At 37.5% G+C, this 69,253-nt stretch overlaps 2 protein-coding genes and 2 long non-coding RNA genes across 4 annotated transcripts; 2 read left to right on the top strand and 2 right to left on the bottom strand.

Annotated features, from left to right (window-relative positions):
* The first annotated feature begins 16,224 nt into the window (after positions 1-16,224).
* LOC107506300 lies at positions 16,225-47,106 on the top strand. Its single transcript, XR_001595894.2, has 3 exons — positions 16,225-16,991; positions 35,047-35,291; positions 45,517-47,106. It is a non-coding gene; the product is annotated as an uncharacterized LOC107506300 (long non-coding RNA).
* On the top strand, positions 21,136-30,867 carry LOC107506301. Its single transcript, XR_001595895.2, has 3 exons — positions 21,136-22,541; positions 26,184-26,274; positions 29,220-30,867. It is a non-coding gene; the product is annotated as an uncharacterized LOC107506301 (long non-coding RNA).
* A 6,682-nt stretch (positions 47,107-53,788) lies between the features above and the next one.
* Positions 53,789-58,940, bottom strand: MARCKS (myristoylated alanine rich protein kinase C substrate). Its single transcript, XM_016136974.2, has 2 exons — positions 58,436-58,940; positions 53,789-56,621 (listed from the first exon to the last, which is right to left on the bottom strand). Exons 1-2 carry the CDS (start codon positions 58,535-58,537, stop codon positions 55,719-55,721), a joined length of 1,005 nt encoding a protein of 334 aa, XP_015992460.2. The 5' UTR covers positions 58,538-58,940; the 3' UTR covers positions 53,789-55,718.
* LOC118602860 lies at positions 58,548-59,183 on the bottom strand. Its single transcript, XM_036221076.1, has one exon. It carries the CDS (start codon positions 59,166-59,168, stop codon positions 58,548-58,550), a length of 621 nt encoding a protein of 206 aa, XP_036076969.1. The 5' UTR covers positions 59,169-59,183.
* Between the last annotated feature and the right edge of the window lie 10,070 nt (positions 59,184-69,253).

Below are 69,253 nucleotides of genomic sequence, written 5' to 3'. Positions count from 1 at the left end.
AAAACCGATTTGTATGTTATCACAAGTAGTAAATTTCAGTAGCTTAAATCCCTTTTTCTTCATAATTTTGTGCATTAGTCTCTGTGCCTCAGTTGCTTCTTAATTTAAAATGAGGAAAATGGTGATAGTTCTTACAGGATTGTTGTGAGAATTGAGTTAGTACATCGTTAATGCTCAGTGTTAGCTCTGCTGCTGTTATAATGTCAGGTAAACAGATAGATGGAGCCAAAACGGTGCAGAGGCAAGTCTTAAATCTTCGACTGTTTCTTTGACATCACATATGTTGCATTTGAACCTTCTATGCAGTTCGTTGCCTACAAATATCTAACTACTAGGTCAGGGATAGAGAAACAATCTCTTGAAAACTAATTTTAGCAATAAAGCTGATAAGACTTGACAAATTTAGGGGGATCTTAATGCCCCAGCAATTTACTCGAGGATACTCTGTCAAGCAAAATGGTTGTGAATCGATTATAGAAAAAATATGACATTTGTTACTGACTATTCACATGAGTAGCATTGTTAATTTGAAGAAATAATGCTCATGAAATTTAGTATTTAGAAGCTGCTCAACAATCACTGCATATCTCCACTTCACCACAAGATGGCAGATACTCCACTGTTGAAAGTTTTTTCTATTTGTGCATTTTCTCTTGTGGCTTGGTTCATTTAACAAGTTGAGGAGCAAGCACATGTTAACAGGTTCTTTCAAATGCAATATTAGATTCAGCACTATACGAATTAAACTAAAATGTGGTTTTCTGATTTCAGGTTTTTCTTTAAGTAGAATAATTATAGCCCTAATTCCTGAGCTTTACATCCATAAAACACAGTAGAGTATCTAGTAGTAAATGGTTATTGCTGACTTTTCTAGTCAAAAGCAAAATGGAAATATCAGAACCAGAATAATTTTCTATGTTGGCTGGGGGTGGAATCATTCAATGCAATGGAAAAAGAATTGAAATTTATATCTAGAAAATGCAGCTTAGTATAATGAAGTTAATATACAGAAGCATTGTATTCTTGTTCCACAACTTCTGTTACTAAACTAACTTCTGTGATTTTTGAAATGATGACACTTAAGAGTATTAATGAATTGTTTTCTAGTGGAATAAAATTATGAGGGAGAATAGATTACTTGATTAGATTCTGTTATTTGCTCTTTATTTAAAAATATTTAAATGTTGACGAAATCTAAGTTAAATAGTTCTAAAATAATAGTATAATTCTGAATAGTTAAAACTTTCTCAAGGCTGACATGACCAATTGTGTTGAGGAATGAGTTGAACAAAGTTGTGATCAAAATCTATGACTAATCTCTTTTGATTGTGAATTTTTGATAAATCAGAAGTTTCTAGGTTTTCTCATGTATCATCTAACTAGTTAATATTTTTTTTGTTTCTTCAGAAACCAACATTTTAACAGTGACCTGCAGTAATGTGGTATATACTTAGTAGGCTGATGTGTAGGTAAAACTTTTCTGTAAACAGGCAAGTTTAGGAATGTAGTTCCTAAGTTAAAAGAGAAAACATCAAAATTGCTCTGTTTAACAAATACCATCAAAAGACTGTGTTCTGGCAACCAATAAACTGAATGTTTGATTTGAAGAGGCAAGAATTTCTCTTGTTACTGTCTCGAATTGCACTTATGCTATGTCCTTAGGTGAGAAAAACACTTCAAAAATTTCCTTAATCTGCGGTCTAGCAGAAAAGTTTGTATTTGTGTTGCCTTTGACTAGATTCTAGGTAATAGGTCTTTGAGGGCACCCTGTGTGCTCCAGTGGTAGATAGTAGCCTTCCAGGTGCAAGAATGGGAGGCCTGCATCTCATAAATATTCCAGAAGTAATATTTTAAGTGGACCGAATTTCTAATTTTCATAGAATCTACCTTAAATGGATATAAACTATTTTCTAGGAAAAGATTTTCTCTACAATCACAATTAACAGTCATCCTCCCAATCAATCAAAGGCAAATGCACCTTCTCTTGAATTAAAATACATTTATTATTATTATTATATTTAGACATTTATTTGTATGCGTTAGTGTTTACAGGTGATAGGTCCAATTTCTGTGCTGTTTCCTTCTGATGGTGAATATCCTTTTGAAACTGTTTTTAAACCTAAATTAACATATCTTAAAATGGTAACACATTGGGCTTTCTTAATTTAATGACTCTTCCACCATCCTATTTCTAGAGTAAGGCAAACAAAAAACAAAAAACTCTAAGTTCATTTTATTCAGAAGTAGTTACGATGATGTTAGGCAATAAATTTAATTTTCCAGATAACACACCCCAAATCCTAGTAGTTACACAAGGTAAACAGCCTCATTTTAAAGTTGGTGCTTCTTACCTGATCTCCTCAAAACCCCATCATCACTTAGAGCAGCAAAAGGTGAAGAGCGGTGTACTAGGAGTCATAAGGATGGAGCTAGCCCCAGCCTTTACATCATATAGCTTTACTTTGGCCGAGTCATTTAAATTTCTATTCCTCTGTTTACTAATCTGTAAAACGAGTCAGGTAACGGCTGACAAACCATCATGTTTTCCACTTCTCTTTTACCTGTGTCAGATACCACAAATTGATCATTACTTTCTTGTAATTACTTTCTTGTAAAATCCTCAATCCAGATGGCCATTACAATTAATCAAAGCTGGCATTAAAGATGAAATGCTTCACCATCCCTGTGCTGAAAGGTCTTTAAAGTCCAAAATTGATAGAGTGCTTTTATGTCTTTAAGCATAGTAGGTGTGCAATATATTTCTTGGTTGTTGAATATGATATACTTATTAGACATTCTTTTTTAATATTAACCTTTTTTTCATATCTAAACATTTACCTGTAGAGATTCATTTTTTTTTTTTTAATTTTAAATCAGTTCATTATAACAAAGAATTGCTATTGGAAAAATAATAAAGGTCACAGAGACCAGAATTTTCTTGTGTTAAAGTCCAACCAGGAGAGCGATACCACACTAATTTGAACATGAAAAGTTTAATATGATTATTAATTATATCAGAATTGGAGTAATGAAGGATTGTCTATTAAAATAAATAGAATGAACGCTAAAGCAAGCAAGCAAACAAACAAACAAAAACCACAGGAATAATAGATATAGAGAACAGCCACTACCCCTAGGGCTGAAAGAGAGTATCCACAGAAGAGCCCATCCCCCCATACCCTCACCCCCACCCCCGCCCCACACATGATTGAGATCCAGGCTCTGGAGGGGGCACATCCATGACTCACTGGATGGCAGAGAGGTCACTGGGGTATCACATGGGTAGAACTTGCTGGAAATGCACCCTCCGACACTTGCCAGAAATCCTTCCTCTAGAATGCTGTGTTTGAAAGCTACTCATGGAAAAGCACCTTCCATGGAAGGGAGGAACTCTGCCATGAAACTGCCGAAACTGCCCTAGTGGGTACAGGAAAACTACTGGCTGCTGGCTATTGCTGACCATTGTACACTACAGGGACCAAGTGCTAGAGAACTGACTGGTCATAAGGGAGCCAGGTGCTGGAGAAGCTGCCTACACGTCAAGTGCTAGAGAATGCTGCAAGGAGAAGAACACGCCAGGACCAGAGAAAAGAATCTTCCTGCAGCATCCTCTACTGACAGAGCTTAATGTCATGAGTATTTAAAAGATTCAACTAATACTGCAGTGCAACCAATGAAGAATGTATTTGGAGCTGAGAGTCAATAAATTGATCATCTGCTCCTTTTTCCAAAAGAAGTGGAGTGGTAAATCATCAACCAATCTCTGTGGGCTCAGACCGGCTTGAGCCACCTGCTTTGCCCTTCATTCCTTAAAAGCAAATTCATTCTTTCCTGCATGCTTAGCTAACATCTCCCTCAGCCACTATCACCACCAGCTGGTTTCTTCTTCACTGCCTTTTGGAACATTGGGTTTGAGTGAAGGTTAAAATAATGAACCCATCTAGTCTTGAGATTGTGTAATAAGAGGATGAACTTGTGGATTTTTTCCATAGGGAACAGAGGGAACCCTACAACAAAACTTAGTTTAGAACACTTGCTGAAGCCAGACGACATTGGAACAATGTCTACCTATGTGTAATGAAGCTATAAAAGGCAGTATAAAGTCCACTGAAACTGGGCTCCACTACTTAACTATCTTTGTGACCTCAGACTAGTTTCCTAAACTCTTATTTAGCAAAAGAATGCAGTTTGGTGGTTTCCAGGGGCTATGGCAGAGGGGGAAGTGGTGGAGAGTAAGAACTTCGTGGGATTAAGATTTCCTTTTGGGATGATGAAGACGTTTTAGAACTAGGTAGAGATGGTGGTTGTACAACATGGTGAATGTACTAAATGCCACTGAATTTTTCATTTTAAAATGTTCAATTTTATGTTAAATGAATTTCACCTCAATAAAAAAAATTACATTTATTTTGTTAAGCTGTCTCCTGAATTATGTATCTATTGCAGTGTTCACAGCATTGGCCCTAAGTCCAATATAATCTACTTTCTAATCTAATAAAGAAGACAGACATTAAACAAACAAATATGCAGACAAATATGTAGTTAGACTTGTGGCAAGTGCTATATAAAGGAAAAATGAAGGAGTAGTATGAAGAGAATGGTGAGGAAACAGATTGGGATGTGGGAGAGAGGGGACGAAGGGAGAGAGGGTGTCAGAAAGGTCCACCTGAGGCCCTGACTTTTCACTGGGATTTAAAGAATGAGTAGGACTCGAGTATCACATACTCCAGACATAGGGAGCAGCATGTCGAGTGTCCTGAGCAGAAAAGAACTCAGCTCATCTGAGAAATGGAAAGAGTAGTGCAGCTGGAGCCCACGGAGCAGGGCACAGAGAGTGACAAGACGGTGTTGGAAAGAGGGGCCATCCAGTGATATTACGGGTGAAATTAAAGCCACTGAGGAGGCTGGAGCAGGAAAGTAACATGACACGATGCACATTTTAAAATGATTATTCTGTTTGTCGTGTGGTGAATAAATTATTGAGAGATAGGGATGAAAGCAGATAGAGAGATGAAGGTCTTTTAAAAACTGCCTGCAAATTCTTGACACACCTGCCATCAAGAGGTGGTATCTATGTCCTCTCCTTTGCTCTGGGTGGGTTTGTTACTGCTTCAACCAAAAGAATACAGAACTGACACTATGTGACTTTCGAGGCTGGGATATAAAAAGACCATTCAGCTTCTTGCTTCCTTCCGCTCTTGGGACGTGTAACTGGGGAGAACTCAGCTGCCATGTAACAAGCCTGACTACCCTGTAACTGCCCTGCTGGAGAGGCTCATGTAGACACTCCAAGTGATAGTTCCAGCTGAGCCCAGTCTTACACCCTGCCCGCCTGCAAGGCACCAGACACATGAGTGAAGCCATCTTGGGCCCTCAGCCCAGCCCATGCTCCTGTGAGTGGCAGTGAGTGATTCCAGTTAATCCCTTGAGGAGCTGAAGAGTTATCCAGATCAGCTCTGTGTGGATGACCTTTACTCAGCTAGGACTCTGGCTCCAAATGTCACTCTATCCTTCAAGTGGATGGAGGCCCCCTCAACTGCTCTGCCTCTGATAATCCACTTTGAGATTCCTCCACCTGTGGACACATACCTTGGCCTACCCTGCCTAATAGTCTTTTGAATCTTTTTATTTTATTTATTTATTTTTTCCCCATAAAGGGAAGATAAAGGGAAGAGGGTGAGCAAAAGACCGAAACTGGTCTTATCTCTGTCACTATTAGTGACTGATTTAAGGCAAGTTAACCTTAGTACTTAGTATTCCTTAGTTACCTACCCCAGGGGTAGGTATCAATTATTTTTGAGGGGAAAAAAAAAAGTGTTCCATGGTCAGTAAATTAGAGAACTGTGTGTCGATGACCTAGATCCCTTCTCATCTTTGAATACTTTTCTTTCTCATTTCCTGTATTTAGTCCACTGGCCCTGATTTGTTTTTTCCCTGCACAATATCTTTCAAATGTGTCCATTTAAAATTCTACATTAACATCGAGCTTCTATTATATACTAGGCATTTAAAAACTATAATGTATTCTTTATAAGAACTATGGATGCTAATTTCATATGTCCTCTAAGTAGAGAAACTGAGGTTGAGAATGGGTGGGCGCCTTGCTGGTTGCAGACCTCATAAGTGTTTGAGCTTTGATTCAAACCCAATACTTTGGGACTCTGAGGTCCGGCAGCACATGCTGTTTTCTTCCAGTTCTACTGCGGTGACCTCTCTCGTTTTCTCCATGAATGACAGCAGTAGTTGCCTAGTTTGTGTTCCTTCCCTTTAACCTCTTTCTCCTCCAATCCACCCTGCTCCATGCCATACATACCCTGCTGCCATGTCTGTTTCTCTTAAACATAGATATCCCCCAAATCAAGGTCCCCAACAGCTTTTGAGTGATCTGGCGGAGGAAGGAAGGAGCTGTAAGGTTCCAGGGGCTTCGCAGAACTTCACCTGTGGGGAAAATTTTCTGCTTCCATTCAAATTTTCAAAGGAAAAAAAATTGATTATAAATCATGAGAAGAAGGGGAGGCAGTGAAAACCTTCAGGAGGACTTAAATAGGAGCCGTCAAGTCAGGTGGACTCTCAAGAGGCACGGAATGTGGAGAAGGGAAGAGCCAGAGGCACAGAAATCGCCTGCTTTCTCCTGCGTTCCCTCTTACACACCGAGGGAGGCGGCTCCCTCTCTGCTGCACGGGAGACCAGGTCTGGGAAACCTACCAACAATCCATGATGGAAACTGGAAAAGGAAACCAATGTTTTGATTAAGCGAATATTTGAAATTATTTCATTCCAAAGAAAAATATCCCAATTAAAGTGCCAAGCATTCAGTATTCACAAACAGAAAACAGATGCAACATGTGTTCAGTTTGAAAATGACTTGGGAATAACTCTCCCAAAACTGTGCGGACATATTTAAACAATATAATTCATAACAGAGCTCAAGAGCAGTTTCTAAGAGGAGACAAAGGAGCACCATACACACATTTAGCTATCCCCAGAGTATGTGCAGTACCAAGTGTAATAAATACACGTCCACTGTTTATTTAGCTCTTCAAATTCCACATGCTTTTTAAGTGACTGCATTATTGACTACATTAGATACTAAAATTTTTAAAGAACTATTTTAAATATTATATATATATTATTTAAATATTATATATATAATGGTAATATTTTAAAAATCAAATCATAAAAATAATTAACAGGTGGAAAATTTTTTCTACTTCTCAATTTCAATGCTTTCCTAAAAAAAATTTTCTGCTTACTGATTTGGAAAATGAACGTGAAACCATGATTTATTTTCTCTTAGAAAGGAAACTTCAATAAAGTTTTCTCATCTTTTTATCCTCTTAGAAAAATGAGTCTTATCACTCTTCAGAAAACTAAGTTATCTGATAAATTTTGCATTCCTTTTGCATAACTGCAAGTGTTTTGGAGTGCAAAAATAGGGTCTAGTTGTGTTTTTTCTTTTTTAAATTTTCTATCAGGACAACTAAATTTTAACCAATATTCTATCCAAGTGAATCGAGTATTTTAGCAAGTCCATAAAATGCTTTCTTTCACATGTTCCTAATCGGAAAACTAATGATAGATAGCAAATTATAATACTTTACAGTTAATTCTGTCATCGGTATTTTGTATGTATTTTTTGTTCTTTTTCTTTGTTTTAACAAATGAGATTCTTATATATTATATATGTTGTTTTAGCAACATTTCTCATATTCAAAATAAATTTACATAGAATCTATCAACAAATATATACTGAATGGTCACTACATATAAACATTATAATGGGCTGTTATGAATTTTCTATTGGAATTAAACATTTATAATGATTAATTTACGTGTTAATTTTATTGACTGATTTTAGACACAATTTTCAATTTGATTTTCTTTATTCTAGTGCCTCATAACCTACTCTGCAATTGACTGTTCCTCTGTGGTCTCAATTAATAAAAAGAGTCTAAATTGCCACTTCTGGCTAGCCCCTGGAAGATATGCCCGGGGCTAGCCAGAAGTGCCAGAAGAAGGAATTTAGACATGTGGAGTGAGCTGTCCCAGCTAACCTACCCTTGCCAAACGCAGTCTAGAGCAGAGCTCCCAACCAGCCTATAGATGGAGCCCCGCTCATATCAGCTGTATTATTTCCCGGGGCTGCCATAACAAAGGACCACAGAATGCAGGGTTCAAACAAGGGAAATTTATTTTCTCACAGTTCTGGAGGTTGGAAGTCTTGAGATCAAGGCGTTGACAGGTTTGGTGTCTTCTGAGGCCTCTTTCTTTGGCTCATAGGTGACAGTCTTCACGTTCACATGGCGTTCTTTCTCCTTGAATATCTGTATTCAAATTTCTTCTTCTTGTAAGGACACCAATCCAGTTGGATTAGGGGTCATCATAACGACCTTATTTTAACTTAATTATTTCTTTAAAGAGTCTTTCTCCAAATACAGTCGCATTCTGAGGTATGAGGAATTAGGGCTTCGACATATGAAATTTGGAAGGACACAAGCCTATAACATCAGCCAAGCTCAGCCAAGATTAGTCAGTTCTCAGGTGTTCAACAGACTCATTAGCTATAATAATAGACAAGCATTTCAAGGTAGTGAGTTTTGGAGTGGTTACAAAACATTAGCTGACCAATACAAATAGTATGAAAAAATATTTAAATTATTATTGATGATGATAACAGCTATCAGTTATAATGTGTTCCCTACCTCATCCATTGTTGAAAAACAGTGTTAAATACTTTCCGATTATTTTCCTATTTATAAATACACACATAGCCATACATATTTTTAGAAAAATGTATTTATTGTACATTTTTTAAACTTCTTTTGTAAAATAAATAATTTAATAAGAATAGTGTTTTGTTAATATAGAGCTACATCATAATTTTAATGATTGCATAGGATGTCATATTAGCAATTACCATAATTTACTTACTAACTCATTTTTCATGATTACTTTAGTTTTTCCATTAAAAAAAGATGCAATAATATTTCTTCCTAAAATGTTTTGAGATTGATGCTGAAAAAAATACACGTGGAGACTAATTTGCTATAAGATTTCAATTTCTCCTAACTTTACAAAGATGTCCTTAACAAAGTATAAAGCTGACAATGTAGTTGGCCTTAGTGTAAAGGTCAGTGAATTGAAGTAAGGACGATAACAGCATAACAGATTGTTTCATTTTATCGAACGTTAATTCAATCAATATCTATTGAGTTGTCTACAAAGGGTGTGACACAGGCCTTCACACTACAGAAATTAAACAGATGGAGATGTGGCTTCAAACATCTTCCTGCCTAGCAGGGGGAGCAGACCGGGACGTGTACGGGTGATTCTAAGGACTCGCCACCATAAGTTCATGAGTTTGCATTTGGGATGATGAAGGAAGTTCAATGTAAATGTTAGAAAGAAACATGCTTTCTGCTTTTATACTTGACAAACTATACGTCTTCTTAAGAGCACTGCTTTTCTTCTTGGTCTTTCTTAATAAGAGAAAAATAATATTTTCATTTTCCTAACAATCCTCAACATCTTTCTAAGGAAGAGCCTCCTAGGCAAGTATTTTCTGAAGTGTTTACCCTTTCTCTTGAGCTGTGGTCAGCCATCTGTTAATTGTAGGTCTGGTTTTTTTTTCTGCCTTCTGCCACCCCATCTCAGTCAGCCTGGCCACAACAGGAAGTCATACCGATCACACAAGGACATCCTCACCATGTGCAACCCCACTCAGGCTGGCTGCACTGCGGTGCTATTTGTCCTATGGTTTTGGGATCTCACCTTGGTTTTGACATGGCACCAGAGAACCTTTACTTCTGGGGAATGTGATGGTGATGTGCTTGTGTAATTTCTTCTCCAGAATGCAAGGCCATTCATTCACTGTGTCATGTAATGTACTTCATGGAGGTATTTTTCTCTGTAAACCTGAAAACCTCATGGGAGAAAACAACATTTTTATTTGAACACACTGAATATAAGTTTGTGTTACCCAGAAATTGGACAAAATTTATGCCAGCCTATTTTCTTCATCTTAATCTATAAATTTAGAAAGCACAGATCAGTGTAGCTATATCAACTCTTTCTTTTCTTTTTTCCTTCCTTCCTTTCTTTCTTTCTTTCTTTCTTTCTTTCTTTCTTTCTTTCTTTCTTTCTTTCTTTCTTTCTTTCTTTCTTTCTTTCTTTCTTTCGACAATGCTATGTGTTTCAATATTAGGACTCTAGAAAGCAAATACCCATGCTATCAAATTATATAAATGACAAGTGTATTTACCACATACTTAGCTTACTTCCAGATACACACTTGGTCACAGGTCTGAAATACAGAAGAATGAGGCTGGAGACCAACAAGTATATAAATTTTCAATCAAGATGACAAAGATCTGGGCCAAGTAGATCAGATTTTATATTGAAAGATTTGTTAACAGACTAAATATAGGAAGTTGAAGGTAAGGCTGGAGTCATCATCATAGTAATATAACAGCAACAACAACGATAATCACCACAACACTAGCTGTGGCATCATCTACCTGTGCATCCAAACAAAATGAAAAGTATTTAGAACCCATACAGCTAAAACAAACAAAAAAAAGACTCATATCCAGAATAGTAAATGTTATTAAATTAATAAGCAAAATGACCAGAAGATCTGAATCAACTTTTTACAAAAGAAGAAATCAAATGACTAATAAATATATGAAAGATACCAAAATTTTATTAGTAACATGAGAATTTCAAATTACAACCATAACATTAAACACCCATCTTATTGGACAAAATTTCAAAAGTCCATACTTTATCAGTCATGTTCTAACTTATGTAGAAAGAGAAAAAGTTATTTCTTAATGTCTTTCTTTTCAATAAAAATAGATTCTCTTGTTTTCTCTCTGACATGGTAATGACAATTTATGGAAATGATCGAAATGTTTATATAAAAATGCCTATAAACTGATTTCCTTATTAATAAATTGTCAGGTGTTCTTAATAAAACAGATAAATTAGAACATTGAATAAATTATATCAACTTTTATTAATAATGCCAGCAATCATAAAGCCAGAATATGAAGAGGAATATCTTAATCTGGTAATTAAATTCAAAATAATTGTAATAGAAAACACTCTTGTATTTTTCCAGCTAATTAATTTAAGAGAGAAGAGAGAAGGAGACTAGTTTCACTGTATGAGTGCATCTCACCGTAAATAACTGTTTTTATGTTCAAAAGGGAAAAAATGGGAAAAGAATTCTCCTTTAGGGTAAGAACCATATATTATTCATTTCTTTGTCCTCTGTTATGCTTCAAGGAGAGCTTGGGGCATAGAAAGTTATTTTTTAAATGTTTGTTGGATAGAATTTTGATGCGCCATGATTTTAGTTTTCTTTAGAAAAGGCAGGACTGAAGACCTATTAGTGAATTAGATTCCCTTATAATCCCTTTCCTTTATATTTTCTGATATATTTATCAATATTGATCAATATATGTAACTAAATGATTGTCCTCATGTGTCCTAAATTGAAGTTCATCATGTGTCCATTTAACTTGAGACTGGCATTAGAAATTCCGAGCACATCCAATTCTACCTAGAAATCAGAAAATCAATACCCAAGTTTACAAAATTGATCACTACTATCCAGAGAAACCACCCATGAAATATCACCTAGGAAAATAAGAAGATGGCCAAATTCTTTTCTGTAATTTTTCAAAGACTATGTAAATATAGACTTAATGAAACAAAATTCAGATTCAAATCTAGCAAACATTTATTGAACGCCTATTATGTGATAGATACTGTGCAAGTTATAGTCCTATGAAGAGTTGAAACACTCAATAAAATAGTATGCTAAGTTGAAGAGGGTTCTTGTTAATACAGAATGTAATAAACTATGCAGGCAAGCAGGAATATTTAGAATTCTCCACTGACTGACCCATTAGCTGTCAGGTATTTGACAGCAATCTTAAAGGCAGAATGAATTGAACAGCCGGACATCTACATCATATAGGCTCTAATTTGGGGCCCTTCATAGTTTATAGCTCCGTGGTTCTCACACTTCAGTGTCTATAAGATGCACAGTACCAGGTTGTATATACGAAATCATGTTTATGTAGATAATTTTATGGGTACTCTAAGAAATTTTCTAGAGTAATTTTGATTACACACAATTTTTAGCTTTCCTGTTCACTTTAAGTCTTAGCTGGCTATAAGATGCAATTCCACTGAGTAATGGTGTCAGGATAGGACAGCTGGATTGAATCTTAGGTCAGAATCTAAGGGTGGATAGCCTTCAAGTGGGAAAGCTGCCCACTCTGCCCATTCTCAAAGCTTATTTTCATCATAACTAGCTGCCAAACTACTTCTGATATTCACACTTGCTTAAAAACAAACAATTCTGGCCATTTTTAGCTTCAAAGATGGAGGCATTTCCAGAGCAGGCATGATCACTTACGTTGTTGTCCACTACTCCTGGCATCTGCTTCATCAGGGCTGTCATCGCCCCACCCATCACCCAATAAATAAGGGAGAGGGGACAATAGGCAATAATGCAATCGCTGAGGCCCCACTTTTGTCTTAGAGGTAGAATTCTTAATTAACTCTCTGAGTGTCAGGTCATCTGGAAAATGGGAATATTAATCATTCGCCACTCTCCAAATGCTAGCCCACTTGAACTAATGGCATCTATGACTCTAGGCCTTTCCACATGCTGCCCCTCTGCCTTGGCAGCTCCTCAGCATTCTTCAGGGTTCAACTCAGGATCCCTCCTCTGAGAAGGCAAGTCTTCCTGCTGCTCACCACCCTCCTCCTCCTGGGGTTTTCCCAGTGCTTGAGCTTCTACCTGCCCAGCATGCTACACTCATCTGATTCCTTCCTAGTTCTCTTACTTGACTCTAAGCACCTTGAAGGCGGAGATAATGTCTACTTCACTTCTGTGCTTTATTATATCTTGTAAGAGTTTGAAAATTTTTTTGTTGAATACAAAAAGAATGAAATAACATCTGTTTATGGCTTCAAATAAGATAGCAGATGTAAAGCATAAAACCTAATGTCTGACACATAGTAGGCACTCACTATTCCTTTCTTTTCACTCCCCACAAACCTACCCAATAACTTCTCAGGGGCTTTGCCTGACCCTATTCCATTGTGAGATAGGTGACTTTAGTGGAATCTGTTGAGGGTGACCCTTCATGTAAGGAATGATAGGATTCAGATGGAAAATATACATTTTGAGGATAGTTTCAACTTGAATTAGTTTCAAAAGGGTATAGGCTCGTCAATGAGGATATTTTATAGAATGATAAATGCTGAACGAACTCTTTTGGAATATTTATAATAAATTAACTTATACATTAATTAGGTTATAATTGTGTTTTGGTGAGGTCTGAAACTCCATAAACACATTATTGAAAACTGACAATTATGAACTATAACAATAATAGTAGATGTTGAAATTTACCTTAGATATTATGGAGCCTCGTAAATGCAAAACAAAGAAGAAATTTTAAGTGTAAATTCAGTTCTAAAAGAAGTTAAACTTTACTCACTAAAATTATTTAAATATAAATGGATATTTCATTAAGCAGTAAAGACTATTTTGGCCACTAGAGGATGCTCGTACTTTAAAAATATTTGGAGCAACCACATAGTTTCAACAATGGACACTGTTTTGAAATTAGAAATGATGTTGCATTGAAAATAAATTTGGGGAGAGGCCTTTTTTACACAACTAATGTTCAAGAGGGATGGATAAATGAAAAATATTGTAAATCGATGTGAATATATTAGAATTGGCTAGAAATATTCAAACGAGTAATTTCTGATCACATATATTTAAAGTGCTTTTTTTCTCCAGAACATAAAGTATATTTTAAAGGTACTTTATTCTAAAAGCCACTCCTTCAAAACTAAAATTTGTAGAATTATTTCATTTTCATTTAATAGAGAAATAGGAGAATTTGTGTCATAATTTTATTACATGTATGTGTGACTAGTAATGTTTTGAGTCTTATCAACCTCTGCTATGCCCCTAAAATCTATTCTCTTTACCCCATTTTTACAGGACTGGTTCAAGGGTTTGTTGTTCTCGCCTGAATAAGTTTCCTTTGTCTTCCCAGCTTCACAGGTCATGCTGTCTAGTGTCTCCCAAATGCAACTGACTTTTTATGATACTCTCAGGCTAATTTTCATGAAACGTATTTTTTGATCGTATCACTTTTCTGCCCAGAAACCTTTAATTAGTAGCTTCCTGTTCTACAAAACAAAGTTACAAATGTCCACTTGGTATTCAGGATCCAATTCAATTCTACTTCTTCAGGCCCACCAGCTCTGGCTGGAATAATTCTCTCCCTCTCTTTTTTACGTTCTCATGCCCCTTTTTCTATACCAATCCTTATTTCACAGCTGCTTACGAGCATGTCTCGTGTCACCTCCAGAAAGAACTTTCTTAAAGGAAGGAGTCCTTGCTCAGAAAGCAGAGAGCGAGCTTCACCATCGCAAATATATAATGTTGTAGACCTACTTAAGAGAACCAGACATGGGAAACATTCTAAAGTGGTGCCTGATGGAACCTGGTGTTCTGGTTATTTGCTGCTACATAACCAGCCATCTCAAAACTTAGTGGCTTAAAGTAACAATTTATTATCATCTCTCAAGATTCTGAGGGCTGACTAGATGCATCTGGTGGCTTTTGCTTAGAGTTTCAAACGAGATTATAGTCAGACCGTAGAGATGCTGGCGTCATCTCAATGCTTAACCAGGCTGGGCATGACTGATGGTAAAGTGAGATGTCTGGCTGCCCAAGACTGGATGGTTGAAGTCTCTGGGCAATGGCCAAGCATTTTGCTGTCTTCATGCAGCTGCTCTGTGTGACTAGCTTAGACTTCCTCAAAGCATGTTTGCTGTCTCAGGTTAGACTTCTTACATAGTGGCTGACTTTTTCCAGAATGAGCTTTTCAAAAACCCAGGTGGAAATGGCAAGCCTTCTTATGAGTTAACCTTGGAAATCACACAGGAGCACTTTCTCCCCCAGTGACAGCACAGATTCTGTATGGGATGGGGCAGAATCCCACAAGAGCACAATGCTGACAGGTGTGGTTCCTCAGGGGGCCAATTTTGGAGCCCAGCTATCTCACCTGCTAACATTTTCAATGTGGAAAACATCTTCATTTGAGGTGTGGAAGATAGAAGCTGACTGAAGACTAATCAGAAGAATTGGAGAACATTCGATGACAAGCATTTAATTGCAAGACAAAAGGGGTGAGCAGTCAATTATCGCTTATTATGTCCACAAATCATTTTACACTTTTCTCACCAGGAGTTAGAATATTTGTTCCCTTCCCCTGAATCTGGACAAGGTTTTCTGACTCTTCGGGCCCATAGAGTGTATATAACAGTGTTGATTCTGTGTAACTCCCAAGGTAAGGCCAAAAAGGCGGTGGAATTTCTACCTCGCTTCCCAGATTCCTTGCTCTTGAAACGTTCAATTTCTATATAAGCAGCCTGACTCCCTGAGTCTTCCATGCTGTGAGGAAGCCCAAACTAGTTCCTGTGGGACACTGAATATACCATCATTCATTTATTGTCATCGTTTCGATGTTATGTGGAGTGGGGGCTGGGAATTCTTGGTCTCCTACTCTCTGGAGAGATGTCTAAACTCTCGGAGGCATAACAGAGGGTCACAGGAGTTGGTCGAGGGCACTGGCAGGCTGGGTTTGGTAGCCCCGACGACCCTTTTAAAACAAGATTGATGGCTTGATTAAGACTTGAGATGGGGGTAGGGGAGGAGGGAGGGGGATGGTAGATAGGGTAAAGGGGGTCAAATATGTGGTGACATAAAGAAATCTAACTGTGGGAGGTGAACACACAGTGTGTGTGTGTGTGTGTGTGTGTGTGTGTGTGTGTGTATGCCTTACTGTTAAAGTGTACAGCTGAAACTTACTGAATTTCGTTAAGCAATGTCACCATAAAAAATTAGTTAATTAAAAAAAAAAGACGTGAGATGGGTAAGTATAAAGTTGTAAGCAGATAGGCTACAGAATAGCTACCAAATAACTGTAGGCTTTCTGCTTTTTCACTCCCTCCTTGGCTAAATGCTCAGTTCCCTATTCTTCCCTTTAGTTAGGGCATTAAAGCTTTTTTTTTTTTTTTCTTTAAAGCTAGCTTAAAGGTTAAAGACTTGAGATGTGCCACATAAGTGTGAAAAGCCTGGAAGGAAACGGTATTGGCATGTTTGGGTAAAACTAGATTGGAGAGAGACAAGTGCCAAGGGACCGGCATTCATTCCTTTTGTCCTTCTACCCTTCTGTGTCTCTGCAGCGCAGCAGAACATTCGTGGGGAAAACTATGTCCACTGACCTCATTCCAAGGAAATCCATAACATTTAGTTGACTTTGAGAAGGAAAGAAGATGACATTGAGAGATACGACAGTTAGAGAAAAAGGGAGACAGCCACTGGTTACTCTTTCGGACTCCCAGTGGGAGCTTGGCGCCTCAGATAAACAAAGGCTCTGGCAGGAATGAGAGCTGAAAATCGTGGAGAGGGCTGGCAGGCCACAGCCGAAGCAGGGACAGTCGGAAGAGAAAGCCTGGGCCCAGGACCACTGATTCTCTTCTCCAGCAACCTTTGGGTTCGGGTTCCTCTTCTGAAACAAGGCTGGCGAGGACGCCCTCTGGCCTGGGGGACCTGGGTGAATCTGAAGAGTCCAGAGGGCAATGAAAACATATTTTGCACTTGAAACTGGAAGGAAGTCAGCAGCACTCTAAGCAACTGAGGTGGAGGGTACAAGAGGCCTTCTTGCCAAACCCATTCCCAGGCTCTCTGACTCTCTAGGAATGGAGAGAGAATGCCTTCGCCAGTTTCCTGTAATTCCTTCAGTGGAGCCAGGGCCCCTGGGAGGGCTCACTCTGAGAAAACAAATGCACAAGAGAAAAGGACCAGAAGAAGGAAACACCAGCTAGGAGACTCCAAAGGAATCGGCAGCTAAGTCCACAGGCAAACTGCTCCAGTGCAGGAAGTAAGTAAAGCGCAAACAGGATCTGAGCGAGGTCATTTGTTTTGGAGAAGAGAGAGAGGGAGGAGGAGGGAAGGGCAACAGTGTGAATGTGCAGCTCTGTCAAGTCTGGGGACATCCTGCCTGCCGCAGGCTGCAGAGCAAACCCTCCCTGCTTGCTGAGTCCCCTCAACTCACACAGCCCTCACTGAGCTATCAGGGTAACTTAAAACATTAATCTCCCTCCCATCTAAGGTCAACATTAAGTACCTTCCTGGGTGGGGAGTGCCTGGGGGAAATGGGGAATAGGGTAAGGGTTCCTGAGAGAACATTTTTATATTTTTAAAATTTTTTAAATTATAGTTGGCGTACAATATTATATTAGTTTCAAGCGTCCATGAGAGAACTTTTGTAATCGGCTCAGAGTAGTTTTGCAAATTCTTAGTTGTATTCAGTAAGTTTTCTTTTTATGAAAATGCCAGCCCCTGAACAGACTGTATTGAGTTTTTGAAGTAACTTCTTCAGTCCACTTTCACTTTATGAACTTTATTGTTAATATCCTTACAGAAATAAAAGAATCTATTGAATACATGAAAGGAAAGGAGGCTCTAATAAGAAATTGAAAGACCTCTGAGAAAAATTTTGCACAACTTTATATATTGGAACGAACTTTATTTTTTTTTAATCATGGTTAGCATACTATATTATATTAGTTTCAGGGGTAGTTACTCAACAGACGTCAATATATTCTACAATGTGCTCACCACACTGAGTCTAGTAACCGTCTGAACCCTGCAAAGTTATTACACTGTTATTGACTATATCCCCCTTCACCTTTTTCACCCATCCCCTCGCCCCTCTCCTGTCTGGCAACCATCAGCTTGTCCTTTGTTTTTATGAGCCTGTTTTTGTTTTGTTTGTTCATTTGTTTTGATTTTTTAATTCCACATATGTAAGTGAAATCATGCGGTATTTGTTTTTCTACATCTGATTTATTTCACTCAGCATAACACCCTTTCTGGATCCATCCATGTTGTTGCAAATGACAAGATTTCTTTCTTTTATAATTATTGCTGAGTGATAGTCCATTGTATATCCTTTACAAACTTTAATAGCTAAATTTCTGCATGATGCTATTTTGGCTGAATAATGAATAACAGAACTTTCTCATGGGCAAAACAGCTCATTATCTGGCTTTTCTAGGGACAATTTTAGGAGCTTTAGGGTGTGAAAGAATATCAGTATAGCCTTATCACATGGTATTTAGTACCAAAAGATTGAGTTTAGGTATTAGAAGGAAGAAAAAAATAGCGTGGATCAAGAATCCAAAAAGGCATACAGCTCACAGTTTTCAAGAAATGAGACTCCTTCACTCCTGAGTGGTACCTTTCTTTTGATTTAACTCATTCTTTTCTTGTTTTCCAGAACCCCAATGTAAGCAGAATTCATTAACCAAAAAGTGTGTGTGCACTGCTAAAAAAAAAAAAAAAAAAAAAAAAAAAAAAAAAAAACTGAAAAAAACAGAAAAACATCTTTTAAAGACTTTTTAAAAGACTTTTTAAGTGGATTCAGCTGCTCTCACCTGATAACTAGCTACCTATTCTGGTACTTTCTGTTCCATGGACCATGCAAGTCACCCCAGCCCAATTCAGCTCAGTCCCTTATGTGGCCCTAGAATCTGGGAATACCTTCATACAATAATAGGCCTGGGATGGAGGAGTAAAGGGAACAGGCAGCTGACCAAATTCAGCAGGCAATTTTGTATCCCAGAGAATTTACGGGCTGCTTCCGGGTCTAAATAAGATGCAAACACAATGACTTCTCTGCAGGCTTTCCACACATTCCACAGAGAGGGTCTGACTTGGGCCAGCCTGTCTTAACGTTTTCCTTTACACTTTTTTTTTTTTTTCCTCCACATTTGATACTCTAACTTGAAATTCTTTTCTGGAAACAATCACCTGGTAAGGATTAGTCCTAATATCACTAGGGAGTCACTAGACACAGCTGGATTCTTATACTGGTAGAAATGTGTCTTTTAAATTGAGTGTCCTGAAATGATTCATGTGTAATTCAGTGAACTATTTGTGGTGGCAGCCTTTGTTGCATAACCATTGGTTAAGGCAATGCTTTTTCAAAGTGGTAGAAGCTACAATTGGTATTTAAGACAATTTATAAAATGGAAATAAATATATATGTTATATATATACAGAGACAAATCTGTTTAAGACAGCTGCATAGGAGTGTTTTAATGTGTCAAATATGACTGCACTTCTCTCTCCAGTGTAATAATAAAATATTTTGCTTGCTCTCCTGCAACTCTTCTATTTTCCATAGTGTGCTTGAAACAGAAAGTAGTCTAGGAAGGTTGTAACTATTGCCCAGTGACTGGCTCTCAAAAAACTGAGAAGTGAAGAATTTATTGTTGTAATTACTTAACTATAACAATAGTAACAACAACAACAAATGCCTATATTTGACTTCACTGAAGTCTTATAATATGTGTGTTTAAGTTACCCAAACTCAGTCATTAGAGATAAGGCCTATAATTGTGCCTTCTAGTCCTCTCAATGGTAAGTGATCTGGACTGCCTTCAAACAGGAGACTGACTCTTTATCTGGTACTCAGCCAGCAGTGATATGTTCTACTGTTGGAGGAAAACATGGCTTTGTTTGACTTACTTAGAGATTACATGGTGGCCTCCAACATAGTGTCTTCTGAAACTAATATTTAAATCAATTTTGACTCTTTATGATTTCTATTATATGCGCATAAGAAGTGTTTCCAACTGGATAATGATGATGTTCTAGGCCTGTTCTGAATGCTTGTAACAAGAATTTAGTTCCAGCAGGACATGTTTGCATGTACTTCCAGAAATTCCACTGACATGAGGTCTCAATGAGTCCTGGGAGAAACAATTGTTTACTTATATCAGGAGCCAATGGTTCATCTCTCCATTTCCTGAGCTTTGGGAAGAGATCTCATCATTCTACCCGTAAAACATAGAGTACTTCTATGATTATTCAAGTCAAAGAATAATCTATTGATTGTTTTTGACTTTGTATTCTAGTTTCTCATTGTCGACTTAAGAAATGTCCAAACTAATAGAGAATTTTTGTAAGAGTTTGAGCCAAACTGATGACATATACCGGGAAGCAAGACCTTAGATATTCCTGAGATTCATAGTTTTTCAGCTTCTTTTATGCATTTGAAATTAAGGAGGAAACATATTATGTGGAGGTTTGGAAAAAGTAAGGTGAGATTGGATTAGAGAATAGTTACTGTGAATATGTGTTCTTTTATTGCATATTTCTAAGCTGTATTAACCTAGATGCACAGAAACAATGGACAGGACTTACTTAAGGCAAAGATACTCCTTTTACATGACTTGCCCAGTTAGGAATTTATGATCAGATCTCCCTGTGAGACTACTTTCCATAGAACCCCTTTTTTCCATCCACACAATCTATCCCAAATATGCACTGGAAAATATGGGAAGATGTATGCACAAGGCTATTCATTGGAGTATTATTTATTAGAAACAACTCAAATGTAAATCAAAAGGGAACTATCAACTATGGTTACATCCACGCAATGAAATATTATACAACTGTGAAAAGAAGTGAAGAATAATATCTCTGTATGCTCTTATGAGAAGATCTCCAGGATATAGTGTTAATAATTCAATTTTAAGACATGATCACTAAAACAAACAAAATGAAAAATTGAACTTAACTGTATATTGAGTTGATGGCATATCCCTTCATAGAAGAAATATTTCAAGTGACTTTTAAACATGGAAATTGCCTATATTTCCCAAGTAGGATATATCTTTAGAACAAAAGGCACTGTCAAAAAATTTCTTCAAGTGTTTTCAGTAATTGTATGGTTACTATTATTATTCAGAGACTTTTGTGTATGTTTTGTGGGGTAAAACAAACAAAGAATTATGTAGGTGTTGTTGGGAACCAGGATTTGGGGTATAAAAGGAGATACAGATGTAAGATAGACAAGGTCAAGTAAAATCCATGTTGTCCTGAGCTAGAATTTGCATTGGAAACCTTAGTATAAACTTGTAATGCTTTATCTACATTTATCTATCTATCTATCTATCTATCTATCTATCTATCTATCTATCTATCTATCTATCATCTATCTATCATCTATCATCTATCTATCTATCTATCTATCTATCTATCTATCTATCTATCTATCTATCATCTATTAGTCATTTATCTCTATCTCTAATTGCCTTGTTTTGTTCTCTAAAGAAGTCTAGAGACAATGAGCAACCTATTAGGAATGAACATTCCTAAAACAGAGATTATGATCTCTTAAGAACCAGGGCTCTTTAGAACCAGGTATGCTTCAAGAAATACTCAAGATGTGTCTTCAACATCTGGTCATAACTGAAAACAAGAACACTATTGATAACTACTATAATTGTGCCCAAAGGAGTAAGGAATCAACTTGCAGGGGATTCTATTTGTCTATCAATAAAAATAATAACTGTGATAAATTGAAGCACATTAGCTCTATTTAAATTTATGAATTTATCAAAAAAGAAGTTCCCTGGAAAGTGATGTCAATGTAGCGACAAAGCCCAATGCAGGCAAAGGATGGCCCAGATGGCTAAGGGCAACATAGTGACAATATCAGTGATGGCCACAAGGCAGCAGAGCAGGGGACAAGGATTGACAATGGCACAGCCACAGCAGCAGGCAGTGTCAGGAGGCCTCAAGGAGAATGGCCGCATCATGCTGGGACCTTGGCATTGCAAGAATAGACTGGAGGCCAAGAAAGATGCTGTGGTGTTGGGGTCCAGCAAGGGCTGATGGAGATGGAAAAACACAGGTGTTTGTCTCCATTATGTGCCCCTCTGTGTTCTCTTCTTCCTGATGCTTTGACCCAGGAAATTGTACTTACGAGCATTAACATCAAGGAAGTGGAAGTCAATTATCCTGAGCATTTCATATTATTGTAGAAAATGTAAACACAGAGTTTTATTATTAGAATCAATCAACTTTATTGGAAACTAAAATGTTTTTCTGCTCTTTTATTTCAAGTAGAAAATTTGTCTGAAAGCTAGGATCTTCTGTAGCCATCTTGCTGGAATTCCTGTCTGGGAAGGGATTTTCACTCTCCATTAAAACTCTCCACAGTCCACCAGTCTCCTGCTCTTCTAGAGTTACTCGAGTGATGCAGCTCAGTTTGGCTTTAAACTGTAGATACTGTTGGTCATGCTTGGGGTGGGGTGGGGGAGTATGTTTGAGCAGAGACTGAGGATAAGCTTGTTTGGCTTACAAGGCCTGATATTTTTCCTGACTGAGATGTTATGATTGAATTTATGTTTTTGTGACTGCAGCCTTATTTCCTGGTTTTTCAGACTTAAAGAAACTATTTGAAATAATAAACTTCTTTCTTTCTTGTGATTGAATCTATGGTGGTAGTAAGAAAAAAAGTGAAGAACAGCTGTGCAGAGAGGAAGCCATGCCTCCATAATTCTAACAAACTCTGAATGACAACAAAAGCCTGAGACTCAGGAAAATGAGAATCTTCTCTGGAGCAAACATTCAGGTCAGCTTCACCCTAACCCTTGCATATCCATGGTGTCCAGTGGTCCACAGAGTTTTAAACTAGGAGACCCAGGAGCTGGGAGAAGCAACTGGTAGACTTTTCTCTTAGCTACCTGGCCTCATTTATTGACAAATATGAGCCCACCATCTCTCTCTCGTCTTCTACTCTCCAAGGTATAGCCTCTTGACTTCCTAATGAAAGTAAGTGCATTAGCAGCAGGCTTCACCTCGGACCAAAAACAACAGGGAGTTGAAAGCTGACTTAAATCAGTATAGATTCCTTATCTTAGGTAGGGAGATGTAAAGTGCATAAAAACAAACATTTTTATTTTTTGATGTAAATACTCAATTTGACCTGTATCAAGTGATGTGCCTTGTTATATGTGTACTTAAGTCTTAAAAACCAGATTCTGGAATGACCTTCTGGCTTGCATGTTTGATTCTGTAAAGGATATTTGGGAACTGAAATTCTGGCTCATTTCCCTCACTAAACGCACGCTGATTATACATGATTTTCTGAAATTGAGCAGGGTCAGTTTCTGATGTCTGCAAATGGTTTGTATTTTTACAAGGGCTGAGGAGATTGCTGAAATGGTTGTACTCTGGGAAAGCTTTATGAGAAAAATAATTTACAAGAAATGTTTGATGAAAGAAAAGGACAGACAGGTGGAGAGAAGGGGCAAGAGGAGGGGGAATTTGGAGGGGAATAGAGGTCTTGGCATTGCAAGAATAGATGTCAAGTGACAGGAGAGGTGAGTGGAATTTGACATCTAGAACAGAGACACCTAGTCTACACAGTTAGGCAAAGGGAGCCAAGGAAATGTCAGTTGGTAACTCACTTTAAACTCATGATTAAGAGCTCTAATTTAAAGCAATAGAAAATTAACGACTTGGATCTGTGGAATGATTGAGTGGTAGCTGTTGGTAAGCGTCTGGGGGAGAGTGGGGTCATCGAAAAAGATGCAAAAAAAAAAAAAGATTCTTAGTTTCTATAAGAGAATCTGGAGGGAAGATTCTTGGTCTAGAGAAGGTTGAGGAATCTACACTGGGGGCCAACAGGCCATGACTGGAGCCAGGTCAGTAGTGAGGGAAGAGTTGATATGATTATATGTAAGGGAAAGAATTATGAGAGAGCAGCCAGAGATGAGGCATGGAAACATTTGGGTTGAAGGAAAACCGAAGATAACAAATCAGAAAAATGGGAGGAAAGTAACGCCCTTGATGACAATGAAGTGGGAAGAAAGAGGGATTGCTGCAGTAAAGAGAACTATCTCTGGAAGTAGAATATGACATGCAACAACTTTTTGAGAAGTAACAGTTAGCGGAAAGTTGTGGTGCATAAAACATTTTGTTGATGTCTGAAGACCATGTTTAAATTTTATGCAGATTTTATAAAAGACTTCTCAGACGGGTGTTTATTTTGGTGTTTACCTTACTGACAGCAGTTTGGCTCACAAACGTGCCTTTTAGCAGCTGGTGGTTTCTTCCAGAGAATCAATTCTTTAGCCCTGAAAAGACACACTTGGAGAATTGCGAGGTCTGCAATATGAGGCACAAAGGGCAAACAGGTAAATGAAACTGGGAGAGCAGGGAGATTAAAACAGAGTAAGTATATGTACCACTGAGGTTTAGATTTCACTTAGTGAGAACTGGAGAATCACTGATGCTCTTTCAAGCCAAGGAATAACATGATCAAAGGTATGTCAAAAACCCAACTGGCAGCAGAAAGGACAGTGGATCAGAGAGGAGGAGACCCTACAAGTGAGACCAGAGCCTAGAACGGAGTTATTTAAAGGATTACTAGAAATACCATTTGCCAGAAAATATTAGTTATGAGGATGTCTAAATTGGGATAATTAAACAAAATGGGCTAAATTCCCACAATTTTTAGACTTAATAGTGCTATGATTTATTATACAGCTAGCATACTGAGGGTCATAAGACAGCTAGGGGTTTATTGGCTTCGGAAATTGCGAAGAAGAAAACAAATAAACATTTGAGTGAACAAAACCTTAAATGAGAAGGGGTAAAGAGTATTTTGGTTAAGACAAACTATGGAGATTGACTGTATCAGTCAGAGTTTAGCCAGAAAGGCAGAACCAGTAGGATATGTGTATATATACAAAAAGAATTGTCTGTCTAAGCAAGCCCCACATTTCCAGGACAGTCAGGAAGGGAAGGTAACTAGCCAACTGGAAATCCATGAATTTGAGATTGGGCTGAAGCTTTAGAAAGGGCCTAGTCACTCTTTAAGAGCTTCCACTTGACTAAGACACAATGAGAATGATGTTCCTTTTTTTTTGATTAACTCAAAATTAACTGACTTGAGACTTCAATTATGACTGCATAATCCCTTCATAGCAGCACCTAGATTAGTAACTAATTGAATGATTGGGAGAAGATGTATGCATACTGCAAAATGGCTCCATCCTCATTCCATCTCCAACTCTTCTAAAAGAATATTCTTATAGTCAGTCCCATCCAGAAATGTACTAGGAAGGGAATTCTGGGAATATACTTCAGATGAATTATGTTGACAGATCACAAAGCCATCACACTGCCATTCTAAGACAATTTTTGGGGGGTAAAGAACACTATTCTGAAAACTGAGAGCTGAAAGTCCAAATTACATTCTCTTTGGTTTTAACAGTCATGAGGCTTAACTTTCTCCATATGGTTTTGCAGGCCTTGACTGTTATTAAATGAGAATGTCTTGTTTCAGAAACTGTTAACATTTTGATACATTTTCTTTTGTAGTAAATAATGCATACATTCAATTTAATAAAGTATTTATATTTTTAAATTTTAACTTAATAAATTTAACTTCAATTTAATAAATATTTATAATTCAAAAAAGGGATATTTATATTATAGGACCAAACTTAGAATCAGGATGACTTATTACCAAGGAAAAGTCAAAAGTTTTCTATTTTCTCTCAGGACTTGACTTCTAATTAGCTTAATCATTTTGGCTATACTATTTACCCCAAAACCCATACCAGAGTTTCCTCACAGGTAATGTGAGGTGATTGGCTAGATGTACTCCAAGGACTACTGGCAACACTCATAAGACAAATTGTAAATTATTTCTTAAACTGTCTATCTGAATTATTAACTAAACTACCTATATAGAAATCCACTCAAATGGTCCAATATCTTCTACTAAATTAGCAACGCTTCCTATTGTTTTTTTTTTTTTTTTAATGTCCATACCTTTCTAGAAATCTGAATTTTACCATGGACCTCTGACTTCTACAAGTTAATATTAGGGCAGTCTCAGAATGCTTCAAGCTTCATCCAAAGAGAAATTTGAACTGCAGAGGATTTTCTATATAAAGATTGAGCTGGCAGTCATTATACATCATGTAATACTTATAGAATAAGAAAAACACATTGTGGCTGTTCCTGGCTTCTAAACTACCATACATCACAGATCAGATCAGAGCTTTCCAGCCAGACTTGCAGAATATTTACTCTGCTTATTGTAGTTACATTTGGGGCTGGCTTTTTCTTGATTTGCTTCTGGTATCTTAGCAATACAAATTAGTATGCATCATTTTTCCTAGAGAGAATGAAGATTCCTGGAAAGAACTTCATAGCTGATATTTTGGTTCTCATGAACCAATTCTTATTTTTTTCCTAGAAGGCTATATCTATCCATCAGCAGGTGTGATCACCACCATGTCCCTGTGACAAGCTCCCAGGACAGGTCTCAGTGAGAACAATTCAAAGATGTGAGTATTCTGAGAGAAAATTATATCAAATTGTTGTCTCTACTTTTAATGGGAAGAAATATGAATGAGACCAAAAAGTGGCAATTTCTTTTCAACCTCGACCTGTGTTTTTGTTTTTTTTTTGTTTTGTTTTGTTATGTTCCAATAAGGAAAATGAATGTAAAATACCAACTCAGGCAACATATTAAAGATCTCAAAAGACTAACAATGTAAATGAGGAGATAGAAAGCATGAGATTGCCAAAAGAAAAGAGAAAGAAAGAGAAAGAAGGAAGAGGAAGGGAAGGCATCTAAGATAGTGTCTGATGAAGTAGATATCAGTCAACTCTAGTTATATTGCTACCTTCAAGTAGAGTGGATTTTTTATTAAAGAGTTGGCAATATGATAAGCAGTCTTTAACTTACATTTCTAAAGTAATTTACTCATTCAATAAATATTTGTTGAGCCTTCACTATATGCCAGGCATATGGCATATATTTGAACTAGGAAAATAGCAGTACATAAATAAAGACCTTTTGGGGCTGACTCTTCTACTGTGTCTTTTCTCAGGCCTGTGCATAATCTAAGTAGAAACAGATATTTGAAATGTGAGCTATTTTGGCTTCCTAGGGTAAAATCAAAATATTAACTAAAAGAAAGCACAAAACTCCTATTTCTTCTATATTTTTATTTTTATATAAGGAAATTACAGTTATTACTCCTTTCTAGATATCCCAAGTAGGATATTATATGGTATGTTCAAAATTATGCTTCGCCCAAAAAAGAAAAGAATCTTAATATAAATAATAAACAAAAATCCAGCAATGCTGTGATTTTCCTGTCAAAATGTGACTTCTCTTTGGCTTTTAGAAATTGAATTTGTTTAAAAGTTCATAATTACTTTTAGAAGAGGCCTTATCTTTTAAACATATAGATTTAAATATTTATAGGTGAAATAATGTGATGTCTGAAATTTTCTACAAAATAATCTGGGGAAGAGAAAGTACATGAGGATATAGATGACAGAGAATTAGCCAGAGTTGACAATTAAGACAGCTGAGTGGTGGCTACATGGCATTTCTTATACTATTCTGCCTACTTTATATATGTTTGAAAATATAAACACTTTTCAAACTATCATATATTATATAAGAAATAGTATATTACATGACTTTGAATGTTTAGAATTAGACTGAGAATGACAGATAAATCCAATCTGTAGAATAAGAACAGTCTCTGTCTCAATGATCCCTCAACAGTATTTTCAAGCCTCTGAATGAATATGCCAATGCTATTTTATAACCAAGTGAATGGTCTTTATAACAATATTTCATATGTGTTAGCCATGAAGGTGATGTTCTTTAAAAAAATAAAAAAGTAAATAAGAAAAAAGAAAAAAAGGGAAAGAAAAGAAAAACCTGTAACATCTCAGCTGTATATCTAATTTGGGAAGAAAATAAACAAAAGCGTTTCATGAGCCAAACTGAACATTTGGTGTCCATGAAGAAATGAAAACACTCTGTGAATTGAGATTAGAGATATGAGACAAACAATATTACTTTCCAAATGGAAAATTGGGACTGTGAGTTGTCACAGTGCACATTTTCTAAGTGTTCACTTGGTGCACTCACAGACCATATGTTTAATAAAAGTATTTATATCAAGTGATTCTATAAACAAGGAGTGTACGAAGAACTGTGGTTTATGAGACAGTGTCTACACAATAACAAATACTTAATTGGAAAATTTAAATTATAATCAATTTTGATGTGTTAGAACATCTGGACTTCTGGTACTTTGCAGTGCTTCTCGAACTGGTATTCATCGGATGCTTGCTGTGCTCCAGATCCTGTTCTGGGGAGCTGGAAAAACCAGAAACAAAATAAACAAAGCTCTTGCCCTTGGGCAGCTTATATTCTAATGGAAATAGTCAAACAATAAACATAATAAAAGTTAGAGACCTAAGTGTTAAGAAACAAAATAAAGAAGAGTTAAGGCAATCTGAGAGTACAGGAGTTGGGGAAAGGGCTTCATTAGTAAAAAAGCTCAGTGAAGAAGAGCCAGCTGAGGAAGCAAACTGCACAGACATCTAGGGGGAAAGGATTCCAGCTGAAATCAATGAGTGCAAGGACACCAAGGTGGGAGCCTACCAGGGCTACTAGAGAAACCTCAAGGAGGGCCAGTGTTCTGGGTAAGAAAGAGTGAGCATAGGAGAGGGGCGGGAGATGAGGGGCCATCCGACAGGACACGGATTTGACAAGGTTTCTCTACCCTTGTGGGAATCTCTACAACAAAGACTGCCCCTTAGAGGACTCGTGTTGGTCAAAAATGGTGGAGCCACTGCTTTAGCCACTGGCAGGGACCGCTAAGAAAAACTGACCTCTCCAGAAAGCTGAGGTGGACCATGATGAACTCAGCGGCAGGAGGCTGTCAGGACAGCCCACTCCTCACAGCTAAGCAGCAAGATCTTTCTAGAAGGATCTGAGCAGCTCACATACTTTCAGACACAGCAAAACTTCATTTTAGTAAATAAAATGTCAAAACTAGCAGAAATATCTCCAAACTCAGGACTTGGGAGAAGAGAGTGAGGCACTCGCCTCAAGACAAAATTTAAAGGGGTGCCAAAAAACTCAGTCATCAAGATAAATACTATTTTAATGGAATATTTTATATATAAATATAAATCTATTTATAATATATAATATATTATAAATAGAAATTATATTTCTATAAATATAATGTAAATATTTTATATATATGCAAACTAGAAATTGGTGAGTCTGATACAGGGAGTATGGGAATTGGCTATACTATTCTTACAACTTTTCAGTTGGTTTTAAATTATTTCAGAGTAAAAGTTTAGAAAGAAATCTAAAGAGATTAAAAATGCGTCTTTTATAAATCGAATGTCAAAATGTACATATATCAAAAGTGTGCTCCCAAAACACCCTTTTTCCTTCTACCAGCAAAATTCATCTGTCTGAGCCCCACATCTCAGAAAGCCTGTGACATTGGCAAGCAAAGTAAAGAAACGACACCTGCTGGTGGCATCCGAGGATCAGAGTTCCAGTTGGCTTGAGACCCTTCTCTTAGATTGGCTGGTCAGTCCACCTCAGGAAACAACTTGGTAGTAGAAAGACTTGTCTTGTGACTCAGCCTTGGTTGACATTCAGGCCTCATCTCTTTCCAGCTGTTTTCTCTCTGAGTCACGTAACCTGTAAGCCTCCCTTTCCTCTTCCGGAAGAGACACTGTAATCCCTCCTTTCAGGGCCACTGAGCTCATCCTGGTGAGTGTGTTCTTGGTCTGCCTCTGGGCCTCAGTTTCTTCAAGGAGCCCTCTGTGATTTTGGGGTTGTCGACTATGGGAAGAGGGACCACAAGCAGGCAGAGAGCCATGTGGTAGAAAAACAAGCCAGCTCCCTTCACGCAGAAAAGGGACCTGGTGACAACGATTCTCTCAAATAGGATGCCATGGCTATGAGAGCCATCATATAAAGGCACACAGGGCCCCCACCCTCTGTAGCTCCCAATCCCTGAGTTGCCCTGGGCCCAGACATCAGCAAGAGAGGAGAATGCGTTATATCATGTGGTGGTGAGATAACCAGAAACTCAAATGCAAAAAACCAGGTGGGTGAGACAGGCTGGTTGGCTGATCCCAGGGACCCCATTCCTCCTACACCCTGCTGGGCACCTCTCCCACTTTCTTGTTCATCTTCATCTTGGCTCTCTCAGATCTCACACTCATAGGTTGACTCCCTCTGGTCTAAGGATGACCCTCCCTGAGGAATCCATCTCAGAACCCTTAGTGTTTAACACCTTCATTTCTTTTTACAATTGCCTTTCTCCCCAGTTCTTACACTGTGCCCCACTGAGGCAGGCACTGAACAAAGGCAGAGGCCTGTTGAGCCTCACCTGTCCCGGAAAGACACAGCAGCCGCTCCTGATACAAACCTCTGCAGGGAGGTTGGTCTAAATGACCTGCTGTCCTGCCAAGAAGTTGTATGCTGCTTGCTCCCTTTTGGGGCCAGAACAGTTTTCAACAGGTACCACTTTAAGATTCTAAAGAGTAAACAAAGTAGTTTTTGCTGCCAAAGTGGGAACTTAAATTCTCCAAATAGAAAATGTATACCACACAGAGGATTTTTACAGCAGCGAAAGGACTCTGTGTGATACTATAATGATGGATACATTTGTCCAAACCCATAGAATATACAACACCAAAGTGAACCCTATGTATGTAAATTATCCACTCTGGGTGATAATGATGTGTCAGTGTGACAAACGTACCACTCTTTGGGGGATGTTGATAAGGGGGGAGACTACGGATGTGTCAGGGCAAGGGGTACTGGAGAAATCTCTGTACTTTCCTTTTAATTTTACTAGAACATAAAACTGCTCTAAAAAAATTAGTTCTTTAAATAAAAAGGAGAAAAAAAATGTGCTCTATGTAGAAAAGCGGCCAATTTACAGCAAAGAGGTCTCAGGGAGATATAAAGAACTGAAAAAAACATTTAAACATGTAGATGTACCATCATTCTCCACTATCAATTAGAAGCCTTTTCTTATCTGAAGTCTAGGCCATCTGGTTTTTTTTTAATTAATTAATTTTTTTATGGTGACATTGCTTAATGAAATCCAATACATTTCAGTTGTACACTTTAACAGTAAGGCATATATATATATATATATATATATATATATATATATATTTTTTTTTTACACCGTGTGTTCACCTCCCACAGTTAGATTTCTTTCTATCACCACATATCCGCTTTACTCATCTGCCTCCTGCCACTCACTCCTCCCTCCTCTCTGATAACCACTAGGATATTGTCCATGTCCATGAGTCTGTTTGTCCTTTGTCCTGTTCATTTGTTGCTTTTAGGTTTATTTTCCACATATAAGAGCTGACTTTGTCCCCAGGACTCCCTTTGGTCCTGTAGTCCTCACCTAACACTCTACTCTCTGTCCTTTTATCAATCAAAGTTTTATCTTCATTCACTTTAAAATACAAATGAATATCCCCACATTCCTTAATTTTGCCATTTCAAAGATAGTACTCCTTACCTCAGCCACCAGCAGCCATTGATGACTTTACAGCCAAGATCTTTAAATCCAAATACCTCCTTTGTCCATAGCTACCTGTCCCATTGCCTTGTCCCTTCACCCTAACACACAAACACACCCACACACGTGCGCACGTACACACACACACACACACACACACACATCCAATAAGAGAAAACCTGGCCTCTGACTCCTCTGATAAAACTGAAGCCACCCCTCAATCCCTCTTCACATCTGAAAAGTTTTAATTTCCTCACCCGCCACCTCATCTCTTTTTCCTGTTTCAAAGATGAAGTGTATTTAAGTCTTCTCATGACCCTTTTAAAACCTAAGCCCATTCCCTTTGTATCCTCTCACAACTTCTCCAAGATCTAGCTTTATTTTTTAATCTTTATCCTGGCATCTTCATTCCCCCCGCCCCCCATTTACTTCTTTCCTTGCATCTCTAAATACAATAAAATGTCTTCTCTCTTTCAACAAAGATAGCATGCTTATGTTCACGTCCTAACACTCTTGCTTTTCTAACCAGGTGTCTGCTTCTGTGCTATAGGCTTTTCTCCTAACAGCTGAGCTAATTTGATCTGTAAGTTCAGCAGCTTCTTGCTTTCCCCAGACCAAAAGTTTTATGCTAACTTCCCTTATTATTTACATCATCTTTCTTGATAATTTCATCCTTTCCTAAGGTTTCTAACATTATCTCTATTTGTAGTATTGTCAAATTATATCTCCATCCCTTAATTCTCATCATAGGAAAAAATGTATGGTTAATGTATGAAATTCGTTAATTGAAGGAAGAGACAGATGGTCTCAGATGACAGATGATAGGTGTGAGTAAGGACCTCAGGGTGACAGAGGTGTTGGAGGGATCCTGACCACTTTCATCTTGGTTCCTCCCTGACTCATGTTCCCTGCCAAGTCTCTTAAGTTACACTCATTCTTTTTTCTTATCAAGATTATTCTTTTCTCCATTTCGAGTTTAGAAACTGCTTCAGATTCCTTTTGTACACATTTCCAATCTTCTCAGCCTTGCCTCATATCTCAGTCGCTATTACAAAATCAATTTCACACAACTTGGACTAACTCCAGGGGGGTGCAGAGCAAGCCAATACCACCACATGGGATGACGACAGGGAGGGAACTGCCAGCACTGTGCTAAGGCAAAATGCAAGTATGGAAGAGGACATGACCTGTGGGGAAGATCGCCTACCTGGAGGATGACAGCTGATGGATAAATGCTTTCTGTTGTCTTCCCCTACATGGAAAACTGTGAGTCACATTTTATAAGACTTCTCAGAAGGTCTTATAAGATTCAGCATCAGTTATTCACAGCGGTGGCCAACTGATAAGGCATCTGTAACTGGCTTCCTCTCCTTACCATTTGCATTCCTCCTGTTCTTCATTTCTGCTCCTTGCAATTATAGTCCCAAATAAATTATCCATATATAAGCCTTTGTTTCAGGCTCTGCTTTGGAGAAGTCCAAGCTAAGATTTGGAATAACAGTTAATCATATCATGTAGTATATAATGCATGATATGGTAAGCACGAATTACAGAGAAAGTACACAGAGAAGAGTCCAAAACTATACATGAGGAATTGAGAAGTCTTCCTGAAGGAAGTGATGTCTACTTTGACACTAAAGGATGAGTGACCAGAGAAAATGGAAGGGAAATATAGGGGTGAGTAAAGTTACAAGGAAATGGATATGTTGAAGGCTGTAGGTAATAAAGAACGTGGCACATTTTTATTAATGGTGTCATAATAATTTCAGTGACCCAAGATCAAAAATTCTATGTCCTCTCCCCAGAATCCCAAAACCTGTCAGTCAGCAGTTTTCACTGGTGCTGGCTCTGCCTGCACTCCATGCACTATCTCTCCATCTCAGAGCTACACCTGCGGCTCAGGCCCTTACCCCTTCCCCTTCGACGATTGCTACAGCTTCCTAACCAATATCTCATGTTTCTGCACCAATTCATCCTACACTCTGATCAGAACAATATTCCGAAAACACTTAAGGCTTTTCCCTACTTGATCACCTTCAGTGGCTTCCTAAATTAGCCCTGTTCCTCCCTCCGATTTTAATGTCTGTCTTCCTCCTTACCCATCTTATGTACTGTCTTTGATTCTTATTTCCCCATCAAGCCCTGTATCTTTCATCTTTTGTGCCTTTGCTTAAGTCTTACAATTTCCTATCTTATAAACAATTATTTTTTGAACAAGTAATTTTATTTACATTCTATAAAACAAAAATTTATAAAAAGCTATATATGTAAGGGAAATCAAATCTCCTTTCTAGTCTCAATTTTTAGATATACAGTTCCCTTCCCAAAAGTTACCAGCTCCTACCAGCTTCCTATTATATCTTTCCAGGTGTAGTTTTTGCCTATACAAATATATAGATTATGTAGTATATACAACATATATATTTTAAAATTATTTTATATAGTACTTTATGTATGTATGTGTATACAGGTACACACACAATACTTTCACGCACCTCGGATTTTCTCTCAACAATAGACTTTGGACATTGTGGATTCTTCTTTTAAACTATCTAAACCATTCCATTCTATTAATGTACCATAGTTTGTTAGTCACCTAAAGAAGGTTACTTAACTTTTTCTAACCTTTTGCTATAAAAATGATACTGCAATGATTATCCTTGTATCTACATCAGTTTGCACATGAATTGACTATATTGAATCTTCAATTCAGTAACAAGGAAGAATCACATTTGAGATTATGTTCACACTTTATGTTTTGCTGAGACATTACGAGCTTTTAACTTCTCACTATTTTGCATTTTATTTAGCTTTTTCTTTCTTCTTTTGTATATGCCTCACTCGTAGAACTAATTATTTAAATTCTAAAATAGTTTTTACAGGTACAAATAAGTTGAACATCTCTGGCATCTTTCTCTTTATCCTTTTTTTTTTTTTTTTTGAGGGGAGGGGGGCGAGGACACACTATGAAGTTGAGCATAAAATAAACAAAAGAAAGAAAAAAATAAAAATTGCAAACTTCCATGACTCCATGACTCCAAGGTGTTTCTGTTGAGTGGCTCTTCTGGAACCGAGCAACTATATGTAGCTTTCTGAGTGTTATTTTTCAGATTTAAGATAATAGAAGTATGTGAAAACAATCACATACAAAAAAATTTAAAAAATGTTGAAAGAATTTTTAAGATAACATAATGCAGCAAAAACACGAGTTTAGAAATATTTTTGACATTTAAACTAGATTTCCTGAGTTAATTGAGAATTGCTGAGGGCAGATAGTGAGAACCATACATGTAATGCACCAACAAATTTCCCATGTCTGTTTGTGTTTTATAAGGGAAAAGTGTGTGTGTGTGCGCGCGTGCGTGCATGTGTGCGTGCGTGCGTGTGTGTGTGTGTGTGTTAAGAATATAGCGCTCAGGAAAAAAATATCAGGCCAATTATTTAAATAACTCTCTTCAAGTTCCAAGACTTTTCTGACAAAGTATCTATGTCACCGCAAAATCTCAGTCCCAAGAACAAGCTAATTAGTTGGAGGTTGACCTCAGAGGTTTCTCATTAAGTCATGTATTTCAAATGTCCATTGCAAAGTGATAAAAATGAATGTCTGAAAGCCCTTTCTGCACTCCTTTGGATATTATTACCCTTTGGTGGGTTCTTCAAAAATGCAACCTTAGCAGAGGAAGCCTCACATTTCGGGGTCACTGACAGACTTTTCTTGGGTTTCAGGCCATGCAAAGAGAAAAGGTCAGATGGACTGCTGAGTTTCACCTGGAAGAGACATTTCCCACTAAAGCAACATTGCTGTCCTGCTTCTCAGATGAATGAACATGGTCCAGTAGGCTCACTCTACCCTGCTTACCCTGGACCTTCTTTGTGAGCCATGGCGAAGGGGCGGGAGAGCCCCTGAGCTCCTATTGTGCAAGGCACCCCAAGGCACATAGTCTTTCAACTTAGAGTGAAGCCATTTGCAGGTGAGCATACCACACTTCTAGCACACTTCCTGGCACTCCTGGACTGGGACCCTGTCCCTGAATAGAGACATATAGATTCCTACCTTTTTCTTGCTCCCTTCTCACTTCTGTGTTACCTTCACTTTGACTTTCTGTGACCTTTAACTCCAGCCCTCTGAAGCCTGACAAACTGGACCAAATACCAGCTTTGTAATCAAACAGATTACGTTCTAATCTGACTCTGTCACAGAAATAGTATGTGACCCTGGGCATGATATGTCATTGCTTAGAAGAGTTAGGGGCTATTTCTTTTCCTCCTATCATAAACCAAAAGAAGTCCATGTTACTGTAAAAAAGGCCTAAAGCTTACATATACATAAAGACAGTCCAAAATAATACATAAGACACTCATACAGAGGTTACATATTGGAGGGGTATAGGAACTGAGCAATTTTGGGACAAAGATGGGAAGGATACTTTTTGTTGCATATACTTTTAAACTGCTAGTTTTTGAACTACATAAATACATTATCCAGTCAACCAAAGTATAAGAAACATAAATAAGAAATACATCCATAGGCAAAAATTACTTCACGTAAATCAAATCTGACTTTTCTATGAATAAAATATTATAATAGGTATATTTCATTTAATGTAGATTAATTATGACAAGATTTTTTTATTGAAATGGCCATAAATATGAAATTTAATAAATTGTTTTATATCTGCATTATAGCATAAGATAACAAAAATAACTGTATCATTTCAATTTCTCTTTTTGATTCCATCCAGTGTGTAGTAAAAATCTCTTGAGTAAACTGTTAACATTTGTAATGCACTTTAAAGTTTATAAAATCTTTCATATGCTTTCTCTAATTATGATTTTTCACCCATGGAAAGCAACCAGGGCAGGTACATTTTTCACTTGCCAATGGTGAAAATGCATTTTGACTTGTCCAAGTTCACAGAGCAAGCAAGTGGCAGAATTGAGATTTGAATCCAGTTCTCCTATCTCCGAATGATGCCAAAATGTTTCCTCTAATTTAAAGGCAGAATTCATACATGAAATGTTTAAATTTAGCTTAAGAGATTTAGAAAAAGAAAAGTAAAACTTACTTGAGTCTCCTATTGGCAATACCATCATAATTCAAACATGCTATATTTTACACTACACTGGTTCCATTTCTCTATTCTTAGATCTCCAGTGTGCTGCCCAAGAACACTTGACATCATCTCAGAATCCAAAGGGACATATTTATAGTGTTTCCCTACTTTGAAAGTAGTTAAGAACAGAGAGCTGGAAATAGTTGGTCTGGATCGAAAAAGTAAATCATACTTCCTCTTACTCTGAATAGTGTAATGAGCCAGGATTGATATTGTAAAATAGCAAGACATGCTATATAGCATCCTGAAAAAAAGATGATACCAATGTATTTAGTTTAATATAAGAGAAAATGGTAATTAACTTTTTATATGTAAAACATATTATGAAAAAATGTGAAGAAAGGAGAATTTCACTGAGTTATATCTTTTTTTTCCTTCAATCCCATAAACAATTCTCTTTTTAGCAGTAATTAGAGAAAGCTAAACGTTTATACCTTTTAACTATTCTATTTTGTCTTGTCATCATTTTTGGTTGAATACAACTGTTTTTTTTTTTTTTAACTGCAGGGGTTACACGCACACACACACGCGCACACACACATTATTATTCCATAATGTGGTTGTTTAATAAGAATTTTGGAGTCAGAAGGTTTGGCTCAAGCCCTGACCTGGTACTTTCTACCCGTGAGACTTCAGCCAACTAACTCGACCTTTCCGAAAATTCTCTTCCTGCCCTAGTTATGCGGCAATTAAGCAAGATAATGAATTTAAAATAAAAGTATACTTTTTGAAACAGCATTCATTTGTTCATGCATCCATTCAACTAAACTTATCAGCACCTACTAGATGCAGGCCCTGAACCTGGCACTGGAGATACAACAGCAAACAAAACAGCATCCTAGCCCCAGGGAATTTACGCTTTCTAAAGAAAGACAGATAATATAACAAGTAAGGCAAAATTTTAGAGTGGCCATAAGTGTTATTGAAAAAAATAATGGGGATAGAGGAGAGAATGTAAGGGGTATAATTATAAGTAGATGGATTAGGGAAAGCTGCACTAAGAAAGAACAGGTTTAATAAGTATTAGTTATAATTACTATAGTCATAGCATATTATTCTACTTTCATATATTTGCAAGACTTTGTGAGCAGACTAATGAATCTAACACTATTAATGGCAAACATAGAAGATAATCAGACACATACACTCACAATGGCCACATTCATCCTGCTTCTCTGCAATTGGTTTAATATCCTAGAACTGTTTTATGGCCCTTATTACTAAAGACTTGGTTCACACAGAAGTTTATAGCATATCTGGTTTAAAGGTTATAATAATGCTATGATCAAAACTAGCCTGAACGTGTCAAAATAAATGCATAAAATATATCTACCAGCTGTGTGGCCCCAAAGACCCTCAGCCTCTCTGAGTCTCAGCTTCCTCAACAGAACACAGCTATACTTTTTGGTTAAAGCTTGTTTTATACATTAGAAATAATACATGAAAAGTGCTTGGCCACTTGGTATTGCAATGCAGCAACTGCTGAGTTAATTAAATGAATAAAGTTAAGAAGAACTGTGGTCAACTCATTTCATGTTCCAATAAATATATTAATAGCTTATAATTTGTGAAGCTTTCCCTAAAATTAATTTTTTAAAAAAAGTGTTTCCCATCCTTAGGCACTAAAACATGAGTTATTATTACCTTACTTGGCGGTGTTCTCAGCAGCTTTCTCTTTGAGTCCCATCCTTCCTTTCTGTCCTTCTCGGTGTTTGTTCTTCTCCTTTTCAATGTAAGATGAGCTTTATTTTTCTTAGTGTCTTTGGGTTTCTAAAACAGCAGGTACTTATTTTGTGAGCTTAAGACTCCCGCTTAGATTTGGGCATGTGTCAGTTGAGCATTGTCTTTCACAGCTAGGTGTTGGCAGTGCCAGGGCAGGATGTGGGCTCTTCAACTATGGATGTGGGGCCCTTTCTTAACTACACCATATGGCCTCTGAGGGTTTGCATTTGATTTTCATTTAATTGAAATTCTTGTAGAAGATCGTTGACAATAGCATTAGCAGTAACCAGCTCTTTTTAATTGTCAGAATAATCCTTCTCTGTTTTTGTGCAGATGTTGTCTTCCTCCCAGGGCAGCTGTGAGTGTGTGAACTACTCATCAGTGATGTGGACACTGCCCAAATAGTAATCAGCACAGAAACCTTATAAAATTACCAACAGATTACTGCTTCTGTCTGCCAGCTCTTTCAATGCCAGCCAGCCTGGGGGCTGCTTTGTTTTGTTTTGTTTTTTACTGGAATGGGTTGTGATTTAGAGTAAGTCTTTGTGGACTGTGAATGAAAATATAGGCTCGCACCCAATTAACAAGCTTTGACAAATCAGAGGGCACACACATGGTATGTTTGCAAGAAATATCTACAACCTAGAAAACTAGAGGCCCTTTTCTCCCTTTCTCTTGCTTTAACAATCCAGGACAAATTTAATAAAACTGTCTTAGCCCTGCCATAATGCTATATGTTGTGAGGAATGCCAAAGAAGTGAGACTTTCTGCCCTTCAAGGCCAAATGTAAGATTGGATCACAATGACCATGGTGTGAGCCACTTACCCAGGATGGGGGTGGGGAATCCGAATGTTTCTATTCACATATGCTTTCATCTCTCTTGAAGTCCAAAGGATATCAGTGACATAACCTCTAAGTTAGATGAGTTTCCCCAAATGCAAAAGTAAATATCTTAGTTTTACCCTTGCTTACTGCTACATGCTGTCTCAATTTTCCCCCACTGCCTCTTTCAGTGGGCCCTCAATGACTTCTCTTACCTACAGTTCATAGATTTTCCAAAGAATCCCTGCTTCTGTAAAACCACCTAAACCATAATCCCATAAAATTAAAATGATAAGATGGGAAAGCACTGAAAACACCACTGAGTACCACGGCCCCTGGCCAGTCAGCGGTTCTGTGCTGCCAAGTTCCGGGCGTTCCAGAGTTCTCGGCTTCCTCTATGTGATCCCCGCCCACCTTCTACCCTGAAGGGACTACTAACTTTTTTTTTTTTTAAATAGGTTTAACATTATTGCTATCCAAACATCTATACATTATTCTCTCTTCTCTATTCTATGTCTTTCCTTTAGATGCATTTTCTAATAGCTTACAAAAAATTCAGTCCCTCGTGAAGCATGCCGTTTTAAAGATTTAGGTCAATATTGCTATCTCTTCGGATTTTAACCAAACTATGTGTCCTGGTATACAGTGTGATTTACATTTAGCAGGTAAACTTTATTTCAACACTACAGAGTTTTGAAAGAATCTAGAAGGCCAGTAAGAAATCAAACCTCTCAAGAAGTCTGGGCAAGTCTCTTTACATCTATTTTCTCGTTTATCACGAGAGTACCACTAATGGCCATACAGTTTCTGCATTGCAAAACCTCAAGGAGTAGCATTATGACTGAGCAAGAAGGCAGCCTGTCTATAACACGACCAGGGGTGGGCAAATTAAATGATCTTCGAAGTCTCTTTGAGCTAAAATTTAATCATTATGACAATTTGGTACTCCTGTTTTTCTCTAAATTTTCTTCACATTTACTTTTTAAAACATAATTTTTACTGGTTATTTTCAAATATGTTCTGAACTAACTAGTTTTAAAATAGTTTGTGCGCTGCTTTATGTAAAAATATAAAATAGTAAATATTAAAATTTTTAATGTTATTAACACTTTACAAAACCCACAAATATCTAAATTCCATAACTCATGTAGCATGCCAAAGAGATCATCTATGCAGTGATTTTAATTGAGATTGCTAACAAATTCAAATAGATTATTAAATGTCAAGTACTATTGCTTTCCACTGTAAATCAAATGGAATATTCGTAGGGATTGAACTTCACCATAAACAGTATGTGCTCTGGAATGAACCTTCATGTAAGGATCACTGGTCTTGAAATCCAGCCAAAGGAGTTTAGTTAACTTAATTGCTAACAAGAGACCGTTGATGAAATAATTCTCTCTGTTAAGTGGTGCTAATAGTGTTAGAATCCAGCTCTTTTTCTGTAGGTAGTAGCATATTCATGTGAAATTACTATACTTCATATCCTATCAAAAAGACACATGGAAACTTCAAAGTTTATAAATATCATGTTAACTGACATCAAGTAGCTTTTCCTTTCTTTGTAATTTCCACCTAAGTAGTATCTTACAGTACAATGTGACAGGCTGGGAAGTCTGCAAAGTCAAAGCATAGTCTTCCCTTCTGTAAATTAAACCCATTTCCTTATTGGTATAAACAAAGTGCTAATTATCCCTCCTCTCACAATCTCTTCATAGAATTCAAGACTCTTTAGTCTTCCTATTCTTTCTACCTCTAGAAAAGAACATTGTTTAAAAACCTGCACCATTTTAATGGCTTGGCTAGAACCCACACCAAACTTAAAAACTGAGCAGAGTATTCTCTGTGATGTCTGAGTGCTTGTCGTGTACCCAGTATTGCTTAAAATAATCCTGTACTTTACATATATTATTAGCTCATTTAATCCTCATGACAACCTTAAGAAGTAGTTTTGTTATCCTCATTTTACAGGTGAGGAAACTGAGGCACAGAGAGGTTAGGTAGATCACCCAACGTCATACCACTGAAATTCAACAGAGCCACATCTATTCCCATAACCACTGATCTGCACGACTTTTTCCTATGTTGAGCTTACTTGTTCAGTAGCCAAATCTCTAAACATCGATAATACATGTAGACTTAATTACCTTCAGAACATTCCTCTGATAAGTAGTATTATTGCAAGTCTAAAAGCAGGCTTGCTAATGAAACACTCAAGTAAATTAGAGAAAAAAGTATGCGCTGCACTCGCCTAGCCCAGCGCCGTCTCCTCCTAGACCATGCCCATCCTGTATTTTGTTTGTTTGTTTGTTTGTTTTACAAATGGTGACTTTGGTCGTCATCTCCTTTTACGGAATTGAATATATTACATTTACTTTAACTACCAGACATTGTTAGTTCAGCATTTAAAAATAAACAAACTGAAGAGGTTACATAGAAAACTATTGAAAATTTTAGACTAGAATTGGTAGCCAAACTAATAAAAACAATCAATAAAATAACAAATATATAAATTATATGTTATTTTGAATAACATTTCAGAATAATAGTTCCATAAGACAGGGTAAAAGGCTTCTTCGGAAACAATTTTCTACATAGCATACTCACCTCAACCACTACGTGTTATAAATGTATATTTTCAGATAATTGGAGCAAAGCTAACAACTTCAAAGTGATAAGAAATCGAAGCAAATCGAAACCATAATTCGAAGGCTACAAACGATATTTTCCAGAAGTCTAAATTATAGTGCTTAATCTATCAAGGAGTGTCCTTAGCCTTTGAATTGAGATACAGTGCATACCACTGACCTCTTTGTGTCACTGGTGAGCTTTCTTTGGCTCACTTCTACCTCATGTCTTGAATGAGTTTCCAGTTGAGTGCCATATATATTCTTGCAAAGGCCACTGAAGATAAGGCTTTTTATCACAGCTAATCTTTTCCCAAGGCAAATGATATTCAGGATGAAAAAGCTCCCTGCTAATTTATGTGGCTTCGAAAACCAAAACAGATAAAGAAATCTCCTTTAAAATCACCACTATGCTGGAATATAATCAGGAACTGGGTAAATTTAATAATAGAAGGAAGTCAAATAGACTGACCTTTCCCAAGTTGTTTTAAAACTGACATGTGAGTGGAAGTTACTGGTATGGTTTTGTTGCAGCTTCTGTCTTCCTAAGAAACTTGGAATCTGAGCAGGGAACATTTCTTTAAACTAGAAGTAGAACTAGAATTGCATCCACGGTCAGTTATTCCTCGTATTGTTCCTTCATCCAGAATTGTCCCATGGTTGAAATCTTCAACTTCAAACCAATAATCAAATTATATTTATTTAAATTTACCACCTTCCTTCCCATTACTACCCTGATTCCTCATGAGTGCTACTAATTGCTCATTGCCTCCTTTTTCTTCTGGATTCCTGTCAGGATTGCGTTGTCCGTAGCTTTAACATCTTTCGCATCAGCCTCCCTCTACGCTCTTTTGTCTTTCTCCCACATCTATCCTGCTTATCCTCAATCCTGGATCAGTTCATTATTGTTATCTCTGTAACTGAGTTGGCAGAAAAAACAATCATCAATGTGTTGATGGCAGCATTGCAAACTCATATATTTTTTGACTTGTTAGTCTACTTGTTCTTGCTTATCTTACTCATTTCCGACTCATTGCCAAACACTTTGGTTCTCTTTAAGCCTCCTTTTTTTTTTTTTATCCTTAAAAACTCATATTCAAGAGGTGAACTTGCTCTCTTTTACTTAAAAAAGTAGAAGCCATCAGGATTGACCCCTCTTAATTTCTTCTAACTGCAACTTATCAATATCTGCAGGCCATCTTTTCATTCTTCAAGCATTAGCATAAAAGCCACTTCTTTGTTTGGCCACCCTGGATCATTCTCTCTAAATGCAGGTAGTCGGTCCTGTTTTCTGAGCTCTAATCACATTAAGAATATAATCACGATCAAAATTTTAGATTTTTAGGAATAGATTTTAAGTTTCCTGTTCTCCACTAAATATATCTTAATTTTTAGTTCAGGAAATATAGATTGTAAAGTATAATTTTTACAGTTTCACTTTTTAAAATAGATAATAATTAATTCTTCCACTACTGGGCCTAACTACCCAGCTTTTTGTATATTCTCTAAAGATATTCTAGGACACACATAAGCAGTAAGTATATTCTCTTCCACCTACACTTTTTGTGTACACAGATACTATTATATTATGCACACTGTTATGCACCCATCACTTAACAATGAGTACCACAAATTATTCCAAATCAGCATATAAAACATTACCTTTTTCTATTTTACAGATGGCCCAGTTTGGTAGATTAAAGACAATCATAAATTCTTTGCTGCAAGAGGTGGAATCTGTTTCTCTCCCCTTGTATTTGGGCTAGCCTCATAACTTATTTTGTTAATAGAATGAGGTAGATGTAATGTTGTGTAACTTCCAAAGTTGGCCCTTAAGAGATCTATAGCTTTATGCCTGGGAACACTCTCTCTTGAAAGCTAGCCATCTTGCTAGAAAAAGCCCAAGCCATGAGGAGAGGCCACATGGCAATGGTACTTTACTCCAGTCAACAATTCCAGCTGAATTTCCATCCAACAGCCAGCACCAAATGCCAGCCATGCGACTGAACCATCTTGGATGTTACAGACTGGTCAGGTCTCCAGATGAGTGTAGTCCCAGACACCGTCACACAAAACAGAATTTTGAGAAAAAAATTTTTGATAATTATTATTGTTTTAAGCTCACTAAGTTTTGTGAATAGCAAGAAATAACCAAAAAGACATAATATTTCATCGTATGGGTATACCTTAATTTATTTAACCCAACTTCTACTGATAAACATTCAGGTTCTTTCTATTCTTGCTACTCTTTTGCAATTATAAACAATGAGTGCTACAATTAATAATAACGTATATATGTCATTTGGTATGTGTGAGTATTTCTCTGGGATTAATTCCCAAAAGTAGAATTGTTGGAAACTAGAGAATATGCACTTACGGTTCTGATAAAATTACAAAATTGTTAGCCTTAGAGATTTTACTAACTTAGACTTCTATTAATAATGTATGAAAATCACTGTTCTCCTACACCTTCACTAACACTGTGTGTTATCATTTTTTTTTTATTCTTGCTAATCTAATAGGTAGAAAATAGTATAATTTCAATTTGTAGTTCTAGTCTTATAAACAAAGTCGAGCACATTTTAATATATTTAAGAGACATTTATATTTTCTCTTAAGTGAACAGTCTATATCTGTTGCTCAGATTCCATTGAGATGTTGGGTTTTTTAAGTTAATTTATAAAAACTCTTCAGGGAATTTAACCCTTTATTTATAGTAAAATTCATTACTTTTCTTTTAACTTTGCTTAGAGTAACTCTTGCTATGTACAACTTTTTGTTTTTATGTGGTCGAATTTATCAGAGTGGAGTCATTCTCATTCTGATAGAAATTCTGCCCTGGACTCTTCTAGTACTTCTTTTTCATATTTTGATTTTAATGGTTTTTAGCATTTAAATCTTCTCAAAGATATAGATCCACTTTTTTTTTTTCAGATGGCTTTCATTGCATTTCATAATGTATTTACAAATCTTTTTTGTAGCCCTTATATTCTTCAAGAGCAGGAAACCTGTCTCTTTTAATGGCCGTATCCTGAAAACCTAGAACAATAGCTCATATATAAAAGACTCTCAATAAGTATTGATAACCATATGAAAAAAGTTTAGTACAGCACTGAGTTCTACAGATAAAACAATTCTTTCTGACACCATCTGGGAGGAATTTAACAAGAAAAAAAAAAAGGAAGCTACATTTTGAACAAGTATGTTGGAGAAACTGGGACTTAAGGCTCAGCGATACAGGAATAATTTTGAGGCTCTCTTCTCCAACTATATTTACTACCTACCAGATGTGACTGCTTTTTCTTCTGATATTAGTTAATTAACTTAATACTTCAGAAAACTCTTATTTATCACCCTACACACAGACCTCTATTAGAGGTCTTGAATGTTGGTGGATGAGGATGTGTATTAACCTAATCTAGCGTCTATTATAATAATTCATTTTAATTGCTTTTCATCCTGGCTATATGATCTCCCAACTTCTTGGTAGTGATATAACTTTGTAAAGAAACTGATTAAGAAAAGAGAAAAATCAACCCTGATATAACCTCTTAAAAAACAGATGTGAAATACATTTGAAACATTCCATAAGCAAATATATTAGATATTCAAAACAAAGGAAACATGTTGCTTTCATTGATTGTTTTTGGTGCTGCCTCTATTCTCCCAAGGAATATCACTGCCTTAAACTTTTCCTCAGTAGACACTTCCTGCTCTTATAATTCACCTTCAGATTTATCTCATGGTCAAAACTCTTTGCCACCTGATCACCCTTCTAACTCTAATATTCCAAATAGCTATCACTTTTAATGGTTCTTTGTAATCTCTCTGATACAGAAATACATGTATGCAAACATGTGTACATGCAAAAATATTCTTTCTTCTTTATTTTTATTCCTGTGTGCTTTAGTCAGAAGAGAAAGTGTTTTAGAAATGAAGGTACAGTGAGAAAAATGGGAAGCCACTAATTACTTGAGAGGAGCCGTGGTTGAGGGTGACACACAAGGATGACATGAGGTAGGTCATCTTCCTTTCCAAGTATAGCCACTTCTCCTGAAAAAATGTTTAAATACTATGAATGATTAATATGTTTATTTAATTTCCTTTAAATGAGTGAGGTACCCCTCTTCCGTGCTTAAAATGTATTTATACACTGCCTTTCCCTTGTGTTTCTCAAAAACTATAAAAAAACACATTCTCCTATGAGGCTTATGTGGTATATAATACTAACTTTTTATGTTAGATGCACATATTCCCCACAGTAATTGAACATATAAGAAAGACATAATTTACCATGTCTTCATGACATTTCTTCAATTTGCTATATGAAGTTGTCTGTTTGAAATGATCTCTGATAAGAATTGTTAAAATAAACAGATCTATTTGTAAAGCTGCAATCTTCCCCTTCTCCCTGCCCCAGCCAACTTTTTTTTAAATGAAATTTTTATAAAGGTAACATACAGTAAATGTCCAATAGGGTAATGTCCTAGGACGATAACATAGATAGAATATGATATGTCCATCTCAAATGGTTTTACTGATTTAATTATGTCTCAAAAATTTTGGAATCTTGAACATAATTTATATGGTTAAAATATACCATTAAATGATGTAATAATCTATAATAAACAATACCATTTACCACATGACCTTGATTGTGTGAATTAATATCTAAAATGCACCCATTTGTAATATATCGGGCATAATGACTCAAGATTATTTGAAGAATATTGCTTAATAAAGAGCAATGATGACAGAGTAGTTGATGGAAATTCTGATATTACTTCTACCCCCATCCCTTACCACTGTTCTTATAATCCACAAGAAATTTTTTGTGCGTGTCCTCAATTTAAAGTTTTCTTTCACTCGGGATATAGCATACCCAAAATGTATTGCGGTGCTTTAAAGATGGTCAAAAAATTTTTGACACTTCTCCCACCAAGAGGTGGTGTCCATGTCCTTCTTTCCTAAAATCTGGATGGGTTCTGTGACTATTTTAATCAATAAATTATAGAGGAAGTGAGCTCTGCCAGTTTCTGAGACTAGGCTGTAAGAGATTGGCAGCTTCCACTTCCTGTCTCTTGCAACATTTTCTTGGAACTCTGCCTCTGGGAGAAGCCAGCTGCCATGTAAGAAGTCTGACTATCCTGATAAAACAATGAATGCAGAGGGTTATCTGCTAGATCTCTGCTGTTCCAGCCATCTCAGTCCAAGCACCAAGACCAGTCATCAAGTAACCATCTCGGACCTTTAAATCCCAGTGAATATTCCATGAAGATCAATGAAGACCTCGGACATATTGGCCCCATCTAGTCATCCCAGCAGTCCTTAGCTATTCAAGCAACCCCAGCTGTGGCCACAAACATCATGTATCAGAAACAAGCTGTCCCTGCTGTGCCTGTTCTAATTCCTGACCACAGAATCATGAGCGTCATGGTCATTATCTTGATTTTGTGATGGTTCACAGGTGTGTACATATGCGCGCTTATCAAATATGTACAATTTATTGTGTAAATTAACATCAATAATGCTGTTAAAATTTTTTAAAAGATTATTGTTGTTTTATACCACTGAGTTCCAGGTGGTTTGTCATCTCACAATAGATAACCTGAATATACACCTTCTATATTTGATGTTTATTTCTTCCTGGTATTTATTAAAATTATTAAAACATCAACAACATAAATTTAAGATATATCAAATATTGTTTTTATAATATTCAATTTGTTTTCATCGAATGTCTATGTAACCAAGACTATAAGGCAGTTAAATGGATTTGACTTTCTAAAAAATTGCATTATGGATTATTATTAGTAGTATTTTGTATTATTTTTAACAATAGTGATTTTCCCACCAGAACAGATTCTAAGCATGTGGCATAATCATTCTTATGCTCCGAGATCCTGGTTCATTTCCTAGAGAATATTAGGTGTTCAATAATGTTTTATAAAATAATAAATGAAGTATAGAATAGACTCTTAAGGAGAAGCCTGTCCTTTTGTTTTAATATCTTTATTTAGCACATCTTAAGTAAAATATATTGCAAATGATTTCAGAGTATTAGTAGAGTATCTGAGGTGGATTACTCAGTATTGAACCAAAAATGCAGATGCGATAGCAGGTATAAAATAAATAATAATTTATTTTGTATTAATATAAATAATACATAACATTTATATGTTAATATATAAATTAATATAAATTGAATAGTACACAAATGACGGACATTGGACTAGGTACAGTCATCCCTATTAATTGGCACTCTTTATATTCTCAACTTTATGCATGAGAACGCTGAGGCTCAGATAAAGTAGCGTATCTAATATTGTGAGAAGTTGTCTACAACCATGACACCCTGAACGTACCCGATCTCTTCTGACTGAGGAAGCTAAGCAGGGCTGGGCCAGGTTAGTACTTGGATGGGAGAACAACTAGGAAGACCAGGTGCTATAGGATATTAAAATAAATAAATAGATAAATAAATAAATAATATTGTAAGAAGTTTGCACGTAGCAAAGCCAGATCCCTTTGACTCCATTATCTAGGTGCCTAATCAATACTTTGGTTTTGTGCCTTCATTAGGAAATAACATCATGACCACTAGTCTAACTGACAAGAATAAGACATCTAGAACAACAACAACAAAAAAAAAGTCAATAATCTTTATTCTGCTCATTTTATTTTTTATTGTAGGTTAGAAGTACATGATGATTATTGTTATAACTGTATGTTATAAAAGATTATTCAATAGTGAAAAACAAATTAAGGGTTCTCACATTAAGAGTTTTTAGATAAATCAGCTTCTGGTCCACTATCACTCCTTTAACCAAATCTAAAACCTTACTCAATCATTGCTCTCTATAATCTTAGGAAGTATTCAGAAGATATGATAATATTTTCCAAAGACTTCAAATAGCAAATCAGGGAGGAGATGGAATTGAAAATTGAGGATAAATTTTGTTTAAAAATTTAATAATAGAAAGTACACATTCAGATTTATGCCTCATTTGATAGATATATTTTTTAAATTTATATAAATGTCTTACATTTTTATTATGTATTAAAATAATATATATTATAAAATTATATGTATGTAAATAGAAAATATTTGTATATGTGCATTATTTTAATATTATTTAACTTTCTATTATTAATTTGTTTAATATATTTAAATATATTAAATACATATAAATTACTTATAAATACTTTTGGAATTTAGGGCAGTAAGAATGTAGGGAAGAAGGCTGTATTATGAACTGATTTTAATGAGCCTTCTTGATCTAAAAGCAAGAAATCAAAATGCTGCATTTCTCAATAAATATGTTTATTCTGTGTTTTAAATCTCAGGACATTCTGGCAAAAATGCTTCACAAGAAATATTCTTTATGTGACATTATGAATATGTTTTACTGATTGTACTATTAAGTTCTCATTTGTCTACTTAAGCATTAATAAGTATGAAAATCTTTGTGTTCTGTGCAAAAATGCTGAAAATGTAGATTTTCTCAAGAGATATGAGTAACAACTTTCATTATTGTTTGGAAAAAAACCTTTCATTATTGTTTGTATATTTTTGTTTGTTTTAAATAAATTTGTCATTGGAGTTCTGGTAAATCTATTTGAGTGTACTCAAATCTATTCAAATATTATCTATTGCCTCATCCAATGCTTGCCAATTTTTCAGAAAGACAAAAAATGTGGCTCTAGTTGGTAGTTTGCTTAGAAAAGATTATTACCTTAGGGTCACTTAAATTCTGCTTTCTCAAAACCTGTTTATAAAAGCTGTCAGTTAATCCTGCCATAGAAGCCTCTGGGTTCTACAGTGAATGTAATTTTTCTTTTAAAATTGCCAGTTTCACTGACCCATACTTCATGATAGGAGTTTCAGAATTTTGCTAAGGAAATTAGCATTGCCTGTTGACTGACATGTTCTATTTAGTGAACTACTTCACCAAGTGCCAACATGCATGTCTCCATGACTGGTGATTGCTGAGTCTCCTCATGCTCATAAATTTCCAGACATTTTTCTTACATGGAGTAACGTGTTATGTAGATACATTTTGATGGCGTTTAAATATAATTATACAGCAGTAATTAGAAGGTAAGAAAAAAATGTAATGCCTCCCATTTCTTTGAAATTGTGCAAACAGAAGGCTTCTCGGCATGACACCCCAACTAAAATTTATGGATGTGCCAACATTTAAATATGTAAATCTATTTGAGTTAAGTAAATATTGAGTTCCATTTATCTTTTAGCACATTCCCAAGAAGCATCTTAACAAAATTTAATCTGATTTCATTTACTGAATTTGTTAATTTTAAAAGATGATCTACCATGAGTCAGTTTGAGCATCACATGTTGCTTGCATCAAAGAAGTTTCAGTCTATGAATATATAATGCTACTAAACAAACAAACTCCATCACTGGCCAATTTTGAAGAATTTTAGAAAGCCAATGCAGTCTGAAAATAGTAGATAAAGAGAAAGAATCAAATATTTATTCTGTCTTTCTATTATGACATATAGTTCAGGACAACCAAATGGTTGATGAAAAAATGTTTCTCTTTATAGAAGCAACTGAATAAATGAAAAAGGAAAGACAATTAAAATGATACCATCTGGCGATCCTAAATTAATTAATGGATTTAAATAAAAATCAATGGCTTCAAACATCACAAAAAAGAAAAAAAGATGTTATGTACATCCTGAAAGAAATACATCCTATTATTTATGAGATTGTCCTTTGAACCTGAGTCTGATCAAGCCTCTGGAGCTATTGATCAATTTACAGAAAACACAAGAAATACAGAAAAGACAAAGCAAAATGTTAAATGACTGCACAAGATGTAATTGCAAAATTCGTACTGCGGAAAGTACAAAACTAACTAGGTTTCTTGCACAAGTAAATTGTAAGGAAAAAATAAAGAGATGGATAGATTCAGACATTATATTACATAGTACTTTTAGACAACATTTTTACTATTTGTTTTTCAGATATCTTTCCTATCAATTTATTAATAGTTAAGCTAAATATAATCTGCCTTTCTAATTTTTAAGCTGTTTGTTTCTCTTTTCTAAGGTAGTAATAATGACAATAATAAAATACTCAAGCTAGAAAGCAGTCTCTTTTTTTATTGAAGGAAGAGAAAAAGCAAGCATGTAAAATTCTTTATATCCTCAGGTAAGGACAATTTTTCCATTCTTACCCTAGAGTCCTGTATTAGTTTCCTAAGGCTGCCAAAATAAAACCACAGACTGGTGGTAAACAACAGAATTTTCTCACACTTTTGGAGGCTTGAAGTCCAAAATCAAGGTGCTGACAGGTTTGGTGTCTTCTAAGGCCTCTCTTTTAGGCTTCAGGTGGCCACCTTCTCATTGTGTCTTTACATAGTGCTTTCTCTATGATTGTGTGCCCCTGGTGTCTCTCAGTGTATTCAAATTTTTTCTTATAAGGACAGATTGGATTAGTTGCCACCCTAACAGCCTTATTTTAACTTAATCACCTCTTTAAAGGTCCTATTTCCCCAAATAGTCATATTCTAGGGTACTGGGGTTAGCGCATCAATATGAACTTTGGGGGACACAATTCGGCCCATAACAAGTTCATTCAAAATCTATTTATGCGTAATATCAATGCCTTATTAACTGCTTAAGTGTTTTGAAATTAAAAAAAAAAGTCAACATTTATCCAAAAGCTAAATCTTTGAAGCTCATGAATTAATTACATAAGCTCTACTCTGCAAAGAGTTTGTTTCCCAGCAATCCTAATCACTCTTTGACTCTCAGACCCTAATTCTTGACCTGTGCTCTCCAATATGGTAGCCACATGTGACCAATGAGCACTCGAAATGTGGCTGGTCCAAACTGAGATGTGTTGTTAAGTATAAAATAAACTGGATTTCAAAAATTTGGTAAGAAAAAAAGTAAAATATCTCAATTTTCATATTGATTACATATTGAAATATATTGGATATATAGATTTCATTTGTTCCCTCACTTTTTAAAAAATGTCATCACTAAGCTTTTATATTATATATGTGGCTCACACTGTATTTCTATTAGATGATATTTCAAAATGCAGCTGTTATTGCTTCGAGGGCATTCCTAGACTTTGAATTTATTCCAAGAATCCTTTCCCTATTCTCACCTCCATTACTTACTTTAGGTACAGAATTCTAGCACTGCATCAATCAGTCCTCAATTCATGTTAAACCTGAGGAACACATGCCTAGTTGTTTGGAAGATGATCTGTAATGTAAACTTAACAAATTTAATTGAGATTTATTGTATTTATTAAAATCCTAAGTGATGAGTAGTCCTGTTACCTTTCACCTTTCCCCAGATATGAGAGCTGTACTAATAGCAGTTGACAAATCTTTTTTCATTTACTAGTACTAAAAAGGTTTATACTCTGATTTTATCAAAACACTGAGATAATGAGGATTTCTAGAATTTTTGCAACAATTATTTTATATACTTACAGCTGCTAAATCTTATGACAGTGTAGATATTTTTGTTTTAAATTTCATATCGAGCAGCTGAGAACTGTTGACACTACTTTAGGATCAGTAATCAATCATTTTTCAGGAACATAAACTATGGTTAACCTTCACACCTATTAAAAGTATTCTCCATCTTTTAAAGTAGCATTGCTGGGTGTAAAGGAGTGCTCGAACTTGAATCCTCAGTAGGGACTGGAATATGTACAGATAGAAAGCCCTTTAAAATTCCTGTTTGCTATACCCTGCTTTAAGCACTTTCATATAACTGGTAAGTGGAGAGAGGGAGAAAAAATGCTCAATTTGCAGAGTGAACAATTAAAGAAAATATCAGCTAACAGCCTTGTTACTTAACCACTCTACTTTTCAAAACTAACTTGGGCTACCTGAAATGAACTACGCCCTTCTCCCAGCTGATCTACCAAAAATACATGAATGCAAAAAGCACCGTTCTCCCAAATCCCTAAACTTAAATGAATTCGTTTATATTCATTAGAGAAAAATGTAAGCAAATTGTTTCTCAAATTATCAAGTTCCATCATTAAAAATTTTGATTTGTGAGCATAACTCACCTTCAAGGAATTTTATATCCTAAGTATGTCATGCGTACCTTCTGAATCCCTTAACTGAATAAGTTATACTTACCAACAACACTTAAGATTTCAAATTTTTCTCTAAAACTTGCATTTTGAAATTAAAATTGTAAAAAATCCTATTTTAGCAAGGTTGATTATATCAACTGGTAAAACTTTATTTTACAAGCAATAGGAATTGGATCAAATGATTATTATAATCCAGATGAAGTATTTTATAACCATAGCAAATGCCATTATACATACTGCCAATACAGATTTAGTAGACAATACTGAACTGTACAAGTTATTTATTTTTCCTTAATCTCAAAGCTATTTTTAGTAATACAAAAAGCCATATTAACATTTTTCCATTAGAAAACAATGTGATGTACAAAACTTTGGATGAAAAGATATATGTCAAATATCATTTAATCACTTGGTGGAAAACCCACTCCATCAATACCACCCAAAGTGTTCTAGGCAATGATTAAAATCAAAATAATGCAACTTAATAAATTCCAGCTGTTAAAAGAACAAACCTAGCAATATAATTGGCTACACAGTTTATTTTTGACTACTCAGGAGTTACTTTTTAAAACCCATTTTTTCTGAGTCCTACCACATCCCAGGCGCTGTACTTGGCCAAGTATTAAAGAAAAAGGTAGGCAAGACACATAAAGCCATCCTTTGGTAACCAGATTTGACTTTAAACTTTCAAACATCCTTCAAGATCAAGAAACCCCAACTAAAAGTATACTTTCCTAAACATTACTTGATTAGTGAGGAGGGCATTTGATGAGGAGAGGTCATAAACTATTACTTATGGTCCATTATTTCAATCAAAAACAAATGTCAAAAGCTAATTTGTTAATATTTAAAGATTTGGCATTCAGTTGTTACACAAATGTGGTTCACTGACTTATTGTGAACCCTACATGGCACACTGCTCAAAAACAGTAAAGCAGGTGTACGTAAACAATTTTTTCTTTGTATTTAATACACATCTTTATCTTAAAATTCAATTGAATTTAGAGTCCAGTGAAGAAAAATATCCAGTTATATGGTGGTAAAAAGCAAAGGAGGTAAACTTGTAAGAGAAATTACTATAAAAGAAAGTATTATTCTCTATCTTTTCCTTTGAATAACAAGATGCTAATGCACTACTTTCATTAAAAAAACAAACAAACAAAAAAAAACTGCTTGCAACTATTGAATTGAGGCACGTACTAAAGGCCCATAAACTGACAATGCCATCCATTCATCACCATTACTTCTTTACATAAGCCTGTTTTCCTAAGGTATAACAGAGTCTAAGCAATAATTTGGAAATTATTCAAGCACTAAGCAGTTACAATGGCAGGTAATACACCATCAACTTTTGAAACACATTTGGTTACTTTTTATGACCCATCTGCAATTTGGATTAAAGAGACTCAGTCATTATCAATTTAAGTTTCTGAACCTCCATGACAAAAAAAAAAAATAGTTTTATGAATTTTTCACATGACATTAAGTCTTTGGGTCACATTACTTTTCTATTAAACGATTTATTCTGACATGCTATATAACTACAATAAAAGTAATTGTTCAATTTTTAAATGAAAACTAAATGCAGATAAAAGGTAACAGATTTGACATGGAATGTCGTAAACTCTTTCTGCATGTAATCTGATAAGGCTGATTAATTTCAGTTTGAAAACTTCAGATTAAAAACCACAAGATAATTTACTCTTGATGACATGCAAAATCTTCCTCAAATTTATCCTAAGACCTAGAAGTCTCAGTATTTTACCAGAACATAAAGAAACACAACAAATTTGTACATTTTATTCACATTTATTTTTCGCTTTTAGTGTGCTCACAGAAAATTAGAACACCTTAAGCAGGAGTTTAATAGCAATTTTTGTAAGCAAAGTTACATTCCATCTCTAAGTCAAATTGGTCAAAGCTTCTCCAGTATTTACAAAACATGATAGACAAGATGCTACACAAAACCATTGCATCTGAAGATTTTTTTTTCCTTTATTCTCAAAGACAACTGGAAAAGAAAGCATTGTCTGCTGTAATCAAAAACATACCACAGTATAAACAGTAACCATTCCACTTATCACAGCTTGGTTGAGTTTAAAATTTGTGTTTAAAAGGTCCAAGATGACTGCAGTTTTACAAAAATGGGCAGGGTGAAAAGTTGCAAACTTCATGTGCTTCTGGATATCAAGATTTGTTTTTATACAATAGTCACAGTTAAAAACACCCTGCTGGTAATACATAATTACATTTTATTAAGGTCATAAACCAGCAATAAACAATAAAGCCTATACAACTTGTAGTTCTACTTAATCACTGACTGGTACAGCTAACATGAGATAAGTGAAAAGTTCCTATGGTTTAAATGAACTCCTAAGACTATGATCTTTTTTAAAATCTGGGTATTGGTGTTTTTTTTTTTTTCTCTTTCCTTCTTAATCAAGACTTGTAGTGTTGTAAACCTGCCTCACAAAATACATCGTAATAACTTTTCTTAAAAAAAAAAAAAAAAAAAGACTAAGCCTTTACACCATCATTTCTAGTGGCACATTATCTTGGCAATGCTATGCACCACTTAAATTTCCCCAACGTGGCCCCTATCACTTCATCTGATATCCCTTTTTGACCCACCCATCTCCTTCATATATGGGCATGTCCATAGATTGACAAAGAAAGTTTACATTTTTGAATAAAGATGCAAAGTATGCAAAAAACATTAATACTGATGCAAAAAATAAAAAATAAAAGAGAAACAAGGCAGAGGAAGCTGTTTAAGCTCTCCTCGACCTGTTGGAATGGTGGTTAACAGAATGATTTGAGATGGGATCTGTGGGGTGGGGGGTGGGGGGGAACAAAATTTGCTTCTTAAAAAAAAGTAAAATAAAAAAAGACATCTTTAAAATCAATCCCTGGTTGTAGACAAGTTCTCCAAAACCAGTACCTGGCACCACTCCAACAAACAAACGAGGGGGGAGAAAAGTTCTTCGATCATCGCAAAAACTCCTGCCCTTTTACTCTGCTGCCTCCGCGGGGGGGGCTTCTGGACTGCACTCGGGCTGGGCCTCCTGTGAGGGGGCTGCGCAGGCTGACGAGGCTGAGACGGCCGCGGCCTCCTCGGCGGGGGCCGCCTCCTGCTCCGGGGGCGCGCCGGGCCCCGCGGCGGAGGGCGCCTCGCAGGCGGCGGCGCTGGCCCCGGCCTCCTCGGTTTTCTCCTCGGCCTTGTTGGGCTCCTCGGCGGCCTTGGCCTCCTCGCTGGCGGGCGGCTTCTCAGGCGCGACGGCGGCCTCCTCGGGCTTGACCTCCTGCGGGTCGCCAGCCGCCGCCCCCTCTTCGCCCGCGGCGGCCTCGTCGCTCGGCGCCGCCGCCTGCTCCCCAGGGGCCGCGCCCGCTTCGGCGGCGGCCGAACCCGCGCCCCCAGCGGCCTCGTCCTTGCCGCCCTCGGCGGAGGCACCAGCTGCGCCCTCCGCCTCGCCGCCCTCTCCCGCCTCCTTCTTGTTCTTCTTGAAGGAGAAGCCGCTCAGCTTGAAAGACTTCTTGAAGGAAAAGCGCTTCTTTTTTTTTTTCGGGGTCTCGTTGCTGGGCGAGGGCGTGGCGCCGTCCTCGGCTTTGGGCGAAGACGTCGAGGAGGCGGCGGACGCGGCCTCGCCCTCCGCGGCCGTGGGCGAGCCGGGCTCGGCAGCCTCGCCTTCCGCGGGCGCCTCCTTCTCCGCGCCGCTGGCCGCGGGCTCGGGGGCGGCGGCGGCGGCCGGCTCATCTTTTTCGGCCGCGGCAGGCGACGCCGTCCCGCTCCCGGTGGCTGCCGGCTCCTCCTTGTCGGCGGCCGGGGCGCTGCCGTTGGCCTGCAGCTCCTCCTTGGAGCCCGGCTCGGCGGCCGCGGGAGAAGCATCACCGTTTACCTTCACGTGGCCATTTTCCTGTGGGGAAGAAAAAGCGGGAGCGTCACTGAAGCGGCCCGGGCGCCGCCATTCCCGCCCCCACCCCAGGCTCCTCTGGCTTTGGCGCCGCAGCACCCCTTTGTGAGGAGGCGGGGTTGGATAGCCAGGAAAGAACTCTAGGAAGAAATGGGGGCAGTGCCATTTGGGGGCGCCCTAAAGGCACAAAAGTAGCCTCCGCCATCCTACAAATGCTCTACAGATTAAAAGGGCCGAGTCCAAAACGTGGAAAGCAAAGGGTAACCCATTCCAGCCTTGGCCTCTCGGGCTTTAGAAAAAGGCCACATAAAACATGACAGACCAAACGGCCTTTGAGAGAAGAAAAGAAGGAACAGCGCCAGAGTTCTGTGTCTACGCTACAAATACTCTTTCCCTCCCTAAACCCAAAGGGCTGCAGAAAACCTCAAGAACTCCCGGGGCGATCACAACGCTTCAGCCTAAAGCGCCCGGGCTGCGCGCGCAAAGGCCCTACGCGCGCCTGGGGCTTGGGGTCAGCAGGGGGCGCTGCGCCTCCATCACGCAGAGCGAGGCGCGAGCAGCGGGCGCGGAGGGGCGGGGCCGGGGGCCACCCCGCCCAGCCCTGTCGGGCCCTGCCCGCCGGCCGAGGCGCCCCCGAGCCCGGGTAGCACAGCCCAGAGACCGCAAACAAAGCTCAGGTGGCTTGCAGGCGTCCTGATCGGAATAAAATCCACAAGGCAGGGGGAAACCCACTGTTTCTGAGGTTTCACCTCTGCTTCCACGCCCACCTTCGCCAGTGATTCTCCGAAGCCAGGGTGTGCCCGGGAGGCTCATTTTGCATTTTTTCACGGGTTCAAAGCCTCTTGGCAGAGCTCGCTTTCCCCATTAGATTAGAGCAGGCGAAGCAACGAGGCCTCTGCTCTAGGAAAAGAGGCGTGGTGGGTGCCCAGTGTTTGCAAAGCAGCCACCCGTGGCCGACCTCTGGCGCCCACCGAGCCGTGGCCATCCGCCTGGGTCTGGGCAGCGCCAGGGCGGCTTCTGCGGTGATCGAGGAGCCCCGCACACGAACAATCCCGACTGAAACACACCAATTACCTCCTCTTGACCACCTGGGCAGGTTCTTAAGGACCCAGAGTCTTTCTATCCCAGGGATGCCATTTAAAAGTCAGGTGGGTGTGTTATACCACAGATAGCTATGAATAAAGATTTAGAACAGTGGGAAAGCCCCATCGAAAGATACTGAAAGCTTTTCCGCCCAGCTCCAGCCAGCTAGCCAGCTGCCTTTCCAAGAACCCAAGGCACGCCGCCTCCGTATACAATAAGACAGCCCTTCCCCTGTCGTCCTTCTCCACCGCCATCCCACTGCGCCCCCCCCCCCACCGCTTCCCTAATCTCACACACACACAAATCACAACAGTTTAGAAATCTTGAAGGCGACCCAGTCTCGACAAAAAATGTGAGAGTCACTCACTTAAACACCTTTGTGCCCACTAAACACAATACAACCTGGCTGGGGGCGGGGGTGGTGGTGCTAGCACCTATCTAGTCACGTTCTGCCAAGCTCCAAACACGCCATTTTAGACGATTTATCACTTCTTTCCTCCTGTCTACATTAGAATTCGCCCAGATACTCCGAGAATCAGTCCTTTGGGGCAAGGGGGTAGACCCTTCCTATGAGAAATCGACAATTTAGGCTACCGCTTTCCATTCAACTTTCAGACTGGAATCCCACGCTCGTCTCCACCGAATGCACCTCGAGAGCAACCAAGGGGCAAGGGGAATCGTTGGGATTAGAGAAAGACACCAAAGAAATGACTAGTATCACAGGTATAATTTACCTGTCCATTCGCTTTGGAAGGCGATGAGGCCACAGCCGCCTCCCCGGGCCTCTCCGCGGCGGCTTCTCCCTTCGCAGCGGTCTTGGAGAACTGGGCACCCATGCTGGCTTCTTCAACAAAGAAACTCAACAGATCCAAGGGGAAACAAAGAGCCTCGAGTTGGTGTAACGACCGGGCGAGCAGCAGCAGCGGCGGCAGCAGCGGCGGCGGCAGCAGCAGCACACACACCGGAGGGAGGGGGGAGTGGGGGTGGTGAAGAGGACAGAAGAGAACCGATTAAATATACTCCGGATAAAAAAATTTTAGTCGAAGAGATCAAAAAGCAGCAGCGCAGAAGGGAGGGAAAAGGGTGGAAAAGTCGAGCACAAAAAAAGGAGCCCAAGTGTAGTTTTTTAAAAAAAGAAGTAATAAAAAAATCCCAGATTTGTAGCCGCACTGTAGACAAGAGGAAAATGGAGAAATCTCCCTGGTTGCTAATAAGATGCGGGGTCCAACGCCCAAGTGCACAGATGAATGGGCTCGCGGGCGCTGACGCGGCCCCCGCGCGCACCGGCCAATCCGCGCGCCGCACACAAAGCAGGGGGCGGGGCCTGCGCTCCCGGCGAACAATGGAGCCGCGCTTTGCAAACGGTTTGAAAATCAGTCTCAGACCGAGAATTAATGTCCTCCAAATAAATAAATCAATTAAAAATACATGCCTCTCACCTCCCTCTGCTTGAAAATAATAATGCATCACTCGATTGGCTTGGCTTGTTTGTAATTAATTAACGCGGGAGGGGGGTACTTGTGGATGGGGGCGGAGAAAGCGTTAACTTGACTCGCTTTGACTCTTGTCGATCCATATCCGTGTCTGTCTCTCTCCACTCGCTCCCTTCCCCCATCTTCCCCGTGTGTTGTGTGTGTGTGTGTGTGTGTATGTGTGTGTGTGTGTACGCGCGCGCGCGCGCGCGAGTGTTAAAGACAATGGCTGGGATTTGTGTGCAGCATGTTTTCTTTCTCCGTGGTCCATATTGGTTTCACAGATACTGCACAGGGTTTGTTTTTTTTAACGGTTGCAAGTGTTAAACCGCCCCAAATTGAAAGGTATTTAAACCACGAAGATCGAATTTCATCAAACGAAGTCGCGAGTTAGAATTAGGTCTGTAGGCCAGATGTGGAAAATGCAGAAGCGGCAAGCAACTGAAGCCACACTCCCTATTCTATGCCACAGTGGCATGAAATATTTTGAGACTGGCCTGCGGCGCTCATCAAATCTTCCATCTCTGACTATTCCCAATTAGTAACTAGATTCCCCCTACACACACGATATAAAATGAGAGCCATTTACAAAAAAGTCGAAACAGTTCACATTTTATCACTGTATGAGATGACATAATTAAATTTCCTCTATGGTGAAATGAGACAGCCTCGAGTGTATTAATCCATATTTACAGTTAGGATGCAATTCGCGTCGATATGAATCGTTTTCAGCCTACTGCCGGGATCTGATGGACTCTATTTCTGCACATATGTGAGTGTGCATGCGAATATACTCCAGGGAGAGGGGGAGGCAGGAGCGATTAAATTCTAAACAAACGGGCTGACGATTACAGTTCTAAGAAGAAATTGTATGTTGAGAGATAGCAAGAAGATCCCTGAACGCTCCCAGTGTAACTTGGGTTAGAAGAAAAGCTTTTATAAAGGGACAGAGGGTACCTCCATCTACTCCTCTTGCCACGGAAGTACCAGACGCTATTTGTGTGTGAAAGTCAAGGCACTGATTTAAAGAATGGGCGGGGTTGGGCAAAAATCAAGGATACAGCCTAATAAGCATTCTCCTACCACCTACATTTTTGCTCCTAAAGTTTTCAATACTGTCCAAATCAGACCACCTTTTCTCGATTGCCTTTAGCAATTCCGAAATGAATAATCTTTTGCTTATGGCGGTGAGAAGCATTCGAGGGAATGGTTCATTTCTCTTGGTGCTGGCTCTGAATTGTTTTATTTTCCACTCATTGTAGGGAAATAGGTCACTCTCTGAGTGAAAAAGATGGTTGTTCAAGCCAATATAATTCTTTGTTCAAGTATTGCTTTGAAAATCATCAAGCTGCACATCGTTATAAGAAGCTTCGTCTTCTCACTGTCCACTTCCTCCAGATGCATCATTCAATCACGAAGTCCTATTCCCCAGAGCTGATGGAAAGACATTTCCGTAGAAACGTACCTTGCCAAACGTGTTATCACCCTTAAAGGAGCCCGCTGGCCTGACCCAAGACCTCAGCCGCAGCAGTGAACGCGAATCCCCTGTATTAGCAGAGTTACAACTTGGAAAGCTAACTGAGCTGATCCAACACCACTTTCCAGGCTATTCTTAAAAGCTTATTTAAGGCTGTTGATTTCCCTCCACCCCCAACGAGAAACATGCCCTTTCCTCTGCATCCCCCTCCCAGTTTAACTTGGGGTGATTGCTAGCTCGCTTTCAGATTTTCTCGCAGACGCGTCCTTAGCTCTCCATTTGGGGGGCGCTTTTATCGCTCCTTTGTTACCAGGCTGCCGTGTAGCTTTTCTCCTTTTTCTTTCTTGAATGCCTATTTGCCTGGTATCGGCTTGTCTCCCTGGCAACGACCAGGAAAGATTCGAAGCCCTGGGCAGGGGGAGGGGGAAGGGGCGGAGCCGGCGGGGAGCAGGATAGTGTTGGAGGCGAGATACCGAGCGAGAGACTGGGAGACAGACAGAGAAGCAGATGGCCGCGGAGGGGGCGGGGTCCAGTCGTGCGTGGGGGGACCCCAGGCGTCAGGGGCGCGAGGGAACCAATCAATTCCCGCAGTAGCTCTGAGGCTAGAAAACAATTGTAAACACACAGATTCACTACCCACGAGCTGTCCCTAGTTTACGGTATACAAAGACGATTTCATTTGGAGTTTACGATGTAAAAAATGACTTCATTTCACTACGAATGCGCATTGCTAGTGTAGATTGGAAAGCCAGGCGGTCCCCAATAACTGCCAGGGGGCAGTGGTTTGCATTGAGCTGTAGGGGGCCACTGAGTGCCCGGCCAACCTCTCCCCTTCCTCTTCCAGCGTCGCACCAGCCAAGGGAAAGCCACGAATGCGGGAGGGAGATGAAGGAAAGAGATGGGTGAGGAAGGAAGAGGAAGAAGCTGGGAAATGGGAAGAGGCCCTTCTGTGTTGTAAACTACAGAATGGCAGGGAAGGGCTGCCAACAAAACTGGAAACAGTAAGAAGTTGTACAATGTAAAGATACACTTCCTGAGGAGTTTGGTGTTCTGGTACCCAGAGCCAAAGATTTTAAATAAAGTCTTAATTATATCAATACAATTGTTTAAGTATTAAAGTACCCAAGAGGTCACCAGGAGGAAACAGGTGTTTACTCTTTTACCATGAGTTAGGGTATTTAAGATGCTGATAACCTATATATGGATTTCTCTTAAAAAAAAAAAAAAGACTTATTTAGGATACTTCAAAATTTTTTCTTCCTTAAAATGTTAGCATGGGAAGGAATTTTTAAGATCTTCGCACAAATTCCTTAGGGCCTACTATGTGACAAACATACTGATTTACATCTTGTTTTCAAACTAGTGAACAAGATACAATTTCTGACTTCATAGAGCTCTCATTTTGGTAGAGTTAACAAGAGTTAAAATGAACTAAATCACTTAGTTTCATTCCCTCACTTATCATATGAAGAAATACGCTCATGGAAGTTGCTAGATTTTGTCAGATGGTAGAGCCAGAAATACAGCTCACCCCCTTAATGAGTTTAAGTCCCCAGTTTTTCCACTACTGCATGGTACCGTCTAGCCTTCCCTTGATGGCCTGTGCCATTACTTCACTGCGTAGGTTGGTCATTAGTTCCTAAAGTATTTGTTCATCCTAAGTACCAGGAAGAGGGCTAGACATCAGGTGACACCAAGGAAGATTGGGGACATGATACTTCCTCTCATGCAGCTTCCACTCTGTATTATCTTTCACAACTTATTAATATGTGAAAAAGGAGAACAAAAGATATTGTGTGCTTGAACTTTTATTAAACAATAAAAAATAAGATGAGGCCCACTTTCTAAATTCCAACTTAAATATGATTTTTTTTAATCTGAAGCATTCATTCATTCACAAAATATGAGATCCCACTGTGTTTGTGACACTGTGCTTCATTTTTCATCTTAGATTTTATATTACCTGAACTTTATCACAAAAATCAATTTGTTTGGAATACAGTGTGGAGCAAAACAGACACAGCTCCTGATTCTTTCAACAGATATTTATTGAATTCCTATCATGTGCTAGGCATTTAGAACATATCAATGAACAAAAGAGACAAGAAATCTTTATCGAGTGTACATTCTAGAGTGAGAGAAAAACAAAACTTAATAAATACCAGTAAGCAATTTATATGGAATATTAGAGGTAGATAAGTGTTGAGGGGAGTAGGAAACTAGAGCAAAATAAGAGAGTTAGGAAAGCAGGGTTAAAATTCTATACAGGGGGTCAGAAAAGCCCTCATTGAGAAGACAAACTTTCAGCAGATTTGAACAGGTAAGGGAGTTAATAATAGTGCTTCTAACATAGCAAGAGAGAGAGAGAGAAATCATAATTGAACAAGAAGATCACAAATAGATATGTAATTGTAAATGGTCATATGGAATCTGAAGGGAAATATAGGGTGTAATAATAGAGTCTAATATAATTAAGAGGATTAAAAAAGGCCTTTTTAAAGGAGTGATGTTTCAATGAAACCTAAAAGATGAGTAGACATTAGCCAGGTAAAGAGATAGAAAGAGAGTTGTGTTCAGATGGAATAGTGAAGCTTCTGAGGAGGAAATAGTTCAATAGGATTTGGGAAGAAGGTCAGGAGATAAGTTTGGACATATTTTGAGATGTTTATAAAATATCCTAGTGGAAAAGTTAAATGCTCAGATATGAGTCTAGAGCTCAAAGATTGGTTTGGAATATAAATATAGATTTTTGATCATTTCATATCTAAACATTTTCTGAAGCCAAGTTATAAAACTATGCAAAAGACAAGAGAGTGCTGAATCACACCCAGAGTACCTTCTGTTTGAAGAGGCTGGGTAGGTATTTGTCAATTATATGTCAGTAAATCTGTAAATAATAATAATAATAATAACAACAACAACAACAACAACAACATAATAAAGTAAAATAAATATAAATGAATTTCAAATTAAGAGTTTGGGTAGGAAAGGAACCTAGTCAGCAAAAAAGACTGAGAAGGAACTCCCAAAGAGTAGACAGAAAATCAGGAGAGTGTAGTGTCAGGAAAATTGATACAGGCAATGTTTCAAGGAAAAGTGATTAGTTTTGCCAAATGCTATTGAGAAGTCAAATAAATACTGAAAAATGTCCATTCGATGTTGCTGGTTACAGAACTGCATTCTGTATACTGAATATAGAAGTTACTAGTTAGAGGCTCCAGAGCAGTTTTTATAGTATTCTGAGAGAGGTATATAGATTTAGTGTGTTGAAGAGTAAATGAGAAGTGAGGAAAAGTACAGAAGCATAAATAGTCCCTTCTCTATGAAGCTTGACTGGATAAAGGGTATAGAGAAACAGGGCAGTAGCTGAAAAGGAATGGCATGATGATTTTTATTTTGGGTTGCATTGTCTTGGATGGAAGATATTAGAGCAAAGTTGACTGCTCTGGAAATGAATCCAGTAGGAAAGAAAATGTTGTAGATATAAAAGAGAAAAGGAGTAATAAATGGAACAAGGTAACTAAGAATGCAGAAGGGGATGAAGATAAAGGGCACTTGCTGAGAAATGGGCTTTTGAAAAAGACCCCGCCCCTTTCCTATAACAGAGGAAGATGAGGAAGGCTGCAGATTTACTGCGAGGAAGATGAGAGAGTTCCCTTTTGATGGTTTTTATTTGCTCTCAAAGTCATCAGTTTAGAGTGAGGAAGAGAATGGAGAGTTGGGGTTTGATTATTATTGAAGGTATAGAATAGTGATCAGGAAGCATAGAATTGAGATTTGTGGGCATAATAAAACTTTCAGGTAATATTGAATGCCCATTTGAGCTTGATAAATCCCAGCGATGCTTAATCAGGACATCAAAGTTTCTCTCTCATATCAACTTTTAACTGAATAATAGTATTCATTACAATCCTCATTAATAATGCCAACAATTCACTTTCCCAACCTATACTAAATTTGTATTATACCTATATAGTTAATATCTGCACAAAAGTAAAATATGGATTTAAATGGCTCTGCTTTTGTAAAGCCCCATTTCAGTTAATCCTATATGATTTCATACAGATATGTATAAACAGAATGAGAAAGAACAAGAACCTATTGTATGCCAGGTACTGAACTGTGCGAATCTGTGCTAGGTTTGTTTCACCCTTACAACAACCCCATGGGTTTGCATTATTATACCCATTTTACAGATTTAGAAATTGATATTCAGCAAAGTTTAGAAAGGGAAATTCAACTAGTGTGTTAGCCATTGTCCATTGAGGGCTGTCTGATTTTAGGAATCTAATAATATCTCAAATGGTTGTAATAGCACAATGAGATCTTATTATTTTGTATACAGTCAGAACTTTATTAATTTTTAGTTAGCACAATATATTGAAACTTAAATTAGACTTTGCTTTAGTGTTTTTACTAACTATCCAGAAGCACCCAAATAGAAAGATTTTTTCATAGTTAGAAAACATCAGAATCACCAATTATCTAAACTGAAGGCTCAAGGATAGCACATCTGTAATAGGAATGAAGTTTCTGAAGTGTTAGATCTACTCCAGTTACCCAGGTGCTTACTACAAAACCACTATAACCATGAGTATGTACTTAGTCTCTGCTCTTCAGGCATATCGATTGAATTAGCAATACTTTTTATATTTGAAAAGATTACCAAAGGGTAGGAAGTACTCTAGATTAGAGAAAGGTAAACAAAAAGCAGGGGGAAATTTTTAATTTTTAGTTTTCTTCAGAAATGCTAAATCAAAGCTTTCCCACAGTAGCGTTTCCTAGATGACTGTATTTAGTGTCCAGGGACGGACTGGAAACTTAACATATAAGCTTTCGAAAGAACTGCATTGGTGGAGGGAGGTAACTCCCCTCCCATTTCTGTTTTGAAAATTAATAGACAAGTAAATAAAGACAAGCAATCAGAGTTTACTTTAAAGGGGTCAGTATCCTTGTCTTATAAAGTTACCTAATTAATTGGCTAACCAGAAGTAAGAGTAGGTATTTCATATGGAAAAAAAGGACTTTTCAGCATGATGGTATAAGAACCAAGTGAAGGGTAATTTTTCATTGTTATTTTAAAGTCATAAACACTTTCCGATACTAAAAGTAGATTAAATCTCTTGATAAAATGAGATCCTTGAACTATTTCATGGCTATAGAAATTAAAGTATAAAATTGTATTAAACATTTATCTTTATTTCAAATGATAATGTAGTTTTTAAAAAGAATTTTAGGAATCACATGTTGTGATCAGTAAATCAACAAGTTTTTATTAAGCACCTGCTACAGTAGATGTCAGTAAAGCCCCCTCCACTGTGATGAAATTTTCAGTGCCTTCAGCACTCCGTTCGGCTTTCTAATGGGATGCTTGAGAAGGACACTGACATTCATTTGCTCAACAGATATTTATTAAACACACACTTTATACCAAGCACTGGGCATTAGTGCTTTGCCTACAATACCTCATTGAAGCCCCACAGTAATCCTATAAGGTAGAGACCATTACTTCCATTGTCTTCAGAAATCCAGTCCTCAGAGGTTATATAATATTCTCGAGATTTTACTTTTCCTAAGTGGTCTGGGCTGGGGTCTAAATTCAGGTTTCGGCAGTTCCAAAGCTCATGGCAGTTTTCCTGGATACTACGCTTTTGCAGAGAGGAAATTTCCACTTCTTGTATAGGTTACAAAAATGCTCAAGAGACACTAAAAATTAACTGAAGGTATTAAATTTTATTTCTGCATTGTCAGATAAATATTTAGGACCACATTTATAAAATGGGAATTAGCATTCAAAAAACACACACACAAACACATAGAATCTGACAGGTCAGATTCTTGAACCTGGAAACATCCTTAGTAATTTAATCTAGAATATAGTCATCACAAGTTTTGTTATAGTTGAATAAAAAGATGGTTACGTTGTCCCAGAACTTACCTGTACCTTTTCCAGGTGCGAAAGTGTAAGTTCTGCCTAGTGCAGAGTGAAAACATTTAGAATGTAGGTAAAATAAGGTGTGGAAGTTAGAGAGGGGTGAGGAAGTTACAGTGGAAAGGAAATCTAGATGTCAGATGTGGCTGGGATGCAAGATCAGAGATGAGTAGGTACAGACCTTCACAGTGCCACTGTAAGGAGATTGTAAGGATTCCTGAGAAGGAAGAAAATCACAGCAGAAAATGTAAAGGTGATGACAATGGGGCATTCTTCCATTAAGGCTACAGCTTGAATTTGATTTGCATTTTGGCGATAAGAGTAAATATTTGTTAGTTTTTAAATTTACAGCAGTTTTGCATATATTATTTCATTAAATACCCACAGTAAATTCATACATCGATTAAGTTGATTCCTAATTATAAGATAGTTAAATAATTAGCTGAAGACTCTACTACAGCTGCCCAGACCAGCTCCTATCCCGTGGTCTGTTAGAATAGGCAAGGGCTTTCTCATTGCCCCATCCTGCTGTCTCTGCCATACGTAGCAGGGCTTCCGCTCCCATCTACATCGATATTTAATAAAAAGATAGTCATAACGTATTTCTAATTGATTCTGAATTTTGTTCTCATTGCTTCAAATACTGCTTCTTTGCTGATGACACTAAAATCAGAATTTCCTATCCTAACTGCTAACCCAGATATCATATCTGTATTTTCTGCTGCCTTTTTACTGTTGTTGTATGTATATTTCTTACCACTCCCTCAAACTCAGGTTACCATTTCCCAATCTAAACCAGCATCACCTTCTGAAAGGATTTGTTTAGCTTTCTTGGAGACATTTTGTACTCATTCCTCTCCCTCATTTTCTAAGGTAAGAATACAAGAAGATATAAGACTTCTTTGGGATTCAGTATGGCTAAGCACTCTACTACTAGTTAGAATTAAAAACTAACACAAAACAAAACAAAAAACTAACGAATGAACTAAAGAAGGTCTGAAGACATTCCTTGTTTGGTCAGCCCACAAACTTCTCTTTTCACCTCCACCATCTTTCTTTCACATCTTAGATACTTGTTCCTTATGTTGCCTTTTTCCCTTTAAAATTACCATTGATTAGACTTTATAAAATATTAAAATAATTCAGTAGCAAGGAGATGACTGGAATTCTCACTGTATGATTTATTGTAGCTCAGAATACTGTGTTGATCTTCCCTGTAAAGTTATGTTGATTTTTTCCCTTTTTCAAACATTTCTGCTGTTTTGCCACCTCCCAGTGCTAAAACTAAAACCAAGGTTCTTGATGCTCTGCCCTCTCCACGGCATTCTGTGCTACAAATATCTCCCCTCTAAAATTACCCTGATCAAAAATTGACTTTCATCTGCCTGGGATCTAACTCTTCCTGCCTGAGTTCCAAGATTTTTTATAATCTATCCCCATAATTTCTAGGCAGAGGAGTGGTTTGTGTCACTGAATAACAATTTATTAAACTCTTTCCTATAATTGTTTTATCTACTTCCTGGCAAAAAACTAGTAATTACAAGTTTTAATATAGCCTCATTAAAAATACTTTACAGGTATAAGATTGAAGAACTATTTCTTCAAGATATATCTTAATTTAATACAATTTAGGAAACCAATTCTCTACCAGCTTCTCTAACTTCTTAGAGGTGAAAAAAAAAAAAAAGAGCAGATTTCAAGAGGATTGTAGACAGATTTCCCTATTTGCTGAGGGGAGAGCCCTGACTTTGAACTTTTTATGTCCTTTTTCAGCCTTGTATGTTTGACCCAATTGCACTGGAAGGGACAAAATTTCCCCTATGAGGGAAATAAGAGAAAATAGCAATTGGTAAATAATAGACATTTCCTCCTGATTATGTAGACAAGATCCGTTTTTCCTTCTTGATCAAAATATTTTTCACTCTGAATACGCCTGATCCTGTCTGATCTCAGAAGCTAAGCAAGGTTGGGCCTGATTAGTACTTGGATGGGACACCACCTAGGAAGACTAGGTGCTGTAGGTGCAAAATAAAAAAAAAAAAACATATGTATATGTTTAAATATATATCTAGATCTAGACCTAGATCCACACACACACACACATTTCATTTTCTCACACTGACACTTAATTTCCTTGGCTGGGTCATCTTTTGTTTTTTCCCATTGTACTTTAAATGTCCTAAGTACTTTTAATGAGTATAAACTATACAGTGTTCATTAATTGACTAAAATAGATAATAATTTTTCCTACATTTGTTTTATCTTATTTTCACCAGATGGAAAAAAAAAACCCTGCTTTTGAATTTATAAAATTCATATTATTATAATTGTAGTGTTTTGAAAATCCCATAATAAGCAAACAAAGAATTGTTAGACATCATCACTACTTTTTAAAAAAATAATTTAATTTTCACTTTATCTTCTTTCTACTGACACGATCAAAAGATTCATTAAGTTTAGTGGTGGAAAATAGTAAAAAAAAATTTTGGCACCACATAGGCAAGCATCTACTTACACTATTTTGTGTATATCTTTTCATTCTCTTTTAAGGACTTAATGAGTCTTCAGAACTATTTCATGAAACATTAAAATTTAGCTTATGTCACTATATGAATCTATATATCTATAAAATGTAGTTTATGTCATTGTATGAATAGTTTGTCATTGTATG

The sequence above is a fragment of the Rousettus aegyptiacus genome, unplaced genomic scaffold, assembly GCF_014176215.1.
Source record: "Rousettus aegyptiacus isolate mRouAeg1 unplaced genomic scaffold, mRouAeg1.p scaffold_m13_p_1, whole genome shotgun sequence".
NCBI classification, from domain to species: Eukaryota; Metazoa; Chordata; class Mammalia; order Chiroptera; family Pteropodidae; genus Rousettus; species Rousettus aegyptiacus.
This window is presented reverse-complemented; position numbering and strand designations above follow the sequence as displayed.

Coding starts and splice junctions, on each gene's coding strand:
- MARCKS (XM_016136974.2), bottom strand. CDS start 58,537: ATGGGTGCCCAGTTCTCCAAGACCGCTGCGAAGGGAGAAGCCGCCGCG. Junction 56,622..58,435: donor CTTCCAAAGCGAATGGACAG/GTAAATTATACC, acceptor TCTTCCCCACAG/GAAAATGGCCACGTGAAGGT.
- LOC118602860 (XM_036221076.1), bottom strand. CDS start 59,168: ATGCATTATTATTTTCAAGCAGAGGGAGGTGAGAGGCATGTATTTTTA.